The sequence below is a fragment of the Enhydra lutris genome, unplaced genomic scaffold (genome assembly GCF_002288905.1).
Source record: "Enhydra lutris kenyoni isolate GAN:26980312 unplaced genomic scaffold, ASM228890v2 scaffoldscaffold8, whole genome shotgun sequence".
NCBI lineage: Eukaryota > Metazoa > Chordata > Mammalia > Carnivora > Mustelidae > Enhydra > Enhydra lutris.
Genome location: NW_019154092.1, coordinates 3,289,783 through 3,357,947, shown reverse-complemented (window position 1 = coordinate 3,357,947; position 68,165 = coordinate 3,289,783). Strand labels below are relative to the sequence as shown.

At 60.6% G+C, this 68,165-nt stretch overlaps 3 protein-coding genes across 4 annotated transcripts; all 3 read right to left on the bottom strand.

The window, feature by feature from the left end:
• Positions 1–14,234: 14,234 nt before the first annotated feature.
• On the bottom strand, positions 14,235–22,751 carry LOC111142509 (T-box 1). Its single transcript, XM_022495740.1, is given in 9 exon segments — positions 14,235–15,197; positions 15,568–15,668; positions 15,754–15,821; positions 16,443–16,598; positions 17,195–17,366; positions 18,201–18,302; positions 20,281–20,401; positions 20,404–20,643; positions 21,944–22,751. Coding segments are annotated over 9 exon segments (1,632 nt in total). The 5' UTR covers positions 22,128–22,751; the 3' UTR covers positions 14,235–14,709.
• Positions 22,752–54,599: 31,848 nt separating this feature from the next.
• Positions 54,600–56,049, bottom strand: LOC111142672 (glycoprotein Ib platelet beta subunit). Its single transcript, XM_022495976.1, is given in 5 exon segments — positions 54,600–55,274; positions 55,276–55,664; positions 55,696–55,733; positions 55,735–55,826; positions 56,041–56,049. Coding segments are annotated over 5 exon segments (1,203 nt in total).
• LOC111142463 (septin 5) lies at positions 55,735–64,460 on the bottom strand. Of its 2 annotated transcripts, XM_022495633.1 has the most exons (12): positions 64,418–64,460; positions 64,279–64,289; positions 59,662–59,758; positions 59,465–59,551; positions 59,081–59,204; positions 58,859–58,993; positions 58,562–58,679; positions 58,351–58,452; positions 57,467–57,563; positions 57,233–57,368; positions 56,895–56,997; positions 55,735–56,784 (listed from the first exon to the last, which is right to left on the bottom strand). In XM_022495633.1, the coding sequence occupies exons 1-12, from the start codon at positions 64,458–64,460 to the stop codon at positions 56,728–56,730; spliced, it is 1,110 nt and encodes a 369-aa protein (XP_022351341.1). In that variant the 3' UTR covers positions 55,735–56,727. The 2 variants fall into 2 exon arrangements, with proteins under 2 accessions (XP_022351341.1, XP_022351340.1); XM_022495632.1 differs by lacking the exons at positions 64,279–64,289; positions 64,418–64,460 and adding an exon at positions 60,406–60,696.
• Between the last annotated feature and the right edge of the window lie 3,705 nt (positions 64,461–68,165).

Sequence of the window (68,165 nt, the reverse complement as noted above, 5' to 3'; positions counted from 1 at the left end):
ATTCCTAAGAGTGCCAAACCAGAAACAACCCAAATGGGTTGACAGGTGAATGGACAGAGAAGCAAACCATGGTAAATATGTACGGTGTAGTCCCACCAGCCAGGAAGAGGAGCCTGGATGGATCCAGAAGAACCGGGGTGGGGGGAAGCCACAGTCTTGCCATGGTCCTTACAGGCCAGAAAGCTCAGCGTAGCCCAGATCTCCCGCAGGCCGTGTGAGGTGTCTGTGCAGGTGGGGCTCCATGAGGTGAAGGCTGCTCTGGGCATGGCCTCAGGCAGAGGCGGTAAGAGGCCTCCCACACCCCCTGATAGAGTTTTCTCCACTTTCACTTCACCACTATTCAGAAAGGCCTGCTTTTCCTTAAAGATCTTTCCACATGCCTCCTGCCTGTCAGTAAAACTTGTCCTTGGAAGTCCAGTTACTGCTGGTGTTCCTCCACCTGTTAAACAGACAAAAGAATGAGAGCAGAGCTTGGGCCAGGCCTCCTGGCCTTCCCTTCAGGCCGTGTGGGAAGCCCCACTCCTTCCTGGTCACCCCCCTGCAGGCCAACAGCAACCGCGGTTGCTGACAGGCGGCGTATGCCCGTCTCCATGGTACCTCGGGGGCCGGGCCCAGAGTGGGGAGGCAGCATCCGAGCATCTCAGGCCGCACGGCCGGCCATGTGCCCTCACGTCAGATGCTTTCAGCAAGACCCCCACCCCCCACCCCAGGCCCAGCAGCTCCTCTGCACTCCCAACCACTTCTGTCCATGGCAGCCGGATGGTTTTGCAAAATCGGCCCTGGGATTTTCTGCCCAGTTCCTAAGCGCCTTTCCTAGCTACTTGTGCTGTTCACTGAGCAACCTTTTTCAGGACTTATACTCAAGCCCCATTTCATTCAGGAGCCACTTGAATTTAGCACAATCCACAGTGGCCAAACCGTGGTGATTCTGCAGCGCTGACATCGATGTGATCATCCAGGGCGATGAGGAAGGCTGTGGCTCAGGTGCCCGGGGGCAGGAACTGCACCAGGCAGAGACCTGAGGTTCCCCAGGCGAGTGATGGGGGACCCATTGGCCAAGCATCTCTCATCAGGTGTCCTCCCCCTCAGCAAGACGCTTTCTAGTCCATACTATCCATGGAGAGAGGCTCACCAGTCTCAAAGAATTCTTCATTAATACTCTTAGTGGAGGGGCGCCTGGGTGGCTCAGTGGGTTGAGCGTCTGCCTTCAGCTAAGGTCATGATCCCAGCGTCCTGGGATCGAGTCCCATATCAGGCTCCTTGCTCAGCGGGAACCTGGTTCTCCCTCTCCTGCTCCCCCTGCTTGTGCGCTCTCTCTCTCTGTCACATAAATAAAATCTTAAAAAAAAAAAAAAAAGGCAAAACAAGACCCTCTCAGTGAAGAGGCTGCTCACAACCAGAGAAAACTCATTCGGAGTAGCGATGCAATTTCTTATGTGCAGTTCTGGCTCTGCTCAATGTGTTCTGCCGTTCTATCCTCATTGGAAGAGCTTCCATGGATCAGGAGTGCGGGCATGGTACTGCCAGGGTCCCTGGTTGGAGCCTCACAGGCTATAGTTAGGGGTCAGTAGGGGTGGGTACCTCTTTCAGCCCTCCTGGTTGTTAGAAGAATCCAGAGCCTCATGCTCTTGGACTGAGGCTCTCAGCTCCTGGGGTCTACCCAGCCTCTTCAGGGCCAGCAGGAGTGGCCTTGGGGTACTCTTTGTGGAGCCTTTCGTGGCCCAGGGTGGGATTTGATGTTCTACTGGGGAGACAAAGCACCCCCAGTCACCGCCTCTGGGGCCAAGTGTGCTTCTCATCAGCAGGACAGACTGGGCTGCAGCGGGTCCCCCCTCCAGGCCACCTCCCCGGCAAGGCAAGCAGCTATGCCATCCCGACCAGCCAGCCCAGGAAAGTGAGCAGCCCAGCGTGTACCTCTGGTGAGAGCCCACCTTGGGAACCTTCCACCCATCCTCTTTCAGACCCATGGTTACCGTGCACATGGGCAGGGGGTATAGCGCTTACTCAGCATCCCCTACAGGCCAGGTCCCTTTCAGGCAATCTGGAGGCTGGGGACAGACTAGGACATGACCAGTGGGGCGGCCGTGGGGACACTGAGAATTCTCCACCTTTTCTTGCGCTCTCTCCATTTCACGGGTGGGATGACGTCAGGCTTTGGGAAATACGCAGACCAGCCTTGGTGTGTGACAGGGGGGCGAGCCCTGAGGAGCCGGATGGGGTGCTCTAACGCTGAGGCTTCACTGATGAAGGGCTTGCTGAGGCGCAGTGTCCCAGGAGACCTTGGCGTGCCCGCTCGGCCGGCTGGCTTGGTGCTGACGTGCCGTGCGTGTCTTTACGCTCCCGAGTGAGTGATGTTCAATCAGGTGTTACCCACCTGTGTCTGTGCCAAGAAGCCGCAGAACATCCTCTGCACAAAAGGACTGTTTGCACAAAGGAAAAACATTCCTTCAGGGGGTTCTTTAGAAATGCTTGATACTCAACTAGCTAGAACTTCATGGCAAAGCCTGGTGTCAAAGACGAGCTGGCACAGACAGGAACCTTACAGCTGAGCTGGCTGTGCACCTGTGCTTCGGGGCGACTCCTCCCCCAGCCCGTGGCTCAAGAGCGGGGGAGGTGGTGGTGCTGTGGGGGGAATCCCCCCCATCCCCACATCTGGCCCACTCCTCCTATCCCTCAGCATCACCACGCTCACTCCTGCCTCGACTCCGCTCCCCCTGGGGCCAAGCTCTCCAGCTTGGGAGCCGGGCGAGAAGGAAGCACCTGGGCCGGACAGAGTGGAGCAAAAGGCTGAGAGCCAGGCAGCAGCTGGTGAGTGGAGCAGACATACACCCAACCCGCCCAGAGATGTGCCCCCCAAGTACAGGACTGTCAGTTCTGCAGAGGCAGTCCTAAACCTGAGCTTAAGGAATCCCTGCGGGAAAAAACATCTGAGCAAGCCGGAGATGGAGCCCCAGACCGGAGGAAGTAGGGCTCAGCTGAGAAAAGGTCCTCAGGGCCTGCCGAGGAAATGCTTTGGCCTCCATCCCTGCCAGGAGGGGGCCCAGAGCCGCTCCACCCATCCACCCAGCACCCACGGTGCGCTCTCAGATCTCAAAGCAGGTTCAGTAAAGTATATCCCATGTGCCACCAATAGACACCCTTGGGCCTCAGCCTCTGGGACCTCGGGCCCAGAGAGCCAGGAGTATTTATGGGTGCTGGCTCCTAGGGGCAGATGTGGGGAATCTTGTTACTGCCCCCAAACCAGGAGGCATTCAGAGGGGCCAAGAGCAGTGCTGAGGGCCAAGGGGCCTTGCACACAGACCTGGGATGCGTCAGGCAGCAAGACGATGGTCACCGTCATCTATTCAAACACACAAGATTCCGGTGGGTGAAGAAGTCTCATTGATACTCAAACGGGACAAGGTAACAGGAAGTAGATCAGAAAAGTATTGTAATAGTGAAGTAGGCCAAGCGTGCCTGAAGATTGCTATGGGCTGCATGTCTGTGTCCTTCCAGAAGTTCATAGGTTGAGACCTAACCCCACAGGTGATGGTACTAGGATGGGGCCTCTAGATGGAACCTTTGTGAATGGGATTAGCGCCTTATAAAAGAGACCCCAGGAGAGAGCGGGGGAGGGTGGCGGCCTTATAAAAGAGACCCCTGCCCTTCCGCCACACGAGGACCCAGGAATCGGACTCTCACCAGACACTGGCTCTGCCTTGATCTTGGACGTCTAGTCTCCAGAACGGTGAGAAATGAATTTCTGTTACTCATAAGCCACCCAGTCTGTGGTATTTTGTTAGAGCAGCCTAAACGGACTGAGACAAGAAGCTGTATTTTTTTTTTAAGATTTTATTTATTTATTTGACAGATCACAAGTAGGCAGAGAGGCAGGCAGAGAGAGAGAGGGAAATAGGCTCCCTGCTGAGCAGAGAGCCCGATGTGGGCCTCGATCTCAGGACCCTGAGATCATGACCTGAGCCGAAGGCAGAGGCTTAACCCACTGAGCCACACTGGCGCCCCAAGATGCTGTAATTTATTGTTTTTTTGTTTGTTTGTTTGTTTGTTTTTTAGGATGTGGAATGCTAGGGGGGTGCCTGGGTAGGTAGCTCAGCAGGTCAAGCATCCAACTCTTGATTTCAAATCAAGCCATGATCTCTGGGTTGTGAGATCAGACCCTGCATCAGGCTCTGCACTGGGCATGGAACCTTCTTAAGATTCTCTCTCCCTCTCCCTCTGCCCCTCCCTGCCTCTTAAAAAAAAAAAAAAGTGGAGGGGCACCTGGGTCATGATCCCACGGTCCTGGGATGGAGCCCAGAATCTGGCTCTCTGCTCAGCGGGGAGCCTGCTTCCTCTTCTCTCTCTGCCTGCTTCTCTACCTACTTGTGATCTCTGTCTGTCAAATAAACAAATAAAATCTTTAAAAAAAAAAAAAGTGGAATGTTAGGAAATCAAGTCATTTGGTTTCGTCCTGTTGCAGTGATCTGTCGTGGCATTAATAAACCAGCCCAAACTTAGCAGTGTATAGTAGCCTTCAATGCATGTGGCATCCAGGGGTCAGGAAGCCGGGAACCTCGGTGGGCCAGCGGAGCCTGGGGAGGGCTAGGCAACAGCGGGAACTATCGACGGGAGCACCTTTGCATGGCCTCTCAGCATGACGGTCTCAGGAGAATCAGGCTTTTTACAACGGCCCTCCAAGAGCTCATCCAACAAACCAGCAGGAGTCTTCTCTGCCCAGCCATGGTATCAGAAAAGGGACACGGACCCCACTGGGTAAGGGAGGAAAGTAAAAATATTTTCATCCTTTACAAAATAAGGCACGTCCTTGTTTTTCTCTGTGTAGCAAGAAAGAGAGAGCACAGATACCTGAGACCCCAGGACTTGGGGGAAGGAGCCTGGGGCAGGACCTGGGCCTCCTGCCATGGCCAGGAGGGAGCAACCAGCCACAAACTCCCTCCAGTCCTGCACAGGGCACCCCAAATTTGCAGGGTGTGATGAGATGCTCACGAAGAAGCTTATTCATCCTGACACACCAGGCCCTATTTCCAAATAAATGGAGAGCAGATCTGGATCTCCCAACCACAGGAAAGCCAAAGAATCCTTCATCTCAGGGAATATGAGAGATGGGGTTCTGATCAAGAGTGATGGAGAAGAGTTGTCACCGAGCAGGCCAGGGTCGGCCAGCCTTACTCAGTGACCGCACTGGGCCCTCCTGCGGTGCCCAGCCCAGAGCTGAGCTGCCTGCTGGCCCGGTAGGTAGTATGAGCCATCGGGGTGCTGAGAACACACCTAAGCAAAAATAAGAAGCAGCCCAAGGAGAAATGAAACAGATCAGCACTTTTAGTATCAGCTTTAGTGAATCTCATGTCATGTGTATGCGTGTGTGTGTCTTTCCTAAGATGTTAAGATATTTTCAGATTCCCTACGTTAGGCTTGTCATTCTTGTTAAATATTTAGAAGTGTTTTTAGTGCATTTGCAACCAGTGTTTAAATGTCGGGAGAATTTTATTCTATTATAGCCTTACATTTTGCTGTATCAACCAAGTTCAGGTACGGCTATTGTGAGAATTCTTTATTCTGCAACATAACAATTTATAAATCTTGAGAATTTATCAAACCATTGGTGTGGTTTTCTATTTTGGAGATTTCATTTTTTTTAAAGATTTTATTTATTTATTTGACAGAGATCACAAGGAGGCAGAGAGAGAGGAAGGGAAGCAGACTCCCTGCTGAGCAGAGAGCCCGATGCGGGGCTCCATCCCAGGACCCTGGGATCATGACCTGAGCCGAAGGCAGAGGCTTTAACGCACTGAGCCACTCAGGCGCCCGAGATTTCATTTTTTTTTTTTAAAGATTTTATTTATTTATTTGAGAAACAGTGAGAGAGAGCATGAGTGAGGAGAAGGTCAGAGAGAGAAGCAGACTCCCTGCGGTGCCGGGAGCCCGATGCGGGACTCGATCCCGGAACTCCAGGATCACGGCCCGAGCCGAAGGCAGTCGTCCAACCAACTGAGCCACCCAGGCGTCCCCCGAGATTTCATTTTTTTTAAAAAAGATTTCATGTATTTATTTGACAGAGACACAGCAAGAGAGGGAACACAAGCAGGGGGAGTGGGAGAGGGAGAAGCAGGCTTCCTACTGAGCAAGAAGCCCAAAGAGGGGCTTGATCCCAGGACCCTGGGATCATGACCTGAGCTGAAGGCAGGCACTTAAGGACTGAGCCACCCAGGCGCCCCCTATTTTGGAGATTTCAAACAGAGGCCACAATGAGGGGAGGCACAGCAACCCCCAGGGAGCCAGTGCTCAGCTTAAACATTAAACTAAGGTTTCCCTGGCTGCCGCCAGGGTTGAAGGGTGGGCACTTGGCACCTTCCTCTGGGAAGCGAAGGCTCCCAGGATCTGGGTGAGTTCTGGGACATCCGGAGCTTGTAACTTTCTCATCTAGAACATGGGAGTGACCACTCCAGCAGATGGCGGGGCGGGGGCAACAATGCCTCATGAAATGCACCTCCTTCTCCTTGTAGACTAGACAGATGTCAGGTGTCCGATGGGCAGACGGTGGGGGTGGGGGGGACTGGGTTCTGCCCAAGTCCGCAGCCACAGCGGTGAAGCCCACAGTGGCACACACCTTTCCCATCCATAACCTGCGAACCCGACTTCCCCCTTCCCTAGCTGGAGAAGTAAAGAACGAGAACCTGCTGTTTGCTAATCAGGAATAATAAATCCGATGGTCATTCTGCCACACGCTGCTCAGATCAGTTCCAGGGGCAGAGAGTGAAGAGAGTGGAGAGGGAGCAAGAGGAGAAAGGACACTAGAGTGGGCTCAGAACAAAAGAAAGGGGCTGCCAGGTTCTTTATATGTCACAGGAGAACTTACATCCAGTACAGTCACCCTCCTTCGGAGATGGTTGTGTGAACCGTGACAAAATTCCACCCCCGGGAACACCCTCCTACCTCTTGGCCAGCCCCCCCACACACAGCCCCGGCACCCAGCAGTCTGTTCTCTTGTTCTGCAGCCTTGCTTCTTCCAGAACATGTGTAGACGGACTTCCACAGCACGGTGCCTCCCCTCTGGTCACCTGCAACTCTGCATTTGGGGTCCAGGGGCTGGCTACCCTGCTGAGAAATGGCTGCTTTCTCCCAGAGTGACCCTTGGGCCTGGGAGACCTGGCTCCTGAGCGGGGTATAGGCATCTGGACCCACCATCAAGGTGGTCTGCCTTTGTGGAGCCTGTCTCAAGCCCCTCACCCCCCAACCCTGGTAAAGCCTGCCAAGGCCCTGGCCAGCAGAGTGACTGACATCTGTCCCTCCCTGTGGGAACATGCATTCTCCTAGAGCAGAAGCTCTATCTCAACCAATACTGTGTGGCCGCCACTTTGGCAGGTGACCGTGTGAACATGTCACTCCATGCTCCCTACTCACACCACACCTTTGCCTCCTCCGAAAGAGAGAGGGCTGGTGGGGGCCCTCCCAGAGCTAAGTGGCCCTCCTGGAGAGTCGAGACACCTAACTAAAGCTATACCAACAAAAGAGGGGCACAGGAACTAGCTGGACTGGCCGGGGCACAGGGGCTTGGAGAAGCATCTCCCAGGGGTCCTAAACCCCACACCCAGGGCAGTCACCAGCAACCCCCAGGGTTTAGGACCAACCGCTCAGGCTGGTGGGCTGGACAGCCTGCCTCATGGCTGAGTCTGGGTCCCTGGACACCAGAGAAGCTTGTAGAAAGAGCCTGGGGTGGATTCAGCCTGGGGCAAGAAGCACCAAGAGAGCAGCTCCCACCAGGAGGGACGCTCGCTGGTCTAGCTGCTGCACAGCTATGTGGGGCTCCAAATACTTGGGGCTTGTGACTCTGTGATGTCTGGGCCCAATCATTCTGTGCTGGGACTGTCCTCTGCACCAGAAAGTGCCTCCAAAGGAGACATCCAGAGTGTCTCCAGGCAGGCACTGCCCAATGGCCCTGCAGAACGAAATTTCCATGTTAAAAACCCCTGGTTTAAGACAGGTTGGGACTCAGTCAATCCAAAATGAACAGAGCAGCTCTTGTAGATTACGGATAGTCCAGGCTTTCTTCATTTTTGTTTTTGTTTTTTTAAGATTTTATTTATTTATTTGACAGAGAGCACAAGCAGGAGGAGTGGCACGTGGACAGAGAGGGAGAAGCAGACTCCCCACTGAGCAGGGAGAGCGATCCAGGACTTGATCCTGGGACCGTGGGATTGTGACCTGAGCCAAAGGCAGACGCTTAACTGACTGAGCCACCCAGGCACCCCCAGCCTTTCTTTAATTGTTAAATACGGGTAAGCATACGTGAAAGATACAAATTCGCCATTTTAGCCATTTCAAGTGTCCAGTTCAGTGGCATTAAACACATTCACGGTGTTGAACAACCATCCCCAGCATCCATCTCCAGAGCGTTGTTATCTAAATACAACTCTGTCCCCATTAAACACGACTCCTCTATACCCTCCTCCCCCAGCCCCTTGCACCCCTCTCCAATACCTTCTGTCTCCATAGATCTGACTCCTCTAGGGCATCTCATGTCAGTGGACTCCTATAGTTTGTGTCTGGCTTGTTTCACCAAGCATAATGTCCCCAAGGTCCATCCTCGTCGCAAAGCACGTGTCAGAATTTCCTTCCTTTTTATGACCCCATAGGGTGCCACTGTATGGCCATCCCATATTTTTGTCCATTTATCAGTCCATTTTTTAAATTATTTTTTTATTTTTAAAGATTTTATTTATTTGACAGAGATCACAAGTAGGCAGAGAGGCAGGCAGAGAGAGAGGGAAGCAGGCTCCCTGCTGAGCAGAGAGCCCGATGCGGAGCTCGATCCCAGGACCCTGGGATCATGACCCCAGCTGAAGGCAGAGGCTTTAACCCACTGAGCCACCCAGGCGTCCCCATAAGTCCGTTTTTATCCATGGGTTAGCTGATGACCCTTGGTCTGCTTGTACCCTGCTCTTGTGACTGATACGGCTACGGACACAGGTTATATCTGTGTAAGTCCCTGCTTTCAGTTCTGTGGGAATCTACACCGAGAGTGGAACTACTGGGTCCTATGTAGTTTTAGGCTTACTCTTTTGAGGGACCTCCATCCTGTTTTCCACAGCCCCTGCACTGTTTTACACTCCCACCAGCAAAGCACGAGGGGCCCAATTTCTCTGCATCTTCACCCACGTGTGTTCTGTTATCTGTGTGTGTGTGTGTGTGTGAGAGAGAGAGAGAGAGAGTGTGTGTGTTCATAGCAGCCATCTTAATGGGTACGAAGTCTCTCGTGGTTGATTTATTTTTATTTTTTTTAAAGATTTTATTTGTTTATTTGTGAGAGAGAGACAGAGCATGAGCAAGGGTGAGGAGGCAGAGGGAGAGGGAGAAGCAGGCTCCCCGAGGAGTAGGGAGCCTGACGTGGGGCTCAATCCCAGGAGCATGAGATCACGACCCGAGCCGAAGGCAGACACCCAACCAACTGAGCCACCCAGCCACCCCTCTCTTGTGGTTTCAACCAAGTTTTTCATTCATCATAAATTATTTTCTGGATGTACATGTGATAGGATCTCGTTCTTCTGGAAACTTAAATTCTCACTGGGATGAGACACCTGCGTGGGCAAGAGCTGGAAACTGGAGGGCACCCCAGCAGCAGGAGAAAGTCAGGACTTGTTTCCGTCGAAGGGGGTCACAAACTGATCAGAAGGCCTTTTCCTTGGTGGCACAACCGGGAGCGGGGGGCCCAGACCCTCACGTGTCCCCATCGCAGGTCTTAGCGGTCAGGGCTGCTCTGTGAGCTGGGGGCAACACACGGGTGGCGGCCGCAGGAGGCAGAGGGTTAGGCTCTGACTTGACGCAGCTGAAAGCTGAGAGATAAAGGATGTGGACAATGCCATTCCTCTTTATAATTAAGAAGATAACTTAATTACCGGTATTAAGACCCAAGCTTCTCCCCCACGGGGGCTGCTTATCCCAATACACCTTCAGTTCTGCTGCTCCCAACACACAGACCTGGCGGGGGTAAAGCAGAAGTGCTGAGACTACGAAGTCTCAGCTTGTGAACCCATCTGGTTTGAAGGAGCACAACAAGCAGCGCAGGGAATCGAATCAAAGGCGAGATTTGTGTGTTTTTTCGAATACAGAAAACGTGTGGAGTAGCCCAAGGAATAACCCCAGCCTCCCCTCCCAGGGCCAGGTTGCATGTGCGGCCATGTCATGCCTCCCCCCACCCCGCTCATGTCACGGTATAGAGGTGGCCTTGGAGGTGAGGGAGGCACGTGGGGATCAGGTTTGTACAGAGGCATCAGACATGCCCAAATGGAGAAGCCTGGCCCTGCCCCCACCCGGGGACCTGTGAGACGGCACAGCCTCATTGGAATCCACACAGAGGATGAGAGGCTTGTCCCCGCTGCTCACACGGGCCTCTGAGACTTAAACTGCTCCCGCAGGGCAGGGGTCAGTACCCAGCATGAAGGGAAAACAGGCACAGGGCCTGTGGCCCCTGGGAGGTAGGGTCTCCCTGGCACCCAGCTCCAGGGGAGGCCACACTCCTGCTGTCACTGGAGGGGTTCCTTTTGTCCTAGAAGGAGCACCTCAGGCCCCCACCCTCCCTCCATCTGCCTGCACGTGGCTCCCCGGGGCTGTGCCGACTCTGCACTGCCCCCCCTAGCAACTGTGGCCCCATGGAATTCTCTAGCGTGCACGACTGCTTTGATCTACAGCACACCTGGAGAGCAGTGCCTCGCGCTCACCCACCCTTCGTCATACGGGTCCCACACACTCCGTGGACTTCCCCCGCCAGAGGGAGAGGGGTGGCTGAGGCACCCCTCCCCGCCCCCCAACCAGGCTTCCTTTCCTCTGCAACTCCTGGCTTGAGGTTCCACCAAACAGACTCTCCTCATCCCACAGCAGAATCTCAGTGTACTGCTCTGCCCCCCGGATGCTTCCCTGCACAGGACATGGTGTCACCAGCCCCTCCAGGAGGCCTCTCATCGGGGACCTGTGCCCCCAGCCTGTGCCCTACAGCTCACCCATGTGCTTGTCTGGGACACTATCTCCTGGTCTCAGGAGAGCCGTGTTGGTGTTGCCAGCTTTACTTAGTGGTGGTATGGGCGGGGGGCGGGGGGCGTCCCATCCCAGAGCACCCCTGCCCTGGCCGTGAGCCTGCGGAAGAGACCCTGTGGGCGGTGGGTTTGTCAGAGGCCGCATGTCCCAAGCCTTCCTAGGAGCTGGAGTGTTTGCGTCGAAGACAGAGGCTCTGGACTGGAAGAAGGCAGCACCTGCGGCTCTGGTTTGGTCTTCCTCCTCTCACAAGAGCAAGCAGGGATGCTGGTGGTGGGGAGGGGATCGTGCACCACACCCCAGGGTCCTTGGCTTCCCTAGATCCCTTATGGGGCACCCAGAGGGGTGAAGAGGGGACTAGACAGGCTCCACCCCTCCTCTACTTAGTCAAGAGTTAACCTGTTTCCCTTGTGGGACAGCCATTGTTTTTTGAAGGGCTTCGAGGGTTAAGGAGTCGAGGGTCCCTGGACACATCTCCGGAGTCCCTTCTAATCCAAGCTCTTGTCCTCTTGAGTCCTAGTAACTGGATACCTGGAGACAGGTGAAGGGAGCAGAACAGGACCTCTGGGCCAACTGAGGAACCCAGAGCATGACTCTGAGTGGAGAGTCCACAAGGAAGCGGGTTGGAGGGGCCCAGAGCCCCCACACAGTGCAGCGCGGCGCCTCATGGAAGGGGCAGGCCAGGTGCATCCAGAGAGAAGCCCAAAGTAAGGACATGGAAGCTGCCAGGACAGTGGCTTTACAGGGAAGTCAAGGACAGTCTGGGGTAGTTGCCCAAGGGAATGTCAGCCCCACATGGCAGGCAGTGGCGACAGCCCTGGGAGAGCTCACCAGGCGCCCATTTCAGGAATAAGTGACTAAAAGTGGCCCTAGTGCCTTTCTGAAATGTGAGGGGCCCTCAGCAGAATCTGGGTGACCCGAGCCACCCTTTCCTCACTGCCTCCCCAGGATGGAAGGTGGATGACAGCAGCCTACTGAGCTGTTGCATGGCTGCCCGGAGGGACCAGTCCCACCTGCAGCACCAAGTCCTACGGCATCCAACTTAAAGCCACCAAGTGTCCCTCGCAGGAAACTGGACGCTGGTCAGCAGTGAGAACCACTGGGTGGGCAGCAGCGTGGTAAGCCTTGCAACACCCCAGAGAGGGAAGCAGCCAGCCCGGGTGTCCTGTGACACGATCTCATCTATGGGCAGTTCTTAAGGAACGCAAACTCATCTATGGGGGCAGAGAAGAGAAAACCATGCCTGCATGAGGGGCTGTTCCCCAGTGTAGGGGAGCCCTCACCTGTAGCGTCCAGAGAGCTGACCTGCCACTACTGTGCTGTCTAGCACTCAGAATGCACCCAGGGAGGAAATGAATGTTTCATTTTATTCTATTTTTGTTCATTAACATGGAAGCAGCCTGCCACAGCCAGCAGCCACCGTGTTGGACAGCAGCAGCAGCTTTCCGTCTTGAGTAGGTGATGACTGGGAGCGGGTGCACAGGCGGGAGCTGGCAAGCCGCACACTGGGGACCCGTGTGCTCAGCTGCACCCTCCCGCTGCAAATACCCGGCCCCATTGCCAGTTCAGATGGGAGCTTCCGCTCCCTTTAGCTTTAAACAGAACCAAAACGGAGATCTTTCCAGCTGTGGTTCTCAACCCCTGACCCTCTCTGTGGCAGAGTGTAAAGTATAAAGAGGAAGAGGGTGCCTGGGAGGGGAATCACAGTGCGCCTGAGAAGGGAGGCCAGCCCCTGCAGGGGAGACTAGCTCTGTGGGCCACAGCCCATCATTCCTGCAGGCCTTCCCGGACAAGAATGCAGAGTGCATTTGTGGTACAAATGGGAAACAGGCTGCACGAGTGGGGAGCCCAATGGTGCATGTAGCTCACCCAGGGGGAGGTCTGCAGTGAGGGGTTATGCCCACAGGGGATGGACGTCCAGAGCTGCCCCTACGAGTCCCTGAAGCCATGTCTACAGACCACTAGCCACTGGCCAGCCCACGGGCCACTCAAACAAGTCTTCATGCCCTGGCACTAGATGGACTCTGAAGCTTTGGTGGACCCTGGCTCCAGGGCTCACTCCCCAGCAGCCTAGCCACCCCCTCCCTTCATAGACCTGCCTCATGGAAACGCTTCCTGCTGTCCAACTCCTAAGTCTTGGGTCACCTCATGCCACCGGGGTGAACACATCCAGGGAAGAAAGTGTCCGGTCTAGGATAGACATGGGGAAATGCCTGGCCGGGCTGGGGAGAGGTGGCCACTGTCATGTGGCAGCAACTGCCACAGACATCCTGGGACAGACACAGAAAGGGGGTAGAATCTCAGCCACTTGCATTTCCCGTCCATCTTGTGTCCAAGTTAGCAGCCTTGACGTTGACCGGTTGTCAGCTTTTCCTGCCTGGACTCAGGAAGGGAGGGATCAAAGGGTTCCTCTGGCCCCATCCCTGGTGTTGAGTTAATGGGGAGCGGTCCCTCACCACCTGGCCTGGGAAAAATGCTTCACAGACAGGTTTCAAGATGACTCATGACCACTGTCATTGTGCCCCCTGCCCAGGTCACTCCGTGGGGACATTCACAGGGAGCAAAGTCAATAAACAGGGGAAAACGCGGGCCTGGGCTAGGGCCAGCCAGGGGAAATGCTAGAACAGCAGAACTGCCTGTTTTTGTCTTTCTGCCATCAGTCAGAACTTCTCCCCTTCCCAGCCCCCAACGGACAGTGTCCTGTCGCGTTGGTTATTTCCCGCTCCGGTGGAAAAGCCCCCAGGACAGGCATTGGTTCTGAAAACAGGCCAGGGCTACCCGCCTAAATCCCAGAGGAGGGACAACTGCCTGCCTGTCAGAGTTAAGCAAAAGGGCCCTATGCACACCTGGGGCTGGGGCGGAGCCCCAGTCCGTTTGGCCTCGGGGAGGATAGGATGAAGCTGCAAGGTGGAAGTGGGGCGGGGAGCGGGCGGGCAGGGCTGAAGGAGACCCTGGGAACGAACCCGGATGGGGCCACGGCAGAGGGGGCGGGGAGAGGACGGAGAGGGGCGTGGCCGGGAAGAGGCTCTGCAGCGGGCCGGGAGGAGGCGCTCGGAGGGCACTGTAGGGACGCCCGCTTCGCTTCGGCTTGTGGGACTGGAGCTGGGGAGACCCCGAAGCCCCCGAGTCGACCGAAGACGCTCTCCCCGACATCCCCCGTGAGGTCTAACTGGACACAAATAAATGGACACGCAGGCAACTTCCAAAAGAGGCGAAACCTTTATCAAGTCGGCGCCGGCGCGGTATCTACAGTATCTACAAATATCTACACGTATCTACACCGCCTGCAGACGGGCTCTCGGGTCGTCTACACTGCAACTGCCGGCCGGGCCGGGGGCTGGGGGTAGGGGGCGACGCGGTCTCGCGGAGAACAATAAATATCACTTCCTTCCGCCGCTGACCGGGCGCTTTGGCACTGGCGGGCGCGGACCCCGTGGCCCTCGGGGCTGGGGAGGGACCCGCGGTGGTTCCCGGGACTGGAGAACCAGATCCTTCGACAGCCTTGGGGCTGGAGAGTGGAGGACCCGATGGCTTCGAAGCTGGGAAAGGGGAGACCCGCACTGGCCCCCGGGGCTGGAGGAACGTGTTCTTGGACGGCCCTTGGGGCTGGGTGGACGGGGACCCCGACGGCCCTCGGGGCTGTGCGGGGACCCCGGGCGAGGAAGCAGCCGGCGGACGCCCGCATTATCTGGGGCAGTAGTCGTAGGAGCCGGGCGGCGCGGCCCCCGCCGACGAGTACATGTTGGCGGCGGCGGCGGCGGCGGCGGCGGCAGCGGCAGCGGCGGCGGCCGCCGGGCTCACGGCAGGGTGGTGGTGGTGCGGATGCGCGTGCGCGTGCGGGTGGTAGCCGTGGCCCCGCAGGCCCGGCAGCGGGTAGGGCGTCGGCCGACTCTTGGCCCCGAGGTAATGGTCGTAGGCGGCGGCCGGGTACTTATAGGGGTGGTGGTGCAGCGGCTCGGACGCGCCGGGCGCCTCCAGGCGCAGCTCGGGGTGCGGAGGGCTGGGCCGGCCTCCGGGCGCACCGGGCAGCGGGACGAGGCCGCTGGCGCCGCCGGCCCCGGGCAGTGCGGGGCTCAGCACCCGTGCCAGCAGCTGCGGCGGGTGCGCCGGGTCCCCGAGCACGGCCGGTCCGCCCGCGTCGCGCTCGAATTCTCGCCGTGCCTCGGCCGCGTCTGCGGGGAGGGCCGAGGGGTGAGCGCGCCGGGTCAGGACCGCAGAGGGGACCCGCGAGCGCCCCGCCGCTCCTGGCGGGGAGGAGGCGCCAGCCCGCACTCGGGCGCTCCCCACCCCTTCTCGCCGAATCTGCGGGAGACCCGGGCCCTCCCAGGGGCCCGCGCCCCTCCGCGGGCGGCAGGCGGGGCGGGCGGGGCGCAGCCGTCGGGCCGGGCGGGCGAGTGCGCGCTTGCCCGCCGCCACCGCCGTTGTGCAACCGGCGCGAAGGCCGCGAGCGCCCCTGCGGCGCGGGCGAGGCCAGACTCGGCCGTCTGCCCGGGGCGGAGCGCGCGCAGGGCCACGGCCCGGATCCCCCGACCCTGGCCCTACCTTTCTCTGCGCCGTTGGGCTGCGTAGGGGAGGCCACGGGGTTCCGCGACCGCGCGAAGGCGCTCATAAGCGGCAGCGCGCCAGGCCGGTGGTTCCGGGGCCTGCGGAGAGGGAGAAGGGCAGCGGGTCAGGGGGGCGCCCCCGCCAGGCTCCGGAGCAGTCTCCGGCTCCTCAGAGGACACTCACCAGTCCTCCGGATCGCAATCTCGGAAGCCTTTGGCGAAAGGGTTGCTGGCGATCTTGAGCTGCGTGATCTGCAGGGCGGGAGATGGGGGGAGGGGCAGGCGGGCATTGAGCAAGTGGCTAGAGCCCCTGCGCTAGGGGTGGGGGCACCCCGGTAGGGTGGCTTGGAGGAGCTCCCCCATAGGGCCCTTTTATTTTCCCGGGACGAGAACCTCCCCACAGTTAACTCCCTCACTGAGGTTGTCCCTCTGTCCTGCCAAATGGGGAAGCTCCTTTCTCGCTAAAGAACCCCTTTGTGGCCCCAAGTGATTAGGATGTAGACCCCTGTGTCCCTGGCTGGGATGAGAATGTGATCATCTCCACCGCCCACCCCGCAATGTGTGTGTGTGGGGGGGGATGCCCTAGGAATTTGGGTAAACCGTGGATCAGGCCCCTGATGGGGAGTTTCCGGAATGATTTGGAAAACAAACTTTCAGGCCGTAGTGACAGTTGCTGCTGGAGAGGTCAAGCTGATAGGAGGCTGGGCCAGCGGGCAACAGAGGGGAGGACGCTGTCTGAGGCCCTTAGGGGTGGGAAGCCATGGGTGTTGGGTTCCACCAGGACCTACAACCTTTGGGTCCAAACCTCTGTCCCCCAGGCAACTGGAAATTGCGACCCAGAACTATTGAATGTGCCCATCCCCAGGGCCTCACCCGATGGTTCTGGTAGGCAGTGACCGCAGTGAAGCGAGTCTCCTCAAACACAAAGGTTTTAAAGTTCTCCTCAGCATATTTTTCACTGTCTTTGCGTGGGTCCACATAGACAACGTGAAAGCGGGGCTGGTATCTGTGCATGGAGTTGAGAATAATCTGGAAGATAAGGTGGCAGGTTTGGAACTAGGAAATGGGCTAAAGTTCATAGGCCATGAACTCCCCAGAGAACCTGGACAAAACTCTGAACTCCCCAGATGAGGTCGGGCCACGGGGCTCAAGCGGAGACTGCAATCAGCTGGGACCACCAGGAAAGACACTCCAAATGGCCAAAGATCAGGGTTTCGATCCTCTTTGCCTAGGTCTCCGAGAGAACTACTTCTGGCCTACGGTGGGTGGGTGGGTGGGTGGATGGTAGGGGGCTGCAGGCCAGAGCTCAGCCCAGCAGGCAAGCAGCATCATCCGCCTGGATTCTGCAAAGCCACCGGCCGCTACCCCTACACACAGCCCCATCCTTTCCAGTTAAAAAACTTCCAGCAAAAGATCAGGAGTGGAGCGAAGGAAGCAAGGTGACACCCTCTCCCAGGCATGAGGGCCACCAAGCCCTGTGAGCCCCTGACCCAGAGGGGCCTACTCTCCTCAGCCTGTCCCTCATTCACACCCCAACCTGCCCAAGCTCTGGCCAACAGGGACTCTGGAGGCCCCGCACTGGGGGAGAGTGCTGTAGCCTGGGGAGGTGCAGGGGGACCGCTCACATGGCCGTTGTCATCCAGCAGGTTGTTGGTCAGCTTGAGCTTGTCGAAGGACACAATTTGCTTCATCCACTGGGCACCTTTGGCAGGCGAGTCAGGGTGGTAGTGTACGCGGCCTGGTGTGGCAGGGTCCGCCTTCCCGGCCACCAGCCAGGAGGAGCTGTGGAAGGCGTACCTGGGGCAGCACCAGAACAGGGGGTCATGCTACGTGAGCTCAACCGAGAGGGCCTTGCTGAGTGAACCCCAGAAGTGCCTCTGATGAGTTTCCCTATCGTCAGCCTTCAGCTGCCACACGGACTGGGAGCATTCCCGAGGGGTTTGTGAAGAAAACCGAAAACTCCCTCCCATCCCAACACACAAAAGGCCGCAGGAAGCCCGGCACCGAAGGAGGAGGCTGGGCTCTGGGCGCCACATTTCCACATTTCGCTGCATGCGGGTCTGCCCACTCTGGGCCTCCTGGAGGTCTCCGAGTGGCCCGTGCCCGGCCTGGATTTGGCGGCGCTGGCGGCCTCGGGCGCAGGGCGGACCATGGTCTCTTTATTAATTGCTGTTAATTGTCCGGGCAGCTGAGGCCCGCCCTGCATAATCTCTGGCGGCCACCCCACCTTTCCTGCTCGGCTCCAGGGCCCAGCGTTCCCGGGGGATGGGGGAAGGGGACAAGGTGCCCCAAGCTCACCTCGTGGGAGAAGATGAAAAAAAGGGCAGAGGCTGTGTGCGAGGGGCCTACTGGCCAGGGGCGGGGGAGCTGTCTCGGGCTGTAGGCCCACTGGAGGAGCCCAGCCCGGGGGACCTCCTGAGGGGAGTTCCCAAGAACCACTGGGGGTGGGGTGTTCGGGTCGAGGGTCTGACAGGGCTGGGAGGAAGCTGATCAAGGGGAGCCGGTGGGACAGCCGGGCAGGTGCCGAGACTCATTGGTCCCTTATGTCCTCATGGACCACCCTCAGAGGCATCAGCAGGCAGGCAGCAGCCGCTTCCCAAGGCACCCTCCCAGGTCTTGCTGGGCGCTCACCGGTAGCGCTTGTCGTCCACTGGAACGAAGTCCATGAGGAGCATGTAGTCGGCCATGGGGTCCATGCCGAAGAGCTTCACTTGAAACGTGGGGAACATGCGCCTGGGGGGCGGCGAGGCCTCCGGTCACCTCGGGTGGGGGAAGGCAGGGCTGCCCCACCTTGAACAACCCCGGACCGGTAGCTTCCTGCTGGCCGCCGAGTTCAGCAGCCTGACCTGTCCACCTCCTCTCCTCTCCCTCAGCTACTCTAACCCAGCTAGGCCCCTGCCCAGCCGAGGGCAAGCGGAGTGGCAGGGCAGCCCCCTGCCCCCTTTTTAGAGACCCCAAAATGGCTCACGAAGCACTAGAGCTGAGCCTTGGCGGCGCCCCAGCATGGTCTATGGCTGCTTCTGCCACATTTGCCTGCACAGAGCCGGCCTCACATTTTCTAATTCTCGGCTGTCCGGTCTAGAGCCACCCGCAGTCGGCAGTACCCGCTCAGCAAGACTCCCCAGACTCGGTCCCAGAGAGTCTCATTCCTCCACAGAGCCTCCCCCAGCTCTATGTAAGCCACGGATGTAAGCTCCCGGCTGGAACAAAGTGAAACCGGGGCCCTCTGTGTGGCTCCCAGGAGTCCCAGTCGCCCTTTCGGCTGGGTCTGCGGCTGCTCCCCAGTCCCTCCAGCAAGGCTGAGGCCTCAGAGCCCACAGCCCCAACTCTTAGGCCCTGTCTCCGGACCAGTGGTGGAGTCTCCCTACTTTCCTCAGGGATACACACAAATTCCAGCCCCCCACTATAACTCCCCCACCCCCCCGATTCAGCTACTCTGGGAGAATTTGGGCTTGTGCCCTTGTGGTCACCTAACTCTCCCCTCCCCTGGACTCTGACTCTATGACCCATCCAGGCTCTTGAAAGGACATTCCACAGCTCCTGGATGGGCCACGGCTGTGGGCCAGCCCCTGTGCCCTGGAGGACAGCATGAGGCTTGGCTCCCGCCGGCCCATCCTACGGCTTCCCCTCATAGGTAACTCCGTGCAGGGGCAGAAAACAGAGGCCACGGGGCTGGGCCTCCTAGCCAGGCCTGTGACTCCCACCTCTGCAGGCTGGTGGGTGCTACAGAATGCTGGCTTCTGGGATGAAGCCTGGCCACCATGACGGCCCTTGATGGGCTGGACCAGGCCAGAGGCTGGGGTGCCATCCTCATGGGACAGTAAGGAGAGCCTGCAGAAGACCCAGAGAGCTGAAGCTGAGCACAGGCCCCAGGATCCCCAGGGAGGACAGCCTCGGGAGGGAAACAGAAACCGTGAGAAGGCTCTGCAAACAGGCCCTGAGCTCCCCTTGGCTGTGTGTTCGAAGAGCTGGTGTCTCCGTGTGTACATTAGACACAGCCCGGCACCCGCCTTTGTCTGCTGGTCAAATAGGTTGCATCGCAAAACTTGTTCCCCTTCTCTCTGGGCGCTTAGAGCAAATACAGGCCAATTGGAAGGCGGCGAGCCCCAGCAGCAGAGCCAGGCCCCACAATCACCCGAAATTTAGGCCCGAGAAAACTGGGCGAGGAAACTGGGTAGCAACTTCCAGGGGAGAGACCCTACTGTTTTTAAGGGTCTTAACTTTCTCCTAAAATTTTGCAGACAATTGTCCAGCTGCCCCGCTTTATCTAACCCGTGTAGACTGAACTGGGGAACTAAAGACGTGAATTTCCTTTGAGGTGGGATCCGCTGGAAGCCGGCTGGCTGGCGGGGCCGCTCAGGGGCAGCTGCCTAACCCTCTAGCCCGGTGTGCTCTGAGCCGGCCCTGGGCTTCCGGCGGCGGGCGCCTTGGGGCTTCGGGAGGAGCGAGCCGGTCCGCCGGGCTTCTCTCCACCGGCCTTCTGAGGCTGCCCGCGCCGTCCCCTGGCCCAGCTCCGTACGCCAGGCGGCTGTCGCCGGAGCCGGGACCGCGGAGAACCAAGAGTCAGCTCGCGCCTAGAGGGGGCCGCAGGTGGCGGGGCCGCGCCCCCACCCCGCTTGTCGGCCCCACTCGCGTGGATCGGACCGAGGCGCGCTGCCCGAGCCCGGGGCCACGTGGGGAGGGTCGCGGGCAGTGAGGGGGGCACCCTGACCTGCCGGCCTTGGTGACGATCATCTCGGTGCCCAGCTGATTGAACTCGTCCCACAGCGCCTTCATCTCCAGCTGCACACTCACGCTGGCCACCTTCGCGTTCTTCTTCACTGGCGCCTTGGGGCGGCCGCGCAGCTGGCCCCGGGGCCCTCGGGCTCGGCGGCGGCGCTGGTGGCGGCCCCGGCGGCCGGCGCGAACGGGTAGGCGTGCGGCGGCGGGCCCGGGGCGCCGGGGGCGGCGGCGGCGCACGGGTCGTAGCGCGGCGGCGGGGGCTCGCGCGGGCCGTACGGGTCGGCGCCCGGCGACGCGGCGCCCGGGAAGCCCCCCGCGGCCCCCAGGCTGCTCAGGCTGCTGGCCGTGAAGGCTGCAACGTCGCAGAAGTGCGAGAGCTGAGTGAGCCACGGGCTGGACACGGCGGAGATCATGACCCGCGGGCCGCCGCCGCCGCCGCCCCGCCGCCGCCGAGGTGAGCGCTGCCCCGCGCCCCGGGCCGAGTGGCGGGCGCTGCGCTGCGCTGCGCCCCGGGCCGCGCCGCCCTACACCGCTGGCCGGCCCCGAGGAGGCGCCCCGCCCCGCCCCGCCCCGCGCCCCCCCCCAGCGCCGAGACAATGGCCTCCCTCCCCTCCCCCGTCTCTCGCCCCTCCCCCGCTCCTTCCCCCCTCCCCGGCCCCCAGCCCGCCCGCCGCGGCTCGCTCGGCCCGGGCCCCCCGACCGCCCGGACCGGCTCCCCAGAGCGCCGGGCCGTCCGCCGCCCCTCGCTCTGCCGCCCTCCCGCGTTGCATTTCTCCTTTCTCTCTCCAGGCTCTTTTTCCAATTTGTTATTTCTTTACCTTTGTCTTCCTCGATGAAAATTTCCCTCCTAATCCTCTTTCCTTCTTCCACTATCTCTTTCGTTTCTCTTTATTTCTGTTTTATTTTTTGCCTCTTTCTTTCTCCAGTTCTGCCCCTCTCCTTTCTTTCCACTTCATTTTTCATCACTTCGTCTTTCTTTCCAGTCAGCCTTTTGCCTCTTACTTCTGTAGGTCTTTTCCTGTTATTCAGGGTTTTTTTCCTCTTTTTTTTTTTAAACAAAATAAAAACTGGAGATTTTCTCAAGCTTTCCCCCCTCTTTTATGACTTTATTTTCTATCTTAAATTTCCCTTCACTTTCGTCTTTTTCGTTCTCACTCTGTTTCTTTTTCACCTTTCTCATTTTTCCGACCTTCCTTTGGAGTTTTCTGGGTTTTCTCTCTTCTCAGTTTCTCCTCCCGCTGTCCTCACCACTTTCTCTCTCTCGTTTTTCCCCGTTCCCAGACTCTATGACATTCTCCTCTCCTGCCACCTTTCCTCTGCCTCTCCCAGCTTGCGGCCCCCGCTGCCACCTTTCTCCCGTCCTCCTCTCCTGTCCCTCTTCGCTTCCACTAAGTCCTATTCTGGGCCTGAGTCTCCTGCTTGTGGGTCTCTCTACAGCTGGGACCCCAGGCTGGAGGGTGCACAGGCTTTGGGCAGGATGCCTGCCCTTCTTCTCTGCTCCAGAGTCGCTGGAAGCCTGGAGTCCCCTCTGCCAGGGCTCCCTCCACCTACTCTGTGTTCGGGCCCTGCCAACACTCTTTGCTTGGGCCCCACGACAGCAGTGGCAGGGGGTCTGGCGGGTGGGTCCCTGTAGACACAGCGGGGCGGCTCACCTTCCATGTCTCTGGTGACGGTGCTGAAGTGCATCCCGGCCGGGGATCCCAACAGCCGGCGAAGCTTCGCCTGGTCGGAGGACCGGGGGCCCAGGCGAACGGTGCGCTCTGCGGCCTCTGCTGCAACCAGAGAGGCGATGCTGAACGCGCTGGCCCGGGGAGACAGCGGGCTCCGCGCGTCCATAGGCGCCCGGGCGGCCTGGCCGGCGCCGCCTCCGACTGCGTGCACCCAGGCTCACTGAGGCCGGCCCAGCCCACGGGACCCGGGGGCGGGGGCCTGCGGTGCCACTCACAGCCTCCAGCCCTGGGCCCAGGGGATTATGGCGTCACGGGCCCCCTACTCCGGGATGGTGGCAGCCGAGGGGCCCAGATGGGTGGAGCGCCCTGGGAGCCTGGGGCCCTTCTGTTTTTCAAGCTCCCTGCCCCTGGCCTCTGCTCCGAGGGACCTCCGTGACCAGCGCCCTTCAAACATCCCGCTGTTCCCACCGAGGCCAGGGTTCCCTCTGTCCAGCGAAGCCACTGTCGAGTTGGACAGCCCCTGAGTGGAAGCAGCTACATGGGGAGCTCCCAGCCTCAGCCGGTGTCAAGGAAGCACCGATGGATCACCGTGGGGCCGCCTGGTTTCAGCCATGCCCCTGCCCTCGGCCCCTCCCGCCTCCTCCTCCCTGGCTGCCCCTGCACCTGGGTGGGGAGAGGGCAGTTCGGGCTTCCAGCACTGGCCACAGGCAGACAACCCCAGAGCTGTGGCGTCCTCCGTCCCTCAGCGCGGCAGAACAGGACCCAGCCCAGCGAACGCCCCCCTAACCCCCTTCAGCCGGCTCACTGTCGTGGTTGGGACCCCGAGCAGAGGGACGCCGCCCAGGCCGCGCAGCCCGGGAGCCCGAGTGTCACGCGCACCCGCGCGCGCACCACCCGCCTCTGGCCAGGACGCTTATACATCCGGAGGGTGGGCAGTGCCCGCTCCTCCGACCTCCCCGCGCACCGGCCGGGCGCAGGGAGGGCCGGGGGCGGGGCCTGCACCGGCCCAGGGAGCCGAGGACACGTCGGAGGACTTCAGGCCACCGGGTCCGGATTGTATGCTGAACCCTGCCACCCACCCTGCCCACCTGGGAAGGCCCTGCTGCCTTGGTGTCCAGCCAGGCCCAGCAGAGTGAGGCAAAGCCCACCCTAAGGCCTCAAGGCCTCTAGGCCCAGGCATTCAGGACACTAAGGGCCTAACTTGGCCTGCGTCTTCCTTCATCTACTGCCCCTGAGGCCTTTGCTGACCAGTTCAAGGCATCCACGACTTCGCAGCCCAGAGTGTCCCCAGCAGAGCATCAAGTCTTTCAGCCTCCCAGGAGCCTCTCTGGCCCTTCACTGAGGCTCTGGCAGTCCCGGGCCTCTGTTTCTAAAGCTTCTCAGCCTGCAACCATGTTGTAGGCCTTCGCCCCCCCTTGCCTAGGATGCTGCGGTGGGAGGCAGGGGGCCTCTTCCAGGGCTTTTATAATGCCCGAGCCTCAGACCCCAGGCTGGAGAGGGTGCTGGGTAGAAGTGGGGAAGGCTCAGGAACCCAGGACTGGGGAGTACGCTCCAGTAGGAAGGGACTGGCCTCTGGGCCTGAGGACCAGGAAAGAGCATGAGGCAGTGAGTGCCACGCGTGTGGGAGCATGTGGGTTTATGACTGGGGTGTGGTGTGTGTGACTTCCTGTGCCATGAGCCCCCCTACCTGCCCCCTTGGCTGCGGCTGTAGTTGTGGAGTGTGGAAGGAAAGGGAAGCTGTTGCCAGAGCGTGCCTTCAGCCCTGGCTATTTGGGGCTGTGACAGTGACACTGACCTGTGGGACCTATGGTAGGGCCGGAGGGGAGTGAGATGTGGAACCAATGGGGCTTAAAGTCTCTTTTTCTCTTCCCGGAGAAGGGCAGCCTACTGCCTTCAGGACCCCAGGAAAAGCTGCGGGAGGGGAGAGCCCAGCTGGGAGGGGACATCGGTGTGGCCAGGTCGTGGCAGTGTCCCACGAGACGTGCCCCACTGCTGGCAGTTAACACCCAGAAAGGCACACAGGGCAGTGTCACCAGGAGTACCTCATGCTGGCAGTCCCAGCCCAAAGAGGCCTTGGGCAGCGCTGGCTGAGTGTGCGGCCCGTGTGTGTGTGTGTGTGTGGGGGGGGTGTCTGGGAGGGGCTCCTGTGTGTGGTTGTGCATTATCTGGGATGCAAGCTGCCCCAGCATGGGGGAATGCTAGTGGTTGTGTCCTGTGCACCTGGGAAGCCTCCCGTGTGTATCTGGGCACATACCTAAGGGCAATGGCCAGATGTGGAGTGGAACGGGTGACACCAATATTGAGAAGGGAGAAGTGAAAGTGAAAAGCCCTGGGGCTTCCTGGATGGGCCTCTGGGGCACCGTCCTGAGGCCCTTGGCCCTCCGGGTCTGAGGTGGTGGAGGGGAGCACACGATCCCCCCAGCCCCTCATTAACCCCTTCCTGCCGGACTGGAACCTGCCGGGCTGGGCTGGGAGGGCAAGAGTGCGAGAGCAGATGACTCTGTGGGGTGGGCAAACCCTGGTCAAGGAAAAGGGCGCCGGGAAGAGGTGAGGGGGTCTCACCCGGGCCGCTCCGTCGTCGCGTGGTCGACCCCTTTCCACCCGCGACCGATACTCACCCGCGCGACTGCAGAACCCCCGACCCCGCTGCTCAATGCCCGGGCCCTCCTGGAGCCCTCGACTGGAGGGGCCCGAAGCGCTCGAAGCGCCAGGCCGCCCGAGCCTCCAGCCCGCGGCGGAGTCGCTGCCTCCCCCGCCCACCCCGACTGCGCCTCTCGGAACCACCCTCCGTCCCTCCTGGGGCGCGCACCGCCCTCTCGCGCTGCGCTCCACCGCTCCGCAACCCGCCCGCGCGCTCGCCGCCGCCCCGGCTCCGGCCCCGGCCCCAGCCCCAGCCCCGGCAGCCCGGAGGGAGCGCGCCCGCCCGCCGGCCCGCGCCCCGCACACCCGGTCCCGCACGCGCACGCCGCGCCGCCGCCCGCGGGAAGCCTTTCTCCCTCACCTGGCCGGCCGCGGCTCCCTTCCGCCTCGCTCCCCCTGCCGGCCGCGCCTCCATGACCGCGAGGTAAGAGGCCTGGCGGGGCGCCGGCCTGCGCGGGGCCGGGAGGGCCGAAGGGCCGGCGGTCGGGAGCCGCCCGGGGTCCGCCTTCTCGGGGGCGCCGTCCGCCCCTCTGTCTGGGGAGCAGAGAAAAGACCAGAGCCGCATTTTGAGGCCCGGCTGGCTGCGAAGTCAGGGTTACTATGAGACCATTTTACAGGCCCTAAAACCGAGGCTGGGCGTTGCCGGGGCGCCGGTAGGTACGGGGTGGTGACCAGAAGTCCGGCTGAGGACGGGAGGCGGGAGGAGGCTGACCCCGCGGCGTGTCCTCGGCACCGGGACAGCTGCAGCCTTTGCTTCCCTCTGGGCCCTGCACGGGGTCCCACGTGGGCGCTCGGCTGCGCCCCAGCACTACCCTGGAAGGCTCAGCCACTCACCCCCCACCCCCAGCAACTCTGGAGCTTTGCCTGAAGCAAGCCCTGTGTCGGAGGTTTTCTCCCCAACGAGCAGGAGGTGGCCCCCTGGAGAGTCTTGACTAGCGGGCCTGGCTCCGCCTCTGGAGAGTGCTCGTGTCTCCCCCAGGGGAGCTGTCACCATTGGCACCTTAACTCTTTTGGCAGGACCCCACTTCTCACCCTGTGTCCATTCGTAAAGGCACACCTAAAGCGCTGGGACAGCTGCTTCTAATTCCCTCCAAGGTCTCTGTTCCTAGCCCTGGATGGACCTGTGCACCCTTGTGCCCCTCTGGCCAGCGCAAAGCCCTCAGATGCTTGCACTCAGCTGCTCCTGAAGACTAGGGGCACGACACCACAGTCCCCAGCGTGGGTCTCCCGCCTTCAAGGAGCAAATGCATATGCAGAAGGATCCAGGCAGGAACCCACAGGATGTAGGTGCGGGGAGCCCTGGAGACCCCCCTCCTCCTGGAATCAGAGTTTGGATCAGGGCAGAACCAGGCTGCGTTGCCCAGGGCACAGACAGAGAAGAGCCGGCTTTACTCAATCCCATTAACACGTTTCGGGATTGATCTGCCGGGAATTGCCTCAAGTGTCCGCTTGGACTTGGCCTCAGGGGTCTCAAAGGAAAGTCCTGCCCCAAGAGCATCCTGTACCCTGCCTTTCTGCCTCAGTCAGCGCCTCCACCCCAGGATGAGCCTTGAGCCTTCGGAGGAGCCAAGTCTCCACAGGGCAACAGCGAGAGTGAGAGGGAGGCGAGGTTCGCTGGAGCCCCAGGGAAGCGGACGCTGGAGCCCCGGGGAGGCGGGCACACTGGGTGGCTCTGTCCTCCCTTCCCAGCCCTGTCCTCATCTTGAAACTCTGGCAGGCCACTTGGGGCATGCCCCATCATTTCTCCATTCAGCGAAAATGCTTTGGCCCCGACGCTCCCAACATAGCTTTCAAGGTGGTGCTGGTGTGGCTAGGCAAGGACCCCAAGCTCTGAATGCAGATGGATGGGGCTGCCATGCCCACACTGCGCAGTAGCTGGGCTGTGGCCTCCTTACCCTCAGTCTCCAGCCACGGAGCAGGGAGAACTTCCAGGTCCCTGCAGTGGGGAATCAAGCTTAGTCTTCAGTAACCCCCTCCCCCCCCACTCCCAGGAGCCCAGGCTGTGCAGTCAGCAGGCGCCCTGCATGGGGTACTGCTCGCCTGAGCACCATAAGACCACATGCCTTGGGTTTACAGACCCTCCAGGTGCTGGGGTGGCATGGGGTGGGGGGTGGGGGGGCGTGTTCAGGGACTATGTTGCGGCCCGGGGCTGGGGCCAGAATGGGGGGCAAGAGCGGTGTCTAGCACACATATGATCTCTGGTGACACTGCCTTGCAAGGTTGGAGGAGGGGAATCCCTCTCTCCAGCTTGAGGACTCCATGTGCCCAGAGAGCAGTGGCTCCATTGACCTCTAAGGGCTCCCTGGCCCTTCCTTCCTCATGCCCCCCCCTACGGAAGCAGAAGCCCCTGTGAGCCCACTTCTAGGTTTCCTCCTTGGTGTTGGGTTCTTTTTTTTTTTTTTTTTAAAGAGTTTATTTATTTATTTATTTGACAGAGATCACAAGTAGGCAGAGAGGCAGGCAGAGAGAGAGAGAGAGAGAGAGAGAGAGGAGGAAGCAGGCTCCCTGCTGAGCAATGAGCCCTATGCGAGCTTAATCCCAGGACCCTAGGATCATGACCTGAGAGGCTTTAACCCACAGAGCCACCCAGGCACCCCTGGTGTTGGGCTCTAACCTAAACTTGATGCGCTGGGATGTGTATCTGCCCAGCCGGATGGCAGGCAGAAGGCCTGCCTCGGGGCCCCAGGCCCACAGTAGGGTTCACACAAGGGGGACTGAGGGCTCTGAGGGGATACCAAAGGTCCAGGAGTTAGAAACAGTCTGGTGTGTGCACTCTGGTGGCTCAGAGAGGGCATGGGTGGGCTGAATTGAAGGACGGCTAGAGAAGGGGCTGGGCCTCTCACCCCTCCCGTGACATCCCTAGGATTCTTTTTGGACCCCAGTGTCACCTGCCTCCTGGTCCGAGAGCAGGGCTTGCTACCTCTCTGGAGGGCTGGGGTCTGGACCCTGGGGCCTAGTGACTGTGGGATGAGCAAATAGGGAAATTGAGAGTCCATGGGTAGCTACCAGAGGGGACAGCAGTAGTGGGGAGAAGAGAAGACAGGACAGGGAGACACATGGGCCATGTGTAGCTGGGTCAGTCTCCCCTCTGCCTCGGGCCCAGCTGTACCTCTCCACTGGGGGAGCTGTCTTCCAGGGGGACAGGATGGGGAGATAAGGAGAGGGATGACCAGCCAGATGGGGCTGTCAGCTAGGCCTGGGTGATGGCACGCCACCCCCACCCCCTGCCCAAGCACCGTGGCCTCCTGCAGTCTGGAAGTTCCCACAACTCCAGAACAAACAAACAAACAGCCGATGCATAGCCAAGCCCTGCGCCCCTCTCCGATTTCAGGGCCTGTTGATTTAGCTGCCCACTTGGTGGGCGGACCCAGCCACATGGGGAGCCGGCTGTCCATCTGTCTGTCCATCTATCGGTCATGCTAGCCTCTCCAGCCCAGGTGCTGTCAGGCAGAGGTGGGGCTCAGAAACCCAGGTGACAGAGACTTAGGTGTGCCACTGACAGGACTGAAGAGACCAGCCCCACCAGCTCCCCCAGCGTGGCCTCTCTCATCAGGACAGGACTGACGCTTTCCAGGGAAAGGGGCACGCCCCCAGAGTTCCTGGGGTGTATTGGCTGAAGGTGAGTGGCCAGAAAACCTAGAGCTGCTCAGGTGCCCCTGGTCAGCGGGGGACCCTGATGGGGAGCATAGCACCCCCTTCTCAGGCACTGACATGACCTTGACATCACCACACCCCCACACTCATGAGCGTACGCACACACACATGAACACACCCACAGGGGTACACACATGCACATTGTATACACGGGAACATGGATACACGTACATGTGCACACGCTGGACACACACACATACCTGTGAGCATGGACGTGCACACACATGTGAGCAGGGGCACACCCATGCATGCACTTCAAACACACAGACACTGATACGGGCTAGAATGCCCACAACAGTTGGTGCAGAACACACGCACAGGTGTGCACGTGTGCGCAGGGGAGTCCTTCACAGGCAGCAACCCTGGTGAGTCTTTGGCAACCCTGATGCTCATTTCACTAACTCAAGGGAAACTGAGTTTTCCTTGACTTGGATGAGGTCCCCGGGGAGCTGCAGGTACCACGTGATGAAGGAAGAAGGAAATGCGGGTTCCTGAAGGTGACACACTCGGATGATGCCCTGGGTCGGGGAGGTCGGATGGCTAGGTTGATGTCCTGGGCATCAGTGACCCTCCCAACAGGGTCATCAATAGGGATCCTTCTGGGTGGAATCACCTGGGAGGATTGTCTCCATGCTCAGGCCCCAGGCCTGAATCGGGCTTGGAGTCCAACATGAGCCCGTGGAGGCACCGAAAAGAAAGAAACCAGGTATGGTGATGGAGACAATGAAGAATAGCCTCGAAGCCAGTTAATGTCAGCACCCATGTTAATAGGTGCTAGTGAGGGCCTGCTTCCTTGTGGCGTTTGGATCTATTATGTCTCTCCTTAAGGATGCTTAGAACATGTACAATAGTTGCATATATCTAACTTACAATTTTTGCTAAGTGTTAAATTAGTAGCTAAATTCAAGCTGTCCACATATTCGCTGTGATGACAAAGCGGGACTCCTGGGAGAAGCTCTGTGTTAAAATCTGGTCCAAGGGCAGTGGAGAATTGGCTCTGCACCTGGACCCCTCTTCATGTACTCTGCTCCCTGGCTCAGACTCTAGGGCTGTTGCATTGTCCCCAGTGGCCCGGGGCCATTCCCAGGTGCCTGGCAGCCAGAGCCTTTGCACCCACTGCCCTAAGCAGGCCCACCCTGGTTCTGTCTGCCCGCCAACCTGGCTGAAGTCGGGAGGCCCGTGGACTGTACAGCTGGAGCAGGTGGCACGTGCGTTGCTGTCACACAGGGTTAGTGTGAGGACACTGAGGCCTGACGGGCAAGGCTGTAGAGTGGGGACTTCTCTCACCAAGGACCGGCACCCCAACAGGTAGATGGGAGACTAAGGCCCCCCAGAGATCTGGGGAGGCAGCCAGACTTCCATGGTATGCCAATCCCCAGTAGCTCTTCCAGCCCTGCCCAGTCTCCTGCTTTTCCAGAGAAGGCTGTGTGCATTGCAGGGAAACTGCTGGGGAAAAAGCCAGGGGTAACATCTTGGAGAATTGATTCCTTTAGGGAAGGGCTCTCTGTCCTCTCGGCCCTTCAGGGCAAGTGGGGAACCAGGGGTGGCTCAGTCATCACGAGCTGGGGCCGGGTGTGACCCTTGCTCTGTGGTGTTCCATGTCTGGAGTACAACCTTAGCCTCTCTAAACTTCAGTGTTCCTGTCTGAGAAATGGGGAGAAGTCTCCAAGGCCCCATGTCAGCTCTAGAACACGGCTCCTCTGCTGGCGTCCTCATTGCAGCTGCCCTGGTCTCCTTGGGCCACCCCCACCCCAATCTCAACTAGTCCCCCAGGACTGGGTAGGGCCGCTGTTGCTTCTGTGATTGTCTGGGGCTGCCAGGCCTGGCTTGGAAGTCAGTGGCCCAGTGGGGAGTGGTCCTTGCTCTGACCCTGAGAAGCCCAGTTATACTCTGCCCACTTCTGCACCTGGCCCAGGGGCCTAGACTCAGCCTCAGTTTCCCCATGTTCATGAGCACGGCTCCACCCCACCCCAGCCAGACAAATCCCTTCCCTCCTCCAAGACTACACTGAACCAGGTTGGAATTTCTCAAAAGCAAACAAACAGGCGAGCTCAGAGTTGCGGTTTTCAGAGCTCAGATTCCGCCCCGTCTGTCTGAGCCAGCATCAGGCCTGGCCAGCCGCCCCCCCGGCAGGCCGGACGGGGCCCACAGCTGAGCCCCCCAGGTCGCTGGCTGTTGGACCAGAGTTGGGGCACCAGGCTCAGAGTGGACCCGAAGCACTGGGCTGCCCCATTTCCCTCCTGAGAACCAGCAAGCATGGCAGAGGGCCGCAGACTGCACCGAACAGAAAGGACACCTGGCCTGGTGGGGACATGGCTGGAGGTGAACAGGAATCTGCTGTGGGGACAGCGACAGCGACAGCGGCTGAGGGATGGTGCTCCGCTGATGTCAGGCAGAGCTGTTGGAGCAGGGCTAGTGAGGACTGGAAGGGTTGGGGGCTCCGAGGATCTAGGCACTGGGGGGTTGACCCTAAGCGGCCGGCAGAGGGGGTGGTGACATGGAGGCTCAGACAGCAGGGCCATAGTGGCTGTGTGGGAACGCGGGGGTGGGGAGGCAGGCCAAGGGCGGGAAGGCACCTCAAGGGGCCGAAGGGGCTAGGAGGGAGGGCTGGGGTGAGGGGAGGGGCGGAGGGGGCTCTCGCCAGGTGGTCTTAATCTCTTCAGTGAAATAGGAGTCCTGGGGGTGGGCGGGGGAGGTGGGAGCCTGAGACAGCTGCGGGGAGGGGACAGCCTGACAGCCCTGAGGCCCCCCAGACTGGGAGCCCCTGCCTGCCAGACCCACTCCCTGAGTCAGTCCTGGGATGGGTCCCTGGGCCGAGACTTGGAGCTGGTTCTTCTACTCACCCCTCCAACCTCCCCCCCCGGCCTCTTTTGCCTTCATGGCCCAGAGGGTCTGGCCTGTGTCTGAGCTGTGTGTAGAGGGTGGCCTGGCCTTTGCTGCTGTCTAAACAGCCTTCAGTGACTGGGCGGGGCAGGGCTGGGTCACTTTTACTTTTATTGAAGCCCCCCAACTTGGATCCCCATTAGCCCACTAAACTATCAAAGGCCCTGAGGTAACACCCATGGGGGGCAGGGGAAAGAAGTAGGGGCCCCTGGCCAGGCCTGGACCCTCAATTTCCCCTGGCCAGCCCTCCACAGTGACCAGGACAGAAGGCAGGGGCTGGGTGGGTCTTCTCTTTTCCCCACAAGGGACGTGCCACAGGCAGGGAAACTGAGGCTGGGAGGAGGGTGGAATTGATCTTGGCCACTAGGCATGGGGGACAGGAGGGGATGTGGGCAGTGTGGAAGCGCCAGTTGCCCCATTCTGCTAAGTGGGTGCTTGGCACCAGCTGTGATGGGCGGACAGACAGACAGATGCGAGCTTTCACTGATGTCCCAAGCCAACCCAGCCCCTCCTTCCAGGGCGTTTGCCAGGACGTAATGCACCCAGGCCGCCCCATGCTGGGCGGGGTATGGGCGGCGCCAAGCTGTCTCAGGCCTCCCTGGGAAGGGCCAGGCCCCGGGGGCAGATGCGAGTGTCTGAGGTGCCCACCAGAGAAACGGAGGTGGCTCTCCCACAAGGGCGATGTGAAGCAGGAGCCCCTGGAGCTTCCCAGGCCTGGCTTTCCTCCCCATTCTATGGCAGGCCCCTCACTGAATTGCCTGGATCCTGGCTCCCATCTGGGTGCCTCACCATGTGTCCCCTCCTTCTTGGTTCTGTGCCACGGTTCTACCACCAATGACAATTAAACCCATCTTAGGACTGTATCCCTTTGCACCTGCTGGGCCCTGCACTCTTGGGGAGGTGGGTAGGGGAGCGCTTACTTCAGGGCATTTGCCAAAAGTGTCCCTGTTCCCTTTTAGGCCAGGAACTGGGGGGCCAAGAAAGGAATCAAGAGAATAAGCTGGCCCACATGTGGGCAGCAAGGCAGGCCCAGTCTGTTTTGGTGGGTGACCTCAAATGTTGCCAATAGAAGGTGGCACATGAATGGGAGCTAAGCCACACCTGGTGAGCTGAACCAGGGCTGAGACCTGGGGAGTCAGCCCGCACTGGGGGGGCAAAGGTGGGATGGGTCCCTGAGCTTTCATCTCCCTAGGGTCCCTTCAATGCAGCACCCAGAGAGTTCCCTGACAGGGTCGTAGATGTCGCTGTTCCCCCAAGCACCTCCCATCGGTCTCCGACAAGATGACTGTTCATCACTTTATTTATTTATTTTTTTTAAAGATTTTATTTATTTATTTGACAGAGAGATCACACGTAGGCAGAGAGGCAGGCGGGGTGGGGGAGGGGGAGCAGGCTCCCCGCTGAGCAGAGAGCCCGATGCAGGGCTCTATCCCAGGACCCTGGGATCATGACCTGAGCCAAAGGCAGAGGCTTAATCCACTGAGCCACCCAGGCGCCCCTGTTCATCACTTTAGAGGAAACTTTTACAGATTGTTTCCTACGTCAGGGGAGAGCACCTTTCAGTCTGGGAAGATGGAATGGGGTGATACCCTGTAAATGTCTGCAGGGCTGTCCTTGGGCAAAGGAAGCAGCCCAGGTCTCAGGGAAGAAATTTCTGGAAGGAAGTTTGTTGCTCCCAGATGAAGAGCAGTGACATTGTGCAGAGTATCTGGGAGGCAAGCAAAGGAGGTGGTCATTGGGAGGGGAGGAGGACAGTTGGAGTGGCACAGGCCACAGGGGGACAGGGGACAGAGCCCCTGGACTGAAGGACATTTTCCTGACTCCAGCTTTGGGCTTCTGGCCTTGCTTCCTGGGACACTCAGTGTGAATCTGTTCTCTGCACATCACCTGCTCTGGGAGCAGGGGCTGACGACCTGTGGCTTTGGAGCTCACTTTCCCTGTCCACAGGCCCAGTGGAAGCCTGGGACCCTCCTTCCTAGCCCAGACTGGGGCAGTGAGGACTAACCACATTATGGATCGGGGCTAAGGGCAGAGGTCTGAGGCTGAAAGACATCTCCCAGGTCTGCCCATGGGGGCCTTAGGGGCTGTTGTTGTGAGAAGCTGTCATCGACTGGTGGGTGCCTAGCATTGTGTCAGCAAATTATACCTGTTATGTCCACGCTTCACAGGGTAGCAGCAGTCATGGTGTAGGTGCTGAGGACACTGCTCTAGGGTCTGGACACTGGCCCCTTGGTCTAACATGTTACCTCCACCATTCTACATGTGCTGTATTTCTTGATGTGACCCCAAGTGTCCCTGGTTCTGATCTTGAGGCTGGACATGTCCAAAGAGGTGCTCACCTCCTGACAGCACCCCCACCACACCCCACCAGTTGGTCTACATTCTGGACCTAGTCCCAGAGCAGCTCATCGCAGCCATACGACAGCCAGCATCGAGCATCTTGTATTTCTGAAAAAGGGACCCCCCACCTGGTGGCAGTTGACACCTGAGCTCACCCCACCCAGTGGCAAGGGGCAGGGGTGAGTGACCTGACTGGAGACAGCTGCTGTGGAAACAGTCAGAAAACCCCAATGTCACTCGCCCTGGTTCCAGAGGGGAGACTGAGGCACAGAGCAAAGCAAGGCCTCTGGCATCCGTGAGGGGTCTTGTCCAGCCAGGAGTTCTGCCACAATCCATCCCGGCCCTGCCCTTGGTGCCCTGTACACCTCTGCTGTCCACCCGCCCGCCCAGGCAGCAAATGGCCATTTCCTCCGGCCGCTGCCCCAGGGAGCGACACGGAGCTGGCAAAACAAACAGGCCGTTCCTCCTGTGGCCGCCGGCTGGTGATGGATGGCCAGAGGGGCTGGCCTCGCTGATGGACGACCGCCCATCATGTGTGGGCCAGAGGCGGGGGCCCAGAGAAGCCTCGGCTGGCCACAGGCACAGAAACACGCTCATAAGCCGTGATGCTGGCCTCACTCTACCTGGAGACATTCCCCGATCCAGAGACCCAGGTGGACCAAGACCCGGGCACACCATTTCCCCTAGCCTCAGTCTCCCTAATGGCGTGTGTGTGTGTGGGGGGGATCATAGTCTAGGCCCCCACCATGGATAGGGTTTGAGCCAACATACCTGAGGGAGAGGTTCTCCCTAGCACCTCTAAGGGTCCCACATGTCTCGCAAAGTTCTAGCATCCCTTCCTCGCCCGGTACTCTAGACCCAGCCAGGCTGGGATCCTTTGAAGTCTTTATCAGCACTTTTATGTGTCTGTTTGGGCTCACAGGGCCTACGCAGCCTGGTCCCCCCTACCAGCAGAGCCTACCTAAGCAGGCTGTGGAGGGCACGGCACCTGGCTGAGATTGGGTCCCTGAGCTCAAGACAGTGTCGAGCAGGCGCACTGGGCGTGTCTCAGGTATGAATGAAGGCTAGGCCGTGGGACCCCAAGTCTCGGAGCTTGGACAGAGCTAGATCCCCTGCACTGACCCAGAAGGCCCTGGGATCCCCTGCCCCAGCTGTCCCTGCTCCAGACTTCATTGGCAGTTCTTCCATCTGTTCATCTCAGGCAGATGGGTAAACCGAGGCTGAGGGGAATTCTGGCTGGAGGGAGCTGAGGCCTGGGCTGAGGTTGGCCCCACTGGGTGCCCCTGAGTCCTCCATCACCCAGTGATGGCAACTCCCACCAGGCAAGGCTGGATGCTCTGGTGATGCTGATGGCCCCACGGAGGCCACAGCAGACAAGCCCAGAGCACTGGAAGGCTCTGAGAACTTCCGGCCCTGACCATCGGCCACCTGCAGGGCCCGAGGGATACCCAGCTACCCAGCCTGAGTCCGGCAGCAGCACAGGCCACCCAGCTGGTGACCGGCTGGAGAGGAAGGGGCAGCTGTGGCCAGGCCTCTGACCCACCCCCCTGAACTGCCCAGCCCCACCGGGAGCACGTCTGGCCAAGAGGAAGCTTCTGAGACCCCCACTTCCTGAACCTCAGAGCAGGCTGGGCTGGGGCCGCCCACTTCCCTCCAGAGCCCCCAGCCCTGCCCTCGGCAACTCCAACTCAGTCCGATAGCTCCACGCCCCTCAGCTCTGTGTCTTCCGGGGCGGAGGGCAGAGGGGGCAGCAAGACTGGCCCTGATCTGGGGTCAGCAGGGGCAGGAAGTCACGTTGAGTGGGGTGTGAAGACCTGGTGGGTGAGGGGCCTGTGCAGAGGGGGAGGGCTGGCCCAAGGAGGGACCTTGCCTGGAGATGAGGCTGCCCAGAGAGCAGGGTGATGATCTCTTCCCAAGGGCCCTTCGGGGGCAGGCTAGCCCACTGCTTCAACCTTGTGGGTGTCATCTGGGTCCGTGTCTGCCATGGCCAGGGTGACACCCTGATTCAGCCATTAGCTTCTAGAGCTGGACTGGTTACGGCTGAGGTCATGGTCCCCCACTGAAATGAATGGTGGGAGCAGCAGGTAATGCCAGAGCTGGAGTGTTTGAAGGAAGTCCCATGGGCAGTGATCTGGGGTCCTAGGGGGAAGCCCTTGGGCCCTCCACTCTGGTGGGTTTGGATTATGCCTGTGGGGCTGGGCCAGGCAGAAATGTCTTGGCCCCTCCACACTTCTGGGGGCAGGAAGTCTGGGTCTGGCGTGGGCTGGCAGACTCGGGGGCAGGACCAAGGCTCAGGCAGGGCAGGAAGTGGCCCTGGACTCCAGCAGGGATGGGGTGGCCTCTGAGAGGCCATTTCCTCCCTGGGAACATCCTGCCCAGGCAGCAGCAGGGAAGAGGGCTCCAGTCCGGGAGGGCAGGAAGGGACTGGGGCTCAGTGTCCCCTGTGGCAGGGCCCTGGGAGGTCCCAGGAGGGAATGACCTCATGGATGTCTGAGCCTCAGGAGCTAAAAGGCCGGTCGGGGCTCTCCCTAACCCCCGATTTGGAGCTCCTGGGCTCCCACCTCGGGCTGAGTTCCTGGAGTTTCCAGCAGCCAACTTATTTTGCCGCGGCCAGGTGCTCAGACTCCCACCCAGTCTCAGCTTCCCATGTGAACCCTGGCCAGAACCTGTGCCTCCCAGCCTGTGCACAACTATGAACAGAGGGCCGGGAGGGAAAGGCCCCATAGGCAGCAACCTGTGCCTCAGAGCTCAACCCAAGCCATCGGGCTGGGCCTGGGCAGACAGCCCAGGCCCAGCTGCCCCTGCTCCAGGCCCAGGGAGGGGGTCAGCAGCCCAGCAGCAAACCCCTTACCCCCCCAATCATGTCCTAAATATAACCAGAGCAGGCGCCTGGCCGGGAATAGAGACCTCTGTCAGCCCCCAGCAGGTGCCAGTGGGAGGAAGGTCAGTGTGATTGGCAGGGGTGCTGGCCGGGCAGGCAGCCAGATGTGGGTCATGTGAATGTCCAGTGGCAAGGCCCAAGGGTGGGCCGGCGTGTCCTCACAGGACAGCTGGGTGCCCGGCCCGCCCCGTTTAGGGTAACCCTGGACCCGGCCCTCGCCTGCGCTCCACTTCTGAGGCTGCTGCCAGGCCCCCAGAAAGGGCAGGGACACCCAGCCCTGGCCATGTCCTGAACCCTCAGCACTGTCCCACCCTGCCACTCTGGCCACTACAGCCTGAGCCCCCAACCTGCAGCCCCATACAGTGACCAATCATCCATCTGACCACGCGGGTTCCCTGAGCAGATGCTCAGAATGCTGCGGGCACTGCCCAACATCCCTCCGTCCCTCACCCCTGCAGGGTTCTGCTATCCCTTCCACGCTTAGGCCTCTTTCTGCGCTGTGGGCTCATCATCGGCACTACTCCCAAACCTCAACTCCAGGCTCTTTGGAGCTGACCACCAGCCTGGCTGATAGGGCTAGTCTCCAGGTCCTCCAGAGTCTCCCCGCTACCCGCGGACCTCACCTCCTGCCCTGGCATCAAGCTGCCCCCCCCCGACCTGACAGTCAGGTGAGGCCCTCTTGAGCCCCACATCACTGGGGCCAGGGCTCAGAAGAAGGCAGGTGGGGCCAATTCTGCCCTCCCAGCTCCCTCAGGCAGCATCTTGGGCTCCAGGCCAGGTCCCTCCCTGGCCTGTCTCCTGAGCCCAGTGCTGCATCCCCCTCTGCTGGGCAAGTCCTGGACGCCCTTGGACATGGCTCTCGCCAGCCAACTTGCTCTGCTGTTCACTTAAAGGCTTCTCCACCACTCCTTCCTGTTGAGAGGAGACTGTCTAGCTAAGAATCTCTAAGTATACTGAAAAAGGCCAAACAGCCCGAGAGAGGGATCCTTGCTAGTTTTCTACCAGGGTCATCCCAGTTACTTAAATACAAGTGTCTCCCCTCTTGACTAAAGTCAGGGGCAAGGGGAAGTGGGGCAGGAGTGGCGGGTGCTGGGGTAGGGAGGCCTGTCCGAGACACCACAGGGATCCAGTGGTCTGGCCTGACCCTCAGAAGTGACATGCAAGGGCAGGGCTGGTCAAGACACCCAGCTGCCCCTGGACCCCACTGGGGTGTTTGTTGATGGAATAAACGAGTATATGTCCTGTGCCCAGCACTGCGCTGGCCACATGACACGCTTCCACTGAGAGGTCAGAATTCTGGAACCTGGGGCTCTAGGAGGGAGTCTGGGGTCCAGGGACTCTTGCCTGAAAAGGACCTAGGGGAACTGGCCATACCCTCCATCCCATAATTCCCCTCCATAGCCCCCTGGCTGCGGTCTTTCGGCCCTCCTCACGTACCCTAGAGCCCCACAAGCAGCCCTCTGTACCCAGGACAGTGAGCTTTGCAATTCTTGCTTTGCAGGTTGTTGAGGAGAAAGCCTATGCCAGGGAAAGCGTGCTGGTGGGGGGGTGCGGTGTGGGGGCTGCACAGGGCGTGGTGCCCCATATGGGAGGGGTTGGGTCGGGATGCTGGAGGGGGCAGACTAGGGAAGCTGGGTTCTGGTGCCAGCTGGAGAGTGTGGACTGCAATCTGCAGGCCCCGTCCCCCACCCCTCCTGGCCTGACTCTCAGGCCCCCAGAAAGGCGAGTCCCAGCCCCACGGCCCTGCTGTACTGGACATGGGGACGGCTGCAATGTGGGCTTGTTTGTTCTTCATCTAGTTTTTCTGGTTTGGAACCTGGATGCCCCGGCAGGGCTAGGGGCCTGGGAATGGGTGGGGGTGGGGAACGCGGAGAGGAGCAGGGGGCCCTGGCAGAGGTGCAGCTGAGGGAAGGGATCAGGCCTGAGTGCAAGGCCGTCCTTGGACCTGCCTTGCTGTCACTTTCCTGTCCTTACCCGCCCTCACCTGCCGACAGGTGGCTGAGCTCCGCTCTGAGCCATGGGGTCACCCGCATGGGCTTCTAGGAGGAGGTCTGTCCTGAGCCCATCTGCCTTCAGCCTCTGGCCTGGCTGCAGGCTAAGGAGGGGACCCACAGTGCAGCCCCAATGAGGCTTTTGTGGTCAGAGGGTCAGGGGTGGGAGAAGGTTCCCACTGACAACCTAGCTTTGGTTCTTGGCCCCCTCAGCCTTCCTTGGAGAGGCCTGAGTAATGCATTCTGTGTGTGGGGATGGTGGGGACAGGGGGCAGTGGGCAGTGGCTCGAGGCCCTGGAGTGTGGAGGGGCCTCTTAGGGGAGGCAAGTCCCACCCACAGGACACCTACCTGCCTTCGGTTTAAATCCAGGCTCCTCGGCTTCCTGCAAGGGGGGCCCTAGGCCTCTCTGTACCTCTGGAGAGGACTGCTGGGGGTCTTCCTCCTTCCTCCTGCCTCCTGGCCCCCCATGGCCCATGGGGGGACTCTAACCCCTTCCTCTAACCCCAGCAGCCCCAAATGCCTGGGATACCCTCTCTTCTTCCCAATTCAAGTCTGTCCACCTGCTCTTCTCCCAGATTAATGTGGGAAAACCGAGGTCCAAGGAATGGAAGGAAGGGCTGAGAGGCAGCACTGTTGAGTGGTGTGGCCAGAACTCTAATGGGGGGCGATGGTGGCCATGGTGGTCGGGTGCTGGCCAGGACCCCCAGAGTCAGTGGCTTCTGGGAAGCCTGGCTTCCTGGAAGGGGCTTCTCTGTGAGCTTCAGCCCCCAGTGGGCACAACTCCCCAGTCCCCAAGCCTGGCAGGGCCATCATTAGTCAGGTGTCTTCTCGCAGACAGCAGGGACCTGGAGAGAGCAGCTGGCTAGACAAGGGAACTATGGAGAGCATCTGTGTCCCACTGTGGGCACCGTTCTCAGACACTCCCAGCAGCTGCCCTTCCTCTGGGAAGCCCACCCTGATCTCTTTCTGATCATTCAGTCAGGTTACCCAGGGCTCATCACCCACTAGACACTTACCATCTCCATTTCGGAGTTGGGGAAATGGAGGTATGGTGACCTAGGATGTCTGTCCTCAGAGCATGAATCCAGGCCTAGCAACGAGGGTGGCCTATCCAGTGAGGTGAGGGGGCAGGGGCAAGACTGGGACTGCCGGGGGCGCCTGGGTGGCTCAGTGGGTTAAAGCCTCTGCCTTCGGCTTAGGTCATGGTCCCAGGGTCCTTGGATTGAGCTCCGCATCAGGCTCTGCTCAGTAGGGAGCCTGCTTCCCTTCCTCTCTCTCTGCCTGCCTCTCTGCCTACTTGTGATCTCTGTCTGTCAAATAAATAAATAAATAAAGTCTTTAAAAGAAAAAAAGAAAAAGACTGGGACAGCCAAAGAGGGGGACTAGTGGGCTCCCAGTGGGGCATGAGGCACAGAATTTCCACCAGGAGAGGGAATTAACAGCTGAAGACGGGGCTGGGAGTATGTGTGCCATTCGGGGCTCATGGTTCAAACCCCCATGGGTTCTGAGGGTGCATAGGAGTTCACCAGGGCAGAAGGGCAAGTATGAGAAGTAGAGTCTAATGAGGCCCACCAAGGCCCTGTGGGGGAACTGGGACTCAGGGTGAGCAAGCAGCCCCCAGGCCTTCGAGGCAGGACCCGGGGATTTACTCAGGTCTATCCTGTATACCCAGCCAGCCAGAACTCTGTCTCTCCTGTGGGCAGAGTTAAAGGGCTTCAGAGGCTGGGACAGATTCGGGGGAAGGAGTCTATACAGCAGGGCTGGTTGGAGGCTTTCCCTCTGACTCTGGACATGCTGTCCCTCCCTGGAATTCAGTTTCCCCATCTGTAAAAGGGTGACTGTGGACCCCGGGGAGGCTCATGGCTCTGAATTGGCTTGCTGGCTCAGGGATGGGGGTGTGGCCAAGCCCTACCAACTGAGACCAGATCAGGCACTCAGCCACAGGTGCTTTGAGGGCTGGGGGCCCCTCTGACTGGGCTTGGTATGATGGCCTACCCTGAAGAAATCATCAGAACAACTGTCCCCTTGCTCCCCCACATTCCCAGTCAGGCCTGGGCTGGCCCAGCCCCCAAACATTTCTTAGAGATTAGGCCCTAATCCTTGTCAGCCCCCAGGGGGACCCCAGCCTCCATTTGCTGTCACTCACCCACCCAGCCCCTCTACCCATAGTGCTCCAGCCCTCAGGGCCCTGGGAAGCTTCCAGAAGGAAGATGGCTCTGCTGAATCCCCAGGTGGGGCCTGGAGCCTGGCCCTCCTTGCCAGGGCCAGCTCTACTCAGCCCAAGGCATGCTTCTGGCCCCTCTGTGGTTCAGGTCTGGTGAGGAGTCTCTTCTGATGTCGAAATGAAGAAACTCTGTCCTGTTGCTTTTTTAAGCCAGTTCCAAGGCACAAATCCCCGCTCTCCCTCCCACACCCCAGGCAGGCATTGCCAATCCATCCCAGATCTCCTGCTCTGTGCTCAGGTTTCTGGCAGCCCTGAGCTCCTGGTGGCTCTGCCCCGGGGGGTCTAAAGTAGTGGATCAGCTAGCCTAGCCCTGCTGGTGGCGGGGAAGGGCCATTTGGTGGTCTCCCTGGGGCTCCCAGACCAGGGAAAGCTGGCCCTGGAGGAGTTCAGGGCTTCCTACCGGCTTCACATGGTGCTGGAGACCCAAGAGAGAGGGACTAGCAGAGCGGGGAGCTAATACCGGGTCCCCCACCCTTTGCACTGAAGTCGCCCCTGGCTCTGACCCCTCATGGGAGTTCCCACCTCATCACCACCCCCCCATCCCCAGAAACTTGGGTCCAGGGAGGGGTGGGTGGTTTTATGGGTAAGGGTAGGGGGCTGGCCCTGCCCCCACAAGGCCTGGGCGGGCACCTTGACACAGCTCAGGCTCCAGAAACATTTGCTTTAAGTCTTAAAATATCAGGTTCCTGCTTCACAAGGCTTCCCTGGGGGCCATCAGGCAGGCGGGAGGGATTTCAGGAGTAAGAAGATTCCCGCACTGGCCCCCACCCCATAGCTGCTCCGCCCGCCCCTTGGCCTCAGCTGAAGCCAGCCTTAGTGTTTGGTGGCTGCCAGCTGGGGCCCTCCTCTCCTGCTCTGGGGGAACCCCCAGTTGGCCACATCAAATCCCACCTCTTCAGAGCCCCCAACCTCCACAGACCTCTGGGGTGGGGTGGTGGTGCAGGACCCAGCAGCCTGTCTTCCTCTGGAGCTCCAACTTGCTCCAGTGGACCCATGGGTGCTTTCTGCCAAGGACATTTTAGATGGGGAAACTGAGGCCCAGGGGAAGCAAGGCTTCCTTAAAGCCACAAATGAGCCTTTCACTCATAGCAGTGGGGCTATGTACCCCACCCTTGTGTCCAGCCCTGTGGCAGAGGCAGAATTGCTAGAGAGAAGTCTTTTTTTTTTTTTTTAAAGTAATTTCCACACCAAGTGTGGGGCTCAAACTCACAACCCTCCGATTAAGAGTTGCATGTTCTATGGGTCCCCCAGGGGAAATCTTGAAAAGGTGATGACACCACCTGGGTGCTGGGCCCAGCATTCAAGGTGGCTTCCCAGGGTCAGAAGCGGACCCTTTGCGTGGGGTCTTGAAGGGTGGGTAGGAGTTTTCTGATGGTGCTGGTGGGCAGTTTCCTTGGACTTACAGGCCAGCTTTAGCAGAAGGACCAGCCTGGGGAGCACAGGCTGGTGGCAGATCCATGGTGTCCATAGAACGGATGGCTCTGAGAGCACGGGCCCTGAAAGGCTTCCAGCATAGGCCCAGGTACTTGATTAGGCCTGCTCTCAGGTGAGGGTGGGATGGGGACTGGGCAAGCCTGGTGCTCAGAGGGTCTGGGACCTGTTGCTTGGGGGGACAGAAGAGCCCTCCTGGACGGCCAGTTCTGCCACTCAGCACGAAGGTATTGCCATCCCACCTCTGCTACCCCTGGGACCACCGTCCAGAGGAAGGCATAGCCTCCACAGCCCGCCCACCCCCTCCCAGGCAGACCACCAGCCTTGGCCCGGGGGGACCAGCCTAGCACAGAGCGGGAATTGGAGCCAGGCAGCAACAGCTGGCCCCACTCGAGCATCCCCAAGGGGCCACTGCCTTTTTCCCAGGCCCCCATCCCAGCCTGTTCCCAGGCTGCACCCCACCCCCCCCAAAAACACGCTGCTAGGGACGTGGTTGGGCGAGGCTGTGAAGGGACCACCGGCTGGGAAATCTCCTACTCCCTGGCTACTGGGATGCAGGGCCTCACCAGCAGGCTGTGGGGACGCCCAGCGTGGCCCCTACCCCATGGGACCCCTGCCTCATTCCACTGCTTATATTCATGGGCTCAGTTTCCCTGCAGGAATACACACACTTCAGATGACTGGAAGACTCCAGGGGGACCGCATCAGCCACAGGGGACTGTGGGGGTGGGCAGCGAGACCCCCTACCTCCCACCACCTCTCAAAGCAGATGCACAGATCTCTGTAGGTGCCGAAAGACACCGTTCTGGTGGCTGCCGTCCTTTTTGGTAGCATGAGTGGGATGAGCATCTACTTACTTCCCTGAGAGTTCCAGGGGGTCTCAGAGAGCTCTGGGTGGGGCCCACAGACCTTGTGTCTCTGTCCTCACCCCTCCCCTCCCATGCATACCCCGGGGTGCCGATCTTCGTCAGTGGCTGAGGCCCTGATTGCCTGTGCACCAGCCATGCCTTTCAGAGAATTCCATACACACTGGGCATTCCCCTCTCAGAAGGGTCCGCGCTGCACTGTTAGTCGGCTGCTGCTGAGTGTCTGACCACAGGGCCACCCTATCTGTTCTCAGGGCCTCCCACACCTTGGCTGGGGCAAGTGTCCCATTTTGCATGTGGGGGAAACTGAGGTCCCAAAAGGCTGTGAGGCTGAGCCCACAGAGGAGGAATTGTCCTGAAGATTGTCAACTGTGACTGCCAAGTGACACGGTGAGGTGTGGGAGAGACTGGAGGTATAGTCGTGGGGGTGGGGTAGGGGAGGATGGGGACCAGGGACAGATCCCCCATGTCCACACTGTCCTGCTTCATGACTGGGGCCACAGGAGGGCAGGGGCCAGAGCAGCTCCCCCAAAACCCTGAGGAACTGGGTGTTGTGTCCCTGAAGGGTGGAGAGTTACAGCCAGGAGAATTAGTAAGTCGTTGGCACCCCTGAAACCCAAGCTGGCTGCTGGTTCTGGGAATGGGCGTCTGACCCCTCTGCGGCCTCTGGGATCCCGGAGAAAATCCTAGAGGCCGAGTTAATACCAAGACCAATTTTTATTTCAACAAAGTTAATTCTCAACAATGTGACACTGAGGGAGAGGGATTTTCCTGCCACAGGGGAAGGGGGGGGCTGGGGTCCCGACATGGCGCCGCCCCTCCCCCTCCCCCAGCTGTCCCCACCACATGGGCAGGGACTGAGCTGCCCTGAGGATGACGTTCTGGGACAGAGCAGTTCAGGCTGCCCCTTTTCAGGGGGATCCCGCTACCTTCCCCTCTTCTTCCTCAGGCCCGCAGACTCTCTGGGTCTGGAATGCCTTCCCCCATCTCTCTCTGCCCTCCCAGGCCTTTGAGGTGAGTTAGGGGACTTCCAAGCCCACTGCATCCCTTATCTTCTTGAGGAGGGTGCGGTCTGTCTGCGACCTGGGCAGACAGGGCTCTGAAAGGTCCACTGAGTAACACATGGGTCTGGGTCCCTTGGGTCACACACACTTTGTGGACCCTGACCACACCCCATTGAACCGGCCACATGTCCTCCCACTTCCAAGGGCGCAGCTGGCCCGGACTCAGACCTGGACCAGGACACCCACTGGGAGAGCTAGAGGAGAGAACAGGGGCTCTAGCGGCAGAGGGTGTTCCCCCTAGCAGCCCCTCCGCCCACCCCAGAATCCCTGAGCGGAGAAGGTAGGAGGGGCTGGGAACGAGGGCTCTGGGACTCGACCCCACTGCCCCCCAGCCAGGCCTGGGGCTGGACCCGGAAGCTGCTCTCCGACCAGATAATCGATGGTCTGGGGGCTGTAGCGGCTGCGGAAAGGTTGGGAGCCTTGTCAGAAATTGCTTCTGACGATGACCACATGCGCTGCCCGAAGGGACAGGCTCAGCCAGGCCCCACCCCGCTGCCCTGCCTTCCCTCTGCAGTGGCCACTCCATCACTCTCGCCCCAGGCACAGCGGCCACTACTTCCCTTCTATGGAGGGGAAGCGGGCCTGCCTGGGCCATGACCTCTACACAGACCCCAGCCAGCAGAAGTGCTTGTAGGCCCCCAGGTGCTCTAGGGGAGCCCCAAGTGGACACAGCTACGGGAGGCCTGTAATGGTGGGGGGGGGGACCCTCACTGGGGGGCAGAGGGACCAGTGCGGGCCATGGCCAGACATCCGCTGGGGCAGCCCAGGGCTGTCCACATGAGCCCCCCAGCTTTACTCTGAGGGTACTGCCCGGGTAGGGGCCCAAGGGCACCCTACGACAGGCCAAAGTCAAACCAGATGGGCTAGGGGCCCTGTGGGGCAGGCGGGCCATTCGTCACCGTTATCTGCTCCGCCGCCAAAATCACAAACACATTTTTAAGTGAAGGACTTAGCTGCCACTGGCCTGTGGACCCTGATGCCGCCCAGCTGTGGCCACACCGGGCCAGGGCTGCGGAGGGGGTAGAGTTGAGAGAGGGAGTGTGAGGGGCCACCAATCTGCCTGAGGAAGGAGTGCCGGCAGCCCCCAACATGCCCTGCAAGGCTGCTCTGGCAGCTGAGCCAGTGCCAAGACCCTCACCCCCAGTCTGACATCTGCTTGGTCCCCTCCAGAGCTGGGGAAATGGGCCCAGGGAGCCCCCTCATTTCTGCTTTGGGCATTTCTGCCTCCTGTCTTCCTCCCACCACCTTGGCATCACAGAGTTACTCTCAGACCCACACGCTGAGCCAGGCTGTGCATCAGGGCTGCTCGTGAGGACAGAGGGGCTCCAGGTCAGAGTTGTGCCTTCTGCACCGGGCGGGTGGCTCAGGGGTTATACCACGGGAGACACTGGTTCCAAGACCCACAGAGACCAGGAAAGGAAGAGAGACAAGAGCTAGCGAACTGGGACAGTGAACCTGGCGCCTGTCCTCGGAGACCCACCCTGTGTGGCGATGCAAAGCCAGCTGGTCTCGGTGGCGTGGCCCAGTCCCGCTTGTGCTGCAGCCTGGCTTTGTGACGCGGCGGAACAAGTCCTCTAGGGTGTGCAGACGAGGATGGGCTGGGCTCCTTCTGGCCATCACTCTGGGAGCTGAATGCAGGTCCTGCCCAGCACCCTGGACCCCCGGGCAGGCCCATGGGGGTGGGGGGCGCCAGGAGAAATGGCCTGTGACGGGGGTGGGCGTCCCGGGCGGGAAAGCAAACACTGTCAGCGGCTAATGAGCGGGAACCGGGCCTGGGGCCGAGAGCCCAGGGAGGGGCATGGCCATCGCTCATCCTGACAGGCGGGCAGCAAGGGGGGGCTGGGGACTAGAAGTGGGGGGGGAGCATGAGAGCCGACAGAGGGTACCCTGGAGACCCGACCCCACACACAGACAGACAGACGGACACAGTGGAGGCAGCCAGGCCTCTCACTCCTGGCTGGCTCCCATCCCCAGCTGTGGCCCCGATGGCCCTTCGCTTGCTCCATCATCTCCCCTGTCTGACCCGGTGGGCTGTCCCCCTCCCCCACACAGAGTCTTTCACGGGACAAAGGAAACTGCCCCAGGAGGGGGTGCTGAACCTGGGACCCTCTCATTGCACACTGGAGAGTAAGAACTGGAGTTTTGAGGCCCTGCCTCTCCCTGGGCCTCGGTTTCCCAATCTTTACAAGGCTGAGGAAGGAAGGCACTCTCTGAGAAGTCCTCAGACTTTCCATAGTCACTGTTCTCCTCCCTACATGCAGCCCCAGCTGTCCTCAAGCTCCCCACCCTTACACACAGTCCTCCCCAAACCTCAGTGCCATAGAGACCCCATAACAGTGGGTGGGCTGACTCCACCCCCAAGGGGAGCAGCCCCTCCAGTCCTGCCATCCCACTTCATAGGCGGGAAGACTGAGGTGCAGAGTGGGAGGGCAGATGGACAGGTCAGATATCAGGCCCAGCACTTGGCCCCCCTGCCTCTTGCGGGTTAGAAACGCCCAGGCCGAACTGACCCAACCTCTTAGCTTCTCGTCTGCCTTGAGCGCCCTGAAACTGTAGGGTCTCTGAGTAGGCAAGACCTCGAGAGGGCTCCTGAGTTCCTCCTGGCCAGGCCCGGGTCCCAATGGCCCCATGACAGCTTGGTTGGCCGAGTGGCCTGTAGGTGCTTGCTTACGGGGGTGTCCAGGCCCCTGTCCTGCCTCAGCTGGGAGGGAGGGGCAGCCATAAATTCACACCGCCAGCCGCCCGAGGGATAAATGTGTCATCGACTGCACGATTTACGAGCACACCCCTGGCCCGCAAGGCAGAGAAAACAAGCCTCTGTGTACACATGGCGCGGCGGGTAGGGACGGGCGGCTGCCAGGGGGGCGTGTGGGGGCACGGCCGGCCGGCTGGACACGTGCATGCGAGAGGTGAGGGGGCACGGGTGTGGGGCGGGGGTGGCACAGGTGTGGGGGGACGTGGACACACTCGTGCAGGGAGTTGGGACCATACACGGCCGATATCCCCACCAACCAACGTGCGGACGCACACAGCGGTGTGATTACACAGACACTTACATCAGAAGGTGACACGGCGTGCTCAGGGACACCCAGGTGGCACCCACCCCGGAGGTGCGCTCTCTCCCACCCCCATGGAGGAGTCAGACCCAAGGAAGGGAAGAAAGGGAAGGCTCTCCAGATGCTTGTGAGCACGTGTGTGTTTGTGCATGTGTGTGTGCTTTATATGATGTGTGTGTGTGTGCGCGTGTGCGCAGGGTCTCTCCCATCTGCACACAGCCACCGTGGAAGGGCCACTGCATGACGGTGTACACGCAGAGTGGGACCAGCGGGCCCAAGGCAGACACAGGGCAAGCAATTCGTCGGGAGATGAGGATGCATGGGAACCAGGGCTGGATGGTGACGCCTCAGGCCTATTTGGTTCCACCTGCTTTGAAGCGGCCCAGGGGCACCAGGCAGCCCCGACCCCACGGGCCAGCTCCCGAGCACAGCCCAGGCAGCAGTGCCAAGGAGTGAGGCCCTGACTCAGCCTTGACTCTTCACAGTCCCTTTGCTGGGCCTGCTGACCGCATACCCTTGACCCACTTTGTCCACAAGGACCCCGTGGGACAGTTCCAGGCTCGAGGCTCTACCGGTGCTGACCGAAGTCACCTGCTGGCTGGGACCAATCCCGGTGCAACCCCCGGGGGCCTGAAGGTGTGGGGGTGGGAGGTCGGGACTGTGGGGCTGTGCTCCAGGGAGCACTTGGAGGATTCTGGGATGACTCCGTGGGCCCGTAATGGCGTCTTTGAAGTCTGGGACTCAGGATCTTTGTGGAACTAGGCTGTGGGTCAGCCTTAGCTGACAACATCCTTCCATGGATGGTATGGGGACACGCTCTCGCCACTCATCCTGCTGGCCTTGCCATGAGAGAGTCAGTAGTGTGGCCCCCCAGGAAGATTTCTGGAACCGTGGATCCCCAGTGCAGGGAGAAGGGGCTAACCGGTGTCCTGGAAACCACTGTGGCAGAACCACGGTATCCCAAATGCAGAGAGAGAGCATCAATCACCTCCACACTGGGGACCCCCCAGAGGCAGAGCAGGCACCTGGAGAGCTGATCAGGGACCTCTAAGGACAGAGACCCACCAAACAGGGACCTCAGACCAGGGATCCCCAGAACAGAGACCCCCATACAGCAGACCCCTACACCAGAAATTCCCATTGCAGGGATCACCGAGAAGAAACTATAGAGCAGGGGCTGCTGATAAAGGATAAAGGATTATCAGCAGAGAGACATATAAAATAAGGGGACCCCCCCAGAGCAAGGGGTACACAGATGAAGCATTTTGTGCCAGGAGAGACCCAGAGTTCCCCAAAACAAGTCTGTCCCCACTTTTCCCATAAAGAGAACCAATGGTCTCCCCCAGTCCCCCTTTTCGTGATCATTTCAGGATGGTGGTCATGTCTACGGGCTCTGGCTCGCCTCTGGGTCTGTGTCGATGGTGCTGTCCCGGGGCAGGGGTGCCCAGGCTGCACTCCTACAGGAGACGAGGCAACCTGGACATGGTGAGCACCTTCAGTGGGCACACAGGGGCACGGGCAGGCGTGTTTGGACAGGCGGCTGTCAGGGGCGCCCGCCCCTCCCCAGCCCTGCCCTGACAGAAGCCCTTTCCTCGGTATCTGCAAAGACTCGCGGGAATCCCTCAAGAGCATCTTTAAATAAACAAAGCACAGAGAAAAGTGAGCTCCTAAATACAAGTCACAGCAACACAGATTTCCACGCGGATGCACGGCCGAGCGCGGCCTTTAGGGCACCCTTCCGAGGGCACCTCCTCAAAGCCCTGCTCAGGCCTGAGAGTGCTTCAGGGGCCGAGGGTACAACCCCCTGGTGATGCCCAGGCTGCCCCGGGAACTTCACCCCCACCTCCCAGACTCCCAGCTCCAGGCTGCAGCCTCCCTCTTGGGGATGGGCCTACCAGGCCTATCCACACCAAGGAGGTAAAGAGAAGCGGCTACCACGGGAACCCTCTACTTCCCCTGGGGTCTGTACCCCCATACCCCAGCATCCCCATCGGGCAAAGTTTGAAGGATTCCCCCCACCAGCCCCTCATAATTCTGAAAGTTCCTTTACCTCACTGGGAACACAGTGACCTTGTGGGGCTGATTTCAGGGTCCTTTGTGCCTGGGACAGAGGCAGTACTGAGAGGGCAGGGAAGGCCAGGCAGGCTGGAGCCTTCCCCTTCCCCACTCCTTGCCACGTGAGGGTCCCTCTGGTCTGGAGCCCCTCTGTTTGTCTGACGCACTTAAACAGGGTGAGGTAAGCCCGCCTCAAGGACACCAGTAGTAGAAGGGGTGGATAGAAGGGTTGGGGGGGTTCTCCTGGGTGAAGGTTGGGGACCAAGAGACCTGCACCCCAAAGCCCTCCCCCACGCAGCCAGTGGCCTCCAGGCAGGGCTGCACACTGCTGGGAACAATGCTTGAGAACCAATGAAGAACTGGACAGGCAGCTCCCCCTGCACACTTGGGGGCCCATTGGCCCTCTCCCACCCACAGGCTGAGCCTAGCGCCCCTCTGGGCTCTGCACGCCCTGTACATCAGCCTGAACATCCCTAGGAGTATCCCCTCCCCAAACACACACACACACAGGTCACTGATTTTGATGTCCCAAGGCTGGGGCACTCAGGCTTGTACTGAGAGTTAGAGGATGGTTCCCCCCACCCCACCAGGGCTTCTTGGGCACCGAATTCCCAGAGCTCTGAAGGAAGTCACTGTCCTTGCTCCCGCTGCTCTTTGAGAGATTTCATAGTGGACATTTGTTTGCCCATATACAAGTGGTCTTATTTCTGCGACATGAGCCCTGAGGGGTGGAACTGGGACAGATCCCTGGAGCTGGAACTGGGGGCCTGGGCAGTGGGGTTCCTGAGCACACCCCACAGGTCTTGGGAGCACTCCCATGGACCCTCTCAGGTTTTGCCCACTGAACACTGACCGCCCTGGGGGGTGTTCACACCCATCGAGTCCCCATCTTGTCCATCTCTCAGCACCCTTTGTCCAACTGGCCCTTGGCACCCTGTGGGGGTGGTGGTGACAGAAAAGCAGGACAAAATAAGGGACAGACAGTGCTTCCTCTGGGACAGAGCAAATCCCCAGGAGGGCTTCTCTGGGGAGGACTGCTGACCCCCAAGTACTGCAGGGCCAGCGCAGGGGCTCTGCTGACAGGACAGGATGTCATTCCCCGAAAAGGTCTCCTGATGAGCACGGTGAGAGTGCTTTCCCTGGAGACAGCACTGGGTGTAGACAGTTCTGGGCATGTGACTGCACTGGGGAAAAACAGAAATGGTCCTGGGGGATTCCCCCAGGGGCCGTTTAAGGAAGGAGGGACACAACAGCTAAGGCCAGGCCCAGTCACCAGGCCCAGTGACCCCAAAGACACCCCTCAGCCAAGGGGGGAGTGCTTCCCGAGAGCCCCCTGCTGATTTATGGTTCACCAGGGTGGACAGAGTTATGGCTGCTAAGGCCTTGCTCCCTCCCTCCTCCTCCTCCCTGTTGGGGGTCGGCTGGGGTGGGGTAGCTCTCAGCTGGTTTCCAGATGGGACTGGTGGAGGGGGCACCTGGGGGTGGGAGGCCAGACACCCTGAGCAAAGGGACCTGGCCCGTGTCAGCTGGCCAGGCCTAGCTGCCTCTCTTGCTGTGGTTGTCTCTCTGTCTCTGTCTCAGGCTCTGTCTCTGTCACATGCAGCTCCCCCTTCCCCAAGGCAGCCTGGGTGGGTGGGAGTGGGAGCCGGTGATTTATCACCTGCTGCCTGTCTTCCATCGGAAACGCCAGGGGTGGGCGCAGACGGTGCGGTGAGCTATGGGCCCCCAGGGCCCCGCCACCCACCCCAATGTTGTTGCTCTGTCTGGGCGGCGGGTGCACCCCCCCCAACACAAGGTGGCCAGAGCTTAGACCCCTCCAGACCTTCCCAGGGCCTCGTCCACGCAGGCCCCACTCAAGTCTCCGCCCAGTGAGGGGCCACCCGCTCCCCAGGCTCCCCTTCAACTCCCTAGGATGGAGGGGGCCCATGGAAGACCCGCGTACACACACCCCCGCCCTCAGGTTGGTTGGGAGGTGGCGCAGCGTCTGTTCCACTCCCCTGGGGGAGCTCCCTCTACCGTCCCCACCGGGTATCCTCAGCAGAAGCGGCTAAGGCCAGCTCCTCACAGTCGCCCTCCACGCCCGCCACAGCAGCTCCTTCCAGCCCCGCCCCGGTGCACACAGCAGGGACTCAATAAGTGTTTACGGAGCAAACAGGCGGCGGGAGGGCGGTTGGTGCACCTGGGATGACACCCCCTCCGCCTGGCGGAAGAGGTCCCTTATCTTCCCTGTTGACGGGCTGTCAGCGATCAGAGGGAGAGGAGGAGAGGGGAGCGGAGGAAAGGGGAGGGGAGGAGGAGGGAGGGATGCAGAATTGGCGCGCTCACCCCTCCCTGTCTGTTAGCGGCCGCTGGGCGCACCCTTCCCTGTTCCCATGGGGGGTGGGGGTGCGACCTATCAGCCGTCTCGACGTTCACGCCACCAGCCTGGGCAAACCCTCCCTCTCCTGGCCTCTGTTTCTCCGCGGACCCGGGTTGCCTGCCCAGTGCCCACCTCGGCCGCCTTGGCCACACGCGGGCTGTTTCCGCAGACCGCGAGCGCCCTCTGGTGGTCGTACTGGGTCGTGGCGAGTGAGGGGGGAACTGGATGCGGTTTGGGGCGGGAAATTATCACCCACGCACTTCACAGGCAAGGCTACCAGAGGGAGGTCACAGCTGTGTCTGCCCCAGGGATGCCGTCTGGCCCTTCTCGGGGGTGGGCAGTGCTGTGGTCAGAGGACCCTTGGGCTGCAGGGCAAAGGACCCGCCTGAATCAGCCAGTTTGGGGACTAGAGGTGTGGGGGGATGGGTAGCACCTTGAGTTGTCACTGCCTTGTTCTCATCTGGAAGGAGTCTGAAGCCACAGAGAGGACCAGACTGTCAATGGGGAACAGAGCCTGGGGCAGGTATGTTGTCCATTAGATGGAGGACAACGGCTGGGGGGAAGGGCAGGATAGCTTGTTGAGCCAAGCGGTAGAGGTGTGCACTCCTCCTTCCAGCACCGGCCCATTCAGGGGCGCTGAGCTGAGACCATCCTCTTCTCCACACTCCTTGGAAGCTGAGGCCCCAGGGTCAGTGCATGGAGGGTCAGCTCGGGGTCAGAAGTTGGGATGGGAGAGCTCCCAGGAGGCCTGGAAAAGGTTAGCCATTGAGGCCAGGCCAGCGCCCTCTGTGCTCAGTACCTTGGCAGAAGCCAATCGAAATCATGCCCAACTGGCAAAAAAAAAAAAAAAAAAAAGAGGGAGAAACCATGGAATTCAGCTGCCATATCTACCAGGGGGTAAGGAAGTTCTTCTTTAGGTCTGACCACATGGTGATGCCAGCCTCTTTCCTCCAACAGAGAAGCTGAAGCTGCTTCAGCTCCAGGCTCTCAGGGCTGTGTGCCCACTCTCTCAGCCGGACACTGGCCCAGAAGCCCTCAAGGTTGTGGGCAGTGGGCATTGGACTTGGGCTCTTACTGACACTTCCTCATAGTTCCTGCTGGAGTCTTGGCTCACAGCGCAGGGGGGCCTCCTTCTTTTAGCTCAGGGTCATCTAGGACCCCTGGGTCATTTTCTCCTGGGCCCTGCATTTGCTCCCTGAAGGCCTCAGGGAGGAGGAAGAGAGGGGGAACCTAGGAGCCTGGTCTTAGCTCTGCTCTGGCTCAGCCAGGGATCCCTCCCTGGCATCTGGTTTCCTCCTCTGGAAAGTAAGGGGAACACTGTCTCCCTGTACCATGTTGGGAGTGAGTTAGGAGGTTGCTGTGTACATTGCTGTGACAACGATTATTACCTCTGACCCCTACCAGGGACTCTGAGTGTGCTGGGCCACCCCTGGGGGTTGGGAGGGTGGCAGTTCATTTGTACAAAAGGGGCCACCATCCCTGATGTGGTGATAAGGCCGGATGGACCATTGGGCAGTCGGCCACAGCCCACAATGGGCCGGATGGCCCGTACCTGCCCACAAAGGAGGGGGTGGCTCCTGGCTCATGTCTGACCAGCAGCCCCGAGATAGCATCAGCCCAACCCGAGGGTCATCCATCTTGTGCCACAAAGACTGGGACAAAGGCCGTGTCAGCGGCAGCCTCCCCGACCTGGTCAGTGGGGGCCAGAGCCTTCCTGTGCCAGGCACCCCGGGCCCAGGCCTGAGGCTTCTTGTTGGGGTCCATGGGGAGCAGCCTTCATCGTTTACGTGGGCAGCCAGGTGGGGGCCACACTGGGGTGGGAGGTGGACTCCAGTAGTGAGGAGAGCATCAGGCCTCCTTTGGGCACCCCAGGCCCCTGGTTAGCAGCTTGTGCCTTGCTGGGCTAAACCCCCAAGAAGCCCCAGGCCCTGGCTGCTCGGCTCGGGGTTCAGGGACTAGGGCTGGTCTGGGCAATCAGGGAGACCTGCCTGTGGGAAGTGGCAGCCAAGTGCAGGACATGATCCCAGAGACCAAGCAACCCCCTGGTACCCACTCACCCCCGCAGAGATCTGCCTCACAGGCTGAGCATCATAATTCAGATGCCCAGGGAGTTCCAGGGGGGCCATGAGACCGTCCTCACCACCTCAGACCCAGCCCTGGCCATCCTCAAAGCTGTTCACAGGTCATGGTCATTGCCACTCACACTCCGAACAGTCCTCAGAGCCTTCTCACGGCTCCTCATTGACCCCTCAGATGCTGCCACTGCAAACATCCATTCTCTCTCTCAACTACACTGCCCTGCAGGGCCCTCAATGTCCCCACTGTCTTCACTGTCCCATGTCCTCACTGTTGCTGCGTCCTCACTGTTCCCATGGAGTCCTCACTGTCCACAGAGTCCTCACTGCACTCAGTGTCCTTGCTGTCCCTGTGTCCTCACTGTCCCCAGTGTCTTCACTGTCCCAAGTGTCCTGTCCTCAGTGTCCTCATTGTTCCCAGTGTCCCTGCTGTCCCCACTATCCACTGTCTTCACTGTCCTATCCTCAGTGTCCTCGTTGTCCCCAGTATCCTTGCTGTCCCTAGTGTCCTCATTCCCCAGTGTCCTCACTGTTCACCCTGTCTTGTCTCCACAGTGTCTTTGCTCCCCAAAGTGTCCTCACCGTTTCCACACTGCCCTCACTCCCCACAGTGTCCCCTACAATGTGGTCACTGTCCGAGTTCTTCCGTGCTTTCCACTTGAACTTCTGCGAGAGTGAGTGGTCTGGGAGAGGTCACTCACTAACCCGGTGTTTGGCTGGCAGTTATTCTGGGTGGGCGAAGAAGGGATGCGTCCCCTTGAGAAGCCTCCCAAGGCTGTTCCTGCGGTTTGCGGAGGGGAATTTCCGGGTGGCGGGGCACAGAGACCAGTCAGATAGGGAGAAGGGTTTATTCTGCGCTGGAGTTTGGCGTGGGGGACCTCGCCGGCGGCTGGACTGCAGCTTCCTCCCGCCCTTGACCTGCCTCAGCGGCCCGGGCACGCGGCGGGCACGTGGCGGTGGGGCGCGCGCCCGGCTCGGGGCCTGTAGGGGTTGGCGTGGTCTTGGAATTCGTAACCAGGCGAAGGACGAGACTCGTCCGGGTCAGAGCGAGGGCCCCCCCGGGATGGACTCTGTCGGGTCGGCGGGCCCGCGTCGCTCAGCGCTTCTCGGGGCTCCTCTCAGGACTCGCGGGCTCCCGCGGGCTCCGCCACCAGCGGGGCGGTCAGCGACAACGGGTGCGTGGCGCGGGCGCGGGCGCGCAGCCGGCGCAGGCGGCACAGCAGCAGCAGCAGCAGCAACGCGTGCAGCAGCCCGAGGCCGAGCAGCAGGAGCTGCGCCCCCAGCGCCTCCCGGCAGAGCGCGCCCAGCGCACAGGCGGCGCGCAGCTCGTCCTCCGCCAGGTAAGGCAGCAGGCGGCCGCGCAGAGCGGGGGGCGCGGCGCAGCGCAGGTCGCGGTAGGGCGCGCGCTCGGGTCGGCCGGCTAGCCAGGCGCGCAGCGGCACCAGGTGGCAATCGCAGCGCCAGGGGTTGGCCCCCAGGTGCGCGAGACGCAGCACGGGCAGCGCGTCCAGCAGTCCCGGCGGCAGCGCCGTCAGATTGTTGCCCGTCAGCACCAGTTCGGTCGTGTCCAGCGGGAAGGCGGCGGGCAGCGAGGCCCACGTCAGCCCGCGGCGCCCGCAATCCACAAGAGTCCCCGCGCAGTCACACGGCGCGGGGCAGCCCGAGGCCAGGCGGCTGGGCGGCGCTAGCAGCAGGAGCAGCAGGCTCAGCGCCCCGCGCGGCCCTGGAAGGGAAGCGCCATAGTGAGCCTGGAGGCCTGTGGGGCTCTTGGGCGGGTCCCTGTGCACCCCGGGGTGCCGGGCCAGGCTCCAGCCCCCGAGGTCCGAGAGCCTTGCCCGCAAGCCTCTCCACCCCCATCATCTCGTGCGCTGGCTAGAGGTCCTCTCGAAGTCCCACCCAAATCTCCCTACGGTAGCGCCTCCCAGCCCGACTCTGCTCAAGGAGCGCAGCCGGGGCCCTGCCTGACCCCAGACTCACCGAAGCCCATGGCGAGAGGATGGTGACCCGGCTTGCTCTGGACCGCGAAGCCTGGGCTGGAGAGCCAGGCGATAAGGCTGCCCCGCCCCTGCCAGGCCCCAGATCCCCCACCAAACCGACCACAGCGCAGCCATCCGCCAGAAATAACCTGGAGGCCGAGGGGACAGGCGCTGTGGCCCCAGATAGAGCGCTATCACCAGGGCCTGCTGGCCACCAGGGCTTCCGCCCCCTCACAACCTCCCAGGGGCACATGGATCACTCTGACACCGCTGCGACTTCACCAACATTGTTTTCCTGTCACCAGGACAGGACGTGGCATTCACAACTGAACAAAACTGGAGAATGGGGTTTGGGGGGAAGGTATCATGCTGGGGGTTGGGGGTTGGGAGGGGTGGGCTAGGGAACTCAGGGCAACAGTGCTGCTGGGGAGAAGGGACCTCCGGCCACAGGCAGGGAATGGCAGTCTAGGCAGGCATAGGGGGTTACTGGGTCACCCACCACCACCCACTACTCCTAGAGCCCTCAGGCCAGGCCACAGCCATGGGTGAGGAGCATGGGCGATCACAGGTGTCCCAGCCCCACCAGCCCCATGAAATCCTTGCCTGCAGCCAGCTGCCCTCCTTTGGTCTGGAGGGATCATGAGTGCTTCTGTTGCCCAGCCCGCCCACTGAGTTACCCTGTGAGGGGGTGAGGAGGTAAGGAAAGACCTGGCCCACCTCGGCACAAAGTGAGGTCTCAGCTTAAGCTGGGTGGCCCAAGGGAGTGGGCACAGGAGGGCTCCCACATCCACTCTGTGGCACCGGGGTGGGGAACTAGGCCCAGGATGCTGGGGATCTGCTCCCCTCTTCTGCCTTGTTTTACCCACCCACCTGAGCAGGGCCTGGAGTTGGAGTTCATGGCCTTCTAGGGCAGGGGTAGATCTTAAAAGCCATGCCCCAACCTAGCAGCTTCTCCCCCAAGGCCACAGGGGGCCAGCTGTGGTGAGGGGCTGCTCTCAGGCTTCTTGGAAGCAGATACAAATGAGGGGAGAGACTGATGCTGAGAATAAATTAGGGTTGGCTGGGGGCTGTGACCCCGCGTCTCTGGGTCAGGTCAGTAACAGCTGGGAACAGTCCTGGTCTGGGTCACTCTGGGACTGGAGTTGTGCCCAGGTCTGTTGCAGCTCCAGATGATTCCAGGGTTGAGTCCAGGCCAGTTGGGGTCCAGGAATGGGAAGGGCCAGCCTGGAAACTGGCAGTCTATCCATGGCGATGTGGGGCTGGGCTGGGGTCACTGGTCCTGCATTTGCTGCTTCATTTTCTGCAGCATCTCCTGCATGCGCCTGAGCTGGAGGGGAGACAGGAAGAGTAGAGGATGGAGTGAGAAACGAGGAGGAGGGGCCTGACCCCGCCCCACCCCACCCCCAGCCCCTGCTCCTCCCCTGGGGCCCTCATCACCTCCTCATCCTTCATTCTGATGAGCTTTTCTGTCTCTGCGTCAGGTGTAGGCAGTGGCAGGATGGGGATGGGGCTCTCCATGCGGCTGTCCTGGGTCAGTTTGCTGTGGGGTAGACCAGAGGGCGGGAGTTTGTCTGACACCCAGCACTAGGAAGGCCCTCCCCCTCTGAGCTCCCATTGGCTCTGGGAGGACAAGATGCACGGTGGGCCGAGGGAGCTATCAGGGAGCCAGGGGCCAAGAGCAGGTCTGGGTGGGCAGCAGGGACCAGCCCTCTGTTAGGGAAACGAGGCTGGGGGTCGTGGGGCGCATGATGCGGTCGGGGGTCAGGGCTGCGCACCTGGTCATCTGCTGGATGCAGTGTGCGCGATAGTTCTCATAGTGCACGTCGCATGTCACGTCCTTGAGGTCATGCATGTGCGTGCGGATAAGCATGTTACGCAGCTTCACAAAGTCGCAATGCGCCTGGTTTTCCACTGTGGGGCGGGAGTGGGTAGCGGGGGTGGGTGCAGGCCCTGGTGGTGGTGGGGGGAGCCTTCCCACCCCCTAGGCGGTGCCCCACTCCTGAACTCACCTTCCACGATCCCCCAGGGGTACAGTCGCCCCCGGACCCGCTGCCCCTTGGCCTCCACCACTGTGTTGCTGCCGATAACCGCGAAGGGCGCACTCTCCTGGGGAGGGCAGGCACACGGGCTCACGCCCAGTTAGTGTGAGTGTGGGGTTAGTGGCTGAAGATGGGCCTGGGCATGCCGTACCTTGTTGGCACCTCCAGCATTACCAACAGGCTCTCCCCAAAGAGATCCTGGAGTTGCCCACCTCTTTTGGCTTCTCGGAAGCCAGAGCCTGGCACCGCTTCTACCCCAGGGGCCCTTGCCAGGTGTGTGCCACCAGGCACATCGTCCCCTTCTGACACCACCCCCTATCAGGAACTGCTCCATCTAGCTACCTTTGCCGTCCCTCCCCAGAGCTGAGCCCCGGCCTCCTGTTGGTGATGCTGACTTTGGCTGGGGCCAAGAGGCCCACTCTGCTCCTGGCCCAGCAGCCGGCTATCCTATGTCTTGTCTCGCCACTCTAGATCCTGGGTCACCCAAAGCTATAGCCACCTTCTGGAGCTCAGAATTCTGGGGGCCAGGGCATGAGTAGGCTTGGGAACACAGGGCCCTGGGCCAGACCTTTATGCTGGTGACCCCTTGGAAGAAGACTGAGGAGTAGGGTCAGAGTGGAGCACTAGCCAGCACTGTGCCTTTGGGTCCTGGCAAGTGCCCCAGGACACATGAACCACATGGGGCCCAAACCACACAAGCCAGTGGGGACAGGGGGGACTGTACCCACCCCAGCCCCAGGTGAAGGGGCTCTATTGCCCAGACAAAAGACTCCTGTCCACTGGGTTGGACCTGGATGCTTGGCTCCATGTAAACTGACCTTCGGTTCCCTCCTCTGCCACCCCAGGCTGCTCACCTTCAGTTCCCGATCCTGCTGCTTAAAGTCCTCGTCCTCATCGGAGTCACACTCAGGGAACTGGTACACGTGGATGCCGAACTTGTCAATCTCCTCCCGGATCTGTGGCAGGGCAAGGGCTGTCAGACCCAGTACTCAGGGCCAGCCACGTTGGTACCCGCGATCAGCATGGTGGCTGGTGTCCATCCCAGAGACCTAGTCCAAGGCTCACCCGCTCCTTCAGCTTCCGGATCTCACCAGGGACCAGGCAGTCGGCTTTGGCGATGAGGGGCACAATGTTCACCTTCTCGTGCAGGGCCTTCATGAAACCCACATCCACGGGCCGCAGGCTGCAGAGAGTAGCCAGGGCTGGTGAGGGGCAGAGCGGGGGTGGTGGGGGGCCCGGGGAGAGGCTGGGATAGGCTCAGGGTGGGCAGGCTTGTGAGCACACAGCCAGGGGCCAGGCAGTGGCTGGTAGAGCCGTGGCGCTCTGTGGAGGTGGGAGTCCGTTCCAAGGCTGCTTACGCACCCATGGCCGAAAGGGGAGATGAAGTATAGACAGCAGTGCACGCGGTTGTCTTGGATGTTCTTGCGGTTGAGGCCGCTCTCGTCGCGGAAATACTGCTCGAACTGCTGGTCCACGTAGTCAGTGATGGGCTTCCAGCTGCAGAGGGACAGGAGGGTCTGTGAGGCCAGAGGGGAGGCTGGGCCAGCCTAGGCAGAGACTGTCCCCCGGCCGAGCTCTGCTCACCATTCCGAGTTGTTGACAGCATCCCCGAAGCCTGGCGTGTCCACAATGGTGAGCTTCAGCTTCACGCCCTTCTCCTCGATGTCCACTGTGTGCTTCAGGATCTCTACAGTCTGGCTGATGCGCTCTGCGGGGGTCGGGGCATGGTCTGGGGGGGGGGCATGGTCTGTCTCTCCATCTCCCAGTCCCCACCCCCACTGGGCGGCCAGGACCCTTGTTCTCATTCATTCTCATATTTGCGCCTTGGCCTGACTGTGATCTGGGCCACTCCTCCTGGACCCTGAACAGGAGATCCATGCTGTGAGAAGGGAGGAGCAGGGTCCAGATCTGGGAGGGAACCCTTTGAGGGGTCACGCAGCAGGGGATGGGGAAGCAGGGCCCACTCACCCTCGGCACTGAGCAGCTTCCGGTCCTTGTACAAGTCGGTCAGGAAGAGGCTGTGGACCAGTGTGGACTTCCCCAGGCCCGACTCACCTGCCAGCAGGTGTAGTGGAAGAGTCGGGTTAAGTCTGAGGCCCCTATGACAGAGCCTGACTGGCTAATGGCCCAAGCCCCCCCCCTGCCTGGGAGTCCAGCCCACTCACCGGCCACCATGAGCGTGAAATCAAAGCCCTTCTTCACAGACTTCCGGTGCACCTGATTGGGCAGTGTGGCGAAGCCCACGTACTGCTTGTCGATATCCTGGGGGCCGGGCAGGGCAGGTCATGGGCATGCTGGAGTGCCTGGGGCAGTCTGATGCCCCATTCCCTACCTGGCTCAGACATGGAGGCAGCAGAGGGCAGAGTCCCCTGGGTGGGGAGTTTCAATGGCACAAATGGGGTGAGGGCCTGTGGGCGAAGGTCTGGTGGTGGAAAGGCAGGTAAGAGGGTGGCAGGCATCCTTGCCCAGCCTCAGCGAGGGGCTCTGCAGGGACCTGACAATGTGTCTGTGTGTGTGGAGTTTAGGATGTCTGGCTGCGGCAGGCCCAGGCTGTGCCCTCCCTTGGGTGGTGGGAAGAGGGCGCCAGGACCAAGACCCCTCAGACACACCCAAGGTCCTTCACAGACTGGAGAAGCCCCCTGGCCTCAATACTCACCGTCCTGAGTGTACCGGGGGTGGGAGGCCCCATTTGGCCTTGATCCAGCCGCGGGGGTGGCTGGCTGCTGCTAACAGCGGAGCAAGGGCTATTTATAGACAGCGGCAAGGCGACGCCCCCGCCCGCGGGGTCCCAGTGCCCACCCCGGCGGACCCTGGCCCTGCCGGTCCCTGTCACGTCCCAGAGCTCTCGGGACGGGCCCTGGAGGGCGCACACACGTTGACCCACATTCCACTCCCCTCTCCACACACACCTTGAGCCGCCTCTGGGCCTGGGTCCGCGGCGACAACAGCTGCTCCACCAGGCGGTCCTGGGGCGCTGCCAGCGAGTCCATCGCGGCGTCCGCACCTCAGACCCGGTCAGGCCCCCGGGGGCCGGGCTTACAGGAGGGACTTACGCGCGGTACTGCCTTGAAGGCCGGTTCTCGCCCCCGTTTTACGGACGCGGGAAGTGAGGCCCAGAGAAGAGACGTGGCCCACCCGGGGTGCCGCCGACCCGGAGGCCCTGCGTGCCATGCCAGTGCCTCTGCCGACCACCCCGAGCCGCCCGCGGCGTTGCAGCCACAGGCAGGCCCCGCTCCCGCACCCGAACCAGAGGCGGGGCCTTGCCGGCGCTGGCGGGGGGTGGGGGGACAGGACCGCCCCACCCGTGCGGTCGCTGGGAAACAGTCGCCTGGAAATTGGGCCGCAGGCGGAGCCACGGGAAAGCTGTTGCGGAGGGCAGGGCCGAGCACAGGCGCGCATAGGCGAGGGGGCGGAGTCCCGCTGTCGGACCTGAGGCCTCTGTCCCGGCGTCGCGACCACCCGAGTGGGCGGGTGGGGGAAGCCGGGGCCCACCCAAGGGCCCTGGGGGGCGCTGTTGTGGCCTCCCCGCGCCCGGGACCCCCCCAGGTGCAGCGCGGCTTCTGCCCGCCAGAGGGCGCCGGGGGTGGGGGAATCGCTCCCAGTACCCAGGCTCACCCACGCGGGAACCGGCCCCCTCATTCCTTCTCTCATCGCAGAATTGGCCCGGAAACCTCCTGGCGGTGTCACGGGGCTCCAACTACTCACAGCCACACCCTGCCCAGCACTCCTCCCCCCTGCCTCGCGTGCGGGTGGGTGTGGGGGGGGGTGCGGGCGCGGGGGCGGGGGGGGGGGGGGGGGGGCGGCAGGGGTGTTCTTGAATGGCATGGCCTCCCCAGACGCGTGGGAACTTGGAGGGGTCAGAGCCCACTTCCCCAGCTTGGACAACAATCCCCCCAACCCCCCTACCCCCGTCCTACACCCCCCACCCCCCCATCCCGTTTGCAGAAGCTTAAAGCTGGGGATGGGGGTTAGTTAGAGCACTAGAGGCCTACCCACCCTATCTCTGGAAACTTGGAAGCTGCAGCCAGCACTGGTCACAACTGCCCCCAGACCACTCCTGTGAGCAAAGGTGGGGGTGTATGTGGAGTAAACTTACCCCCTGCCCTGTATGCGGCTCCCTCTGAGCTTCCTCACCTGCTCTGACCCACAGGACAAGGCCTGGGGGACTGGAGACCTCCAGCCAGTGTAACTCTCACCTTCTGTGACCACCCCAGAGACCACAGGCATCTCCCGAGCTACCAGACCCTTTCTCACCCTTTCCTCCAGGACCCCACCAGAATCTGAACCAGCCAGTGCCAGCTGGGCAGAGGGAGGCTTGGAAAGGAGCTGCAACACGAAAAGACACACTCCTTGGGCTGTGCGTCAGTAGGGAGAACCCCCCCCCCCCAGCTCTTCCCCACCCTGGTCCTCCCTTCTTGGCAACCCTGGTTGAGGGGCCTTTGTCCATCTGTCTAGGCTCATGACGCTGCTGTGGGGCCTGGCACCTGGGGAGGAGGGATGGGTCCACAGCTGGGAACAGGAGAGTCTTTCATGCAGAGGAGAGGAGAGGGGAAGCCACAGGGCACCTCCCTCAGCTGTCTCGGAGGGGCCCTCAGTCCTTGCCTTGAGAGAGCCTCCAAACTGGCCCCAGGCCTCTGCCATGCTAACCTGCAGGAGGGGTCTGGCCCAAGTCCCACCCAGCCTCCACCAGCAGGCCCACTGTAGACACAGCCCCTCAGCCTAGCCCCCACCCAGACAGGTTGGCATCTCAGGCTCAGGGCATCTCCAAGGTAGACACCCCTGGGTATGGGCCTCAGGTTGAGAAGGAACCTCAGCACCCCACAGCCCCATGGCCAATGGAGCTTGTTACTTTCAGATTGCCTCAATTTCCCCTTTGGTAAGGCAGAGCCTCTGGGGAGGCCCAAGTCAGGAGGGTAAGAGTCACTCCCAGCTCCCAACCTGCCTGTCCCCACACCTGAACTCACCCCAATAGGGCCTGTGGACTCCCTGGGGGAGCTCCAAGGAAGGGACCCTGCCACCCCCTCCCTCTGGCCCATGAAGTACAACAAATACTCCTCAGGGCTTCCTGAGCCATAGACACAGCTGCGCCCACCTCCTCCTGGTGCCTGAGACTCTCGAGGCATTTCCATTCTTAGAATCACTGGAGTCAGCTCTAGAAGCAGCCGCCAGAGCCAACAGAGCACCATCGTTGCCTGAGAGCTGGTGGGGGCCAGAGGATGGGGGCAGAGGGCCACCAGAACTCCCCCCGACCCTCTTTCCCAGTGCAGATAGACTATGGCTCAGTAGCACCAATAATGCTAACAGTGAAACTGCCACATGCTTCCAGCTCCCTCCAGATCCTAGAGAGCCCGCCCCAACACCTGGCTCCCTGGCTTTGTTCCCGGGGCTCCCCCTTCCACCTGCATGGTGCCCTCTCTCTTGGGTCCTAGAGGATGGGCGAGGCTGCCTCCTAACTGACCACATAGGATGGGCATACACAGGCCTGAAGGGGTTCATGCCTCTGCAGGAGGGGGTCCCTATTTGGTACTGGGCATCAGCTGCTGAGCCCAGTGACTCCAAGTGCCTGCAGGCCCCCGAAAAGGTGTGGGGGCTCATCTTCCAGTCCTTGTCTCTTTCTCCCTCAAACAATAGCCTGGCAGCTTGTGTCCCTGCATCTCAGGCATTGTCTGACCTGCCTTGATAGGAAGGCGGCTCCTGGCTCCGGCTCCCTGAAGCAGCCCTTGCCAGCAGGGTGAGGTTGAAGGGCCCCTCCCCAAGAGCCTCACCTCTCCCGGGGTTGGGTGCGTCCCCGCCAGGAGACTGGGAGCTGGTAGCCGGTGACTCCTGGCCTTCACCCCACCTGCTGGGTCTCTCCCGGGGCTGCCACCGCACCCTGGGCCAGGACTCCAGGGTTCCACCCAGCATCTACCCACTGTGTAAATCCCTATCCCTGCCGAGGGCAGCCCAGGCTACCGTGGGGGCAGAGTTGGGTCCAGAAAATCCCCCAAATGTGACTGAGCTCAAGCCAGACAGGCCCCAGCAGGGCTGCCCCAGAGCCCCCTTGCCCACCTGGTTACCCCACCCCTACCCCACTCTCAGGGTATCTCAGCTCTGTTGAACCCCAGCCTCTGCTGGATTTCACAGTGGATGCCCAGGTCAGCCTCCTGTCGAGCCCTGTGTTCTCATAGGACAGGGACCAGGCCAGCCCCTTTGGAAAGCCACAAGCCTATTTGTACCCACTAGGTTGGAAGACCCGTGCTGGACACAGGCATGACTCAGACCAGGCCCTGGAGGCTCCCAGACTGGGGAGGAGGCCTGGCCACAGATCAGCCCACTCAAATTGGTGTGTGGGGAAGAAAAGGCAAAAGATGCACAAGAGTGGGGTGGGGCTGCTCAGGTTCTAGGTGCTGGCTGATGGACAAAGACCCCTCCCCAAGCCTGTGGCCTGCTATGTCTGTGCCGTCACGCAGGACCCCACGAGGCCCAAGGCCAGGTCAGGGAGGATATGCTGGAGCTGGATCAGTGGAAGAGGGACACCCGGCCCATCCCCCCAGGCTGGGAGGGGCGCCCATGCTGTAAGGGTCAAGGGCCAGGCCCCCAGCGGCCTGGCGCCCAGTGCTCCCCTTCCTATCCCCGGGCGCGGCGGCACTGCCCCAGCTGACCATCGGTTATCGGTTATCGCGACACGGAGGGATGACGGCTGGCGGGGGCGGGGTCGTGCCTGGGCGCCGGCAGCGTCGGTGCCACAATGGGTGACAGTAGGCCGGGGGCGGGGGGAGGGGGGGGCGGCGGCGCGCACGTACCTGCTTGTCCTCTGCAGGGTCGGGGTCGGGTCAGGGTCCGCGTCCCGGCCGGCGGGCGGAAGAGAGAGGAAAGACACCGTAAGAGGCAGGCGGTCGGGCGGTGGGGACAAAGGCGCGCGCGGGCAGGCGCCGGGCTCACCTGGGGTCGCCAGCTTGCTCTTGTACCGCAGGCCTGTGCTCATGGTGGCCGCCTGCGGGGGGGACGGGGCGGCGGCGGGCGCGCGGGCGGGGCGCGGCGATGAGCGGCGGAGGCCGAGGCCAGGCTGCGGGGTGACCGGCCCCTCCGCGCCGCCGCCGCCCGCCCCGCCCGCGCGCCCGCCAGCCAATCGGCGCCCGCCGCGCCCACGCGCGACCCGGCTCGGCCGGCGGGGGCGGGAACCCAGGCGCCCCCCAAAGGCTCCGAGCCCGCCGCCTCCCGGCTACGCCCTAGCCTCCAGCGGCCCGCCAGCGCCCCGGGAACCCCGAGACGCCCGCGCTGCCCCCGCCCACCGCGTGGCGGCTGCCCGACTCCCGCCCCACCTAGCGTCTCCCGTGCACAGGCCTGGACGCCGCCTGCTTCGTTCTCCAGGGACCTCGGTCCTCGCCTCGGCCTCAGACCTAACCTCCGTGTGGCCCTTCCATAACGCCTGCCCTCCCCCTCCCCGACCCAGGGTGCTGCAGCCTCCTGCCAGCCCCTCCTCACCTCACCATGGACGTGGGAGATGCTGGCCAGGGGAGTCCTGCTCCTGGCCGCAGCAGGAAAGGTGATGGTCACCTCATGGAAGGTCGGATGCCCGGCCAGCGCCCCAGCTGCCCTGCTGGACTCAGCGCTGGACACACCTGCTCTGGAAGGAGACATACCTGGGCAAGCTGCAAAGGCCAAGCCTCTGGACAGTGGTCCCTCCTCTCTTTTCCTGGCTTATTTTCTGGGATTATTTCTGAAGAGTGACTGAGCTGACATCTGGGACAGGACATGGCCTGACCTCCAGCATGCCTGCCTTCCCACTCCCCTCCCCAGCCCTGTACCCTCTGCTCTGCAGATCCACAGCCAGACCTGCCCCCTCCCCGGAGAAGGGGTGCAGGGAGATCCCAGACTTCTGTGCTACAGGGCAGTTAGGGGGACTGAAGGCAGGGCCAGGGCCTGCACTCCATTTGCAGATGAGGAAGCTGAGGTCCCAGACGTTTGCTGACTTAGCAGGATTCAGATTCCCGTCATATTCCAGACAGATTCCTGTCTTCTATTACTATCACACTCCCAAGTACCTTTAGCTTCCCTGAAATGCCGCCAAGTGGCACATCTGGAGCATTCAGTCCCATAGAAAGACACAGCTTGGCCTGTGGTCACCATCTCCCTTGGCGAAGGCCCCCTTAGAAGGAGATGGCTGCTGAACCTTCTACACGCAGGAAACCTTCCTCTCTCCCCAGCCCCTTGTGTGCCCCTTGGTTGGTCCACTGGTCCATGGGCTCCTCCATCTCTGAACCCCCCGCACCTAGCACAGAGCTCTTTGCCCAGTAAATGAAAAAGCCATCATTGTTCTGCCAGATTCTGTGGCAAAAGCCCATTTCCCCTCTACTGAGACACCCACCTGCTCCAGAACTTGACCCGTGTGGAGACACTCCACCGATCCGAGCCCTCATCCAAAGCCTCAGGGCCAGATGTGCTTGGAATTCAGAATTTGTCATATATCTTGTACATTACATGAGATCTCATTGGAACCTGTGACTACACCTCATAAACACATTAAGGCATTTGTAGTAAACCGTGGTCATTCACACAAACTGGAATAAGCAAAGGCCATAATATAGAGCTACACATCAGCTCAAGGCTGGCTTTGTTACAGAGTTTTGAACACCTTTAAGTTTCAGAGCTTTGGGGGAATTTGGAATTGTGGATAAAGGAATGGGATGGGGAGGGGGCACTCCAAGTGATAGACAGGACTTCTGAGGCTTCATCAGCTCTGAGAGGCTCAGTGGGAACCCCATTTCAGGGGGCGTGGAGCTTTGCAAAAATGGTTCAGTTGGTGAAAACTGACACTTGGACATTTAGCATGAACTGACCCATACAAGCCTGGGCATGTGGGTACAAAGGAGGAGGCAGGAACCTGTCCTCGATAAGGCAGATGTGTCTCTGCGAAGGGCCCCCTCGGGGCTCCAGACAGCCCTGGGTCAGGCCTTGAGGGGAGTGGGCTGCAGGTCAAGGGCATAGCTCGGGCAGAGGGTGGGAGGTGCACATGTAGAAGAATCATGGGCTTTGCAACAGTTTTGGAGATGGGAGACAACAAGAACAAGGAGTACTGCCTAAACATGTCTTAAGGTAAGTGCACTCCAAAAGCATCCATGCAGAAATGCTGCGGGGTTGGGGACCAGTGTCTTAGGTCTGGAGTGGAGCCATGGAGCAGTGTGCAGCTGATGGAAAGGAGACCAGACCCATTCCCTGGAAGCAAAACGTGTCAAGGGCAGGCCTGGGTCAATGCCTTCTGTGAAATGCCTACCAGAAGCGGCTAGCCTGGAAGGGGGAGGGGGAGGCTTCACTCCTTGCTCTGGGGCTGTGGTCACCCAGCACCGAGTCCAGCAGATAGCCCCAAACAGACATACTGGAGCTGTCTCCTGCTTGGTTGAGAGACTCCAGGGTGGCAGCACCCATTGACTGACAGGCAGAATATCTGCCTGGGACATTTCAGAGGCCAGGACTGGAAAGTGCTGGTGGGGTGTGGCTCCAGTTCCCCTAGATGGGACAGCGTAAGTCCTCCTTCCATTTCTCTAGCCTGGATACTGCCAATGGGAGGGCCTGAGCGAAACCCTCACCCAGCTCCTGCTGATCAATCAGTGCAGCCCTGAGGGGGACATAGGAGGGGGCGGGAGTAACAGGCTTGGACCCACTGCATTAACCTAGGTAAGGGGCTGTGGCCTTGCTGAGTAAGCTCTGAGCCTGCTTCCCCAACAGGCGGGAAAAGTGCTGGCTGTGGTTCAAAGAGAAGTAAATAAGACACTCCTGGGTGGGGAAAAATGCTACTTTTTAATTCATAAGGAAAAGAAGTTAATGAGTGAAAAAACAAGTTACATCCAGAAAAATCTGTTCAACCAACTTGGGCTACAAATAGCTTGATGCTTTCCAGAAAAAAAATGTTTTCTTTTAGTTAAGAGGCTGCCTTCAACCCCATGCTGTGTTTCCCTCCTCCTTTCCATAAACTTGTGGGCGTCAGTGTGGTCACACGGGATGGAAGATGGCCTCCCAGTAGACCTCGAGGATGGTGACATCCACGCAAAGACAAGTGGGTGGCAAGCAAAGCAGGTGCCAGGGTTCCGAGGTTTGCTTCAGGTGACACACTCCCAAGTCACTCCCAGGGATTTGTCGCTGAGTATGGGAGCAGTGTGCAGAGGAAGGCAAGATCAAGTTAAGTAAAAACCTGCTTAAGGACCTTCTGCTCTGGCCAATGGGTGGTGCTCTGCTCAGGGCTCTTCTCACCTCATCTCGCTGCCTCTTCTCCCACCTGCTCTGCCAGCTTCCACATCCAGCCCCGCCCACCCCCTTCCCTCCAGCCACACTGTCCTGGACACTTATGTGCAGTATCCTCCAGCTTCTGGCTTGGGTGACTGTACCCCAACGTCCCATGTCGCTTTCCTGAGGCGCCCGCTCCTCCCTGTGCAATGCTGGGACCTTGAACCTGGCTTCAGGCCAAGGTCAAACAAGGGCTTCCTCCCCTCCTGAGGTAGTCTGAGCGTCCTGGTTTCAGAGGATGGTTCCCTGATCTGCTGGAAGGTGAGTTCATTCTCCCCTCCCCAACTCTGGTCACCCTCCCCCTACCTACATGGCTCTCTTTGGGGCAGCCCCGATGCCTGATAGGGAGGGGTGTTGTGCCCCCCCCCACAGACCGGAAGCAGAGGTTCATAATGTGGTGAGACCACAC

Bases quoted from the DNA above. Each gene is read 5' to 3' on its own strand.
- LOC111142463 (XM_022495632.1), bottom strand. From the start codon at position 60,486: ATGGACTCGCTGGCAGCGCCCCAGGACCGCCTGGTGGAGCAGCTGTTG. The intron at 59,205-59,464 runs GTGAGTGGGCCC...CGACCCCCGCAG, and splicing joins GAAGCTGCTCAGTGCCGAGG to AGCGCATCAGCCAGACTGTA. The intron at 58,453-58,561 runs GTGAGCCTTGGA...GCCCTGCCACAG, and splicing joins TCCGGAAGCTGAAGGAGCGG to ATCCGGGAGGAGATTGACAA.